Source organism: Mugil cephalus, chromosome 20, assembly GCF_022458985.1.
Source record: "Mugil cephalus isolate CIBA_MC_2020 chromosome 20, CIBA_Mcephalus_1.1, whole genome shotgun sequence".
Taxonomy (NCBI): Eukaryota; Metazoa; Chordata; class Actinopteri; order Mugiliformes; family Mugilidae; genus Mugil; species Mugil cephalus.
Window position 1 is genome coordinate 8931585 of NC_061789.1, and position 60736 is coordinate 8992320.

Sequence of the window (60736 nt, forward strand, 5' to 3'; positions counted from 1 at the left end):
ATATTTACATTCAATGCTAATCATAGCTGTAGATATTGGCTCAGGAAAAAATAGTTAATATTTTAAAACAACTGATTTCAATTTGAAAAAACTAACAAAAAAAAAAAAACTTTCCACATCAGGATTATCATCACGTGAAGTTCAGAGAAAGTTAAATCTGGAAGTCTGAGTTTACTCTCGCTCTTACTTTCCTTCCTCTTCTCCAGTCAGCTGACTATTTATTTATTTATCCAGCTTAAACACTCATACTCCGCCTCAGCCAGTCATGCTGTTAAATATGAAGAGAACCAGACCCTCTGATGGTGTCAAATCCTCTTTCTCTTGTTCTCCTCCTTCAGTCTGGATATCCTGTGGTCGCCTGCAGCGCACTCTTCACCTGTGTCGGGGGGTAAAGTATCTGAGCCAAGTTGGAGAATGTCCTGACATGATTTTTTGGCAGAAGGTTGAGGAAACATTCGAGATGTCTCATCCCTTTGTAGGAAATATTAAAATCTATCTGGCTGACTGCCTCGGCTTTTATGGACCACATCCACGTTGCCACCCTCGGGCTAAAAACTTGGTAAACCTGATGTTTCTTAACTGTCTGGTCTGGAGAAACCATTTGGCTTCAGTTAGACTTCGGTGTTTTTCTCCCTGCATTGTGCCCTTGTCTCATTACCAGTCTTGGATCGCAAGAGTTTGTCATATGAAAATTATTTTTAAAAAATACCTTTGGGCTACTCGTTCTGAAAAAACACAATCCAGTTTCTCGCCACAAAGACTGAATTTTAAATTAGTTTTGCATGACTTTGCACTACTTTGATAGTAGATGTACTTATTTTACACTCCATGAATCACAAAGACTGTTTATTAATATTTTAATGTCATGAGTAGTTTCGCTACAAACAACATTTCTGTATTCACGTGGAATTTAATTTGCATGTGTGCAAACTTGAGCTTTAGTTGAGAAATGAAGGTTTAGCTCGCAGCTAGTACTGTGCAGCTTTATTACAGCTTGTGCAGACAAAATGACAAATATCAAGTAAACTTAGAGCTGATTAGGATTTGTTTCTCCTGATTTCTGTCACACAAGTAGTGAGAGGAAGCTGTTTCCCTTTTCAGGTCTCAGTTCCTTTAGATGTAATTGGTTTAAGCTGCTGCCTTGTGAATGTCTGTGTATCTTTCACTTTAACCTCCTGAGACCCGACCTTATACATATAAGTCCTCATATGTGGACACTGGGACACTTATTTCATTATTTATATTATAAAGTATGACAAAATATAAAACTGTGTGTTTTAATACCTGGACATGGCTGTGCAAAGACAGAATCTCAAACAATGAAGTCCCAACATCCTCAAACGAGTACTTGTTAATTAGCAGAAATTGCTAATTTGTTAAATTTGCGCATAATATCAAACTAGAAACGTTAATAAGCATAAATAAATAAGTTTACAGTGTCCACTAATGAGGACAACAGGTTTAAACGAAGCAGAATAAGCCGCGATAAAACCTAAAACTTAACGTCCCCTTATGAGGACGCAGGGGCTAAAGTTAGCTTGTTAATGCGTCGCCCGTAAGTGTGCGAAATGACTTGAGATCAAGTCTGTCGATTCAGCATCACGTTTATCATTTGAACAGTTTTATTTCATTATGTCAAATACAGGAATTTCATGTACAGAAGAGCAACTGGGAACTAGAGAATGAAGTAGCTGTACAATATTTACACATCAAAACAACAAAATTGCTTTGCGAGACTATCCTCGGAGAGGTCAAATGATAGGAAATATCAATCAACAACAGATAAAAATGACAAACATTAAACACTGACATTTATGCTTTTGGATTGTTTCACCTCACGCTTCCTTTAAGAAAGTCGTGCTTTTATTTTAATTTTTTTTTTTACGTTCCCTGTCAATGAGGGTGTTAAACCCTCTCTCTCTCATTGTCTTTTGAAGAACAAACGAAAACAACGTGGTCTATCTTTAAACATATTTGCCTTAAAACTCGACTGCTTCTTTATTTTATTTTTTTATTTTTTTTTACTGAGGCAGGTAGAAAGAAGAGACTATTTCATAGTCCTTTTACACCTCACTTGTATCTCACTCATTCATAGTTTCGCCTCCAACAGAACCAGTAAAAGCAGGCGGGCCATTTATGTAAACCCTTTTAAAACATTTTTCAAAAATAATAATAACAGCAAACGAGGGTGATCATTTTCAAAAATGTCCCTGTATAAATTATACAAACAATAGTTATCAACGCTTATAGACAGCTTGCGTATGCGTCTCAATATTCTGTAGTCTCCGCAAAAATCTCTTTTGAAGTGCTGACCGAACGATCTTTCTTTTTGGGAAAATTCGTCACATTCACATGGTTCACGTACCCCTCCGTCTCTCTGTACCGGTCTTGAAATCAAGAGGTACTTCAAGACAGACTCCACAATAAAACTACATACTTTAGAAGTTAAACTTCTAACCACTAACTGACTGTCCTCACTGGAACCGTCCGTCCAGTCTCCGTAGTCAGACGTTTTTTTTTTTTTTCACAAACTCTGGACGCCTCCATGTATTTAATACTGTAGGTGTGTGAGCTTAGAGCCTGGGGCTGTGGTTTTCCTCCTTCAGGCTTTGGCACTGAGGCTAAGCAGATCCATGAAGGAATTAAAGAGGCTCTCCAGCCAGCCCTGGTTGGCCATGCACTGCTGCACCACCTCCTCCTGGCCGGGGTCCTCTGCCGCCTGCTCAATATTGTCCGTCTGGTTGGGAAACGACATAATTAGGCACATATGATAAAACATAGTGTTAAAACGAGCTAAAGAAAAGGAGAGGCAAACATGCAAGGCCTAGATCCGAATGGTCAGGTCACCGGTCAGGAGGTCATAGTCACAATAAATGTCCCCACAAACTGCTGAGAGGCACTTTTGCTACAGGCGGTTTCTGAGTGGGTGAGTTTAATCTTGTCACTGCAGGTGCAGGAATAGTTCATTCAGGCTTCTTCTCCAGGAAAGAAGTTGACATGCTGTTACAACGTCGTTTCTGGTCGAGTCTGAACCTGAATATTTCCGACAAACAAACTTCCAGTAAATCAGTAACTAGGGATGGGCATCAATGAGATTTTATTGATAAAGATGCCATTCAGCTTATTGATCCAATTCTTTATCAATTTATTCTTCCTGTGAATTTTTGGTCTAGAAAATGTTTGTGGTTTTGTGAAAACAACAGCCGTTTTATTGAGTTTCTAGATAACAGATCTTTATGCTCTACAATCGATTCTCAAATCAAAATATGTATTTTTTCAATTAAGTCGTTCCAGGTAATGTAGTAACACATTGACTAAACTAACTAAACTACTGAGTTGTAGCATTTCATTACATTTTGTATTACATATTGTTTTCTAGCAACACAACAAACCTTGTTAAAGACCTCAGGAGAGCACAGTGTCAGAATTAAGATGTTTTTATTTTATAGTAGTTTTTAATAGTTAAACAATTATTTATTTTAATGGTCTTATTATTGTATCTTTTTTTATTTTTAAAACAGCATTTTCACATATTTTGTGCTATATATATACTTGCTTTATTGTTCAGAGTTTAATATAAATAAATAAATTACTCTAATATCTTGTATTCTTTATGAAACTATAATTTGAAATACACTATTTTTTTTTGATTTTACCAGACACATTAGGGTGTATTTTCACTAAGTATCGGATTGGTATCGTCGATACCAGCCTGGATTTTACTCAGTATCGGATCAGAGAGGGAATCTGTGGTATTGAACATCACTAGCTGTTCCAGTCCCTTTGTGGTGAAGTGAAGCCACTCTCTGCCATCACGTCACAAGATGTGTGCGTCCATGTAAAGATTCTTCTTCTTTCGTTTTATGGCGGTTGGCAAACAACTTTTAGGTGCATTATCGCCACCGTCCGGTAAAGATGTAAAGATTTGTGACGAAAAGAATCGATAAGCATGAAGGCTAATAATTCATAATGACGAACTGAACCAGTTGGAACCAGTTTTAAAGGAGCCGGTTATCCATGCCGATACCTATCTGCTTCTATTTCTCACAGCCAGATTCATCGTCAAACCAGGAACCTGTGCAACTATCGTGAGGATGTCTCTTTACAGACTAGACTTGTCTAGATATCAGCACCCGGAGATCTCTGATACCGAGCACTGGAGCAAAAATAATAGCTACAGCTATAACATCCTTACCTCCTTCTTGCAATGCAGGAAGGTGTGATACTTGTAGTGGTGGAGAGAATGGTACAGACTGTATATCCGGCAAGTTTCAATAGAAAGCTTCATGTCCTGAAAACAGGGAAGAAAAATTCATTTCTTAATGAAAAATCAACACTGATGTTTAAAGCAACACTAATGATAAAACATGATCACTGTTCTATCATCACTGTACGTTATGAAATATCCACAAACTACTCAATCTAAGTCGGAAGCATCAGAAAAACCCACGTCAGGTGTAAATATATTTTCATACTATGAACAAATCTCCTCTCATCCACATGTTACTGTCTTTAACGGTGTCAGATCTCCTATGCTACCTGAAGTACACACTATGTTTGTAATACACCGGCTTCAACCAGCCAGACCTGGTCAAAACATTTCACTTGTTCAATAATTCCTTTGGCTGTGGCCATTTCATTACATTTTGTATTACATATTGTTTTCCAGGGGCTAAGAGTGAACTTTAAGGTTCCATTTTCCATTTTTCTTCTCTTCGCTGTAATTGAGGTTAAGGAGATCACAGAGATCCCAGTGACGTTGCCTGTATGAGATAAGCTGGCTCATGGGCTACACCACTGTTGCTTGATTTTCCGTATGACATACCCCCCCCAGGACCCTCTGAGTCATTATATACGGGGCATAGCTCCTTTTTGCAAATACTCTTCTGACTTCTAGACTAGAGTTTATTAATATAATACCCTCGCATAAATCTCCAACGCTATTGCTCACCTGCAGTTTAGGAATACTCCTCTTAACCCGGTTGAGGGTTTTACGGTTGTAACCTTCCCCACCAAGGTGAACTTTGACAGCTCCAGAGTCCAGAGGGTCCGCTGTCAATTTGGGGTATATGTGTAAAGCCTCCTGGACAGTGGGAAAGAGAACGCAGTCCAACACGTTAGACACTGCTCAGGGCCGCATGTGTATTTGCTGTAAACCATCATAACTAGGCAGAGCGATAGGAGGAATGTGAAGGTTTACCTGGTGCTGAGCACTCATGTTGACTCTCCTCAACAGCCTCTTCTTCTGTTCACTGAGCAGGCTGTCGATCTTCCTCATGGGCGGGAGGTACAGCTCATCTGAGGAGATAAAGGAACCATAACGCTCGCTTAAATCTCCTCCATAAAAGAGATCAATAGGTTGAGTTTTGTGGTTCCCGGTTGCTCCTTTGACTTTTCTTTTGAACCACTGGTCTTTTCTGGTTTGTACAATGTTGTCCTACAATGACTGCCTTTGTTCTTAAGATGTACAAAAAGGGGTAGAGGTGGTTGTTTTGTTTCCTTAAACCACAGGCTCTTGGATCTCCCGTTACTTTCCTGACATTTAGATGGTTTGTGTCGGGGGGGAGAAGCTTACTCCGAAGTTTTTCAGATACTTCCACAACATGGTGAATAACACGTGCTTTTACGCTGATTGGTTTTTAAGAAAGTCCTCATTTGGGTAACCCCCAGTTTTCTCTATTGCGGCTTGTTGCCTAAACACAGTCATTAGCCTACCAAGAAACAGTCTTCACCTCTAATAAACAATCAAAAAAATAAAAAACAAGTTAGATGGGGGAGGGGCATACTAAATAGTAACAGAAGTAAGTGAATCCATATCTGTGAGTATATTTAAAGGATGCATGCATGTACTCATAGAACTAGGGTTACATCTAGTAACTACTATTAATGCAAAACACTTATGGTCATGGAAACAGACTCAACTCTTTCTATCTCGGTGGTTTTAAAACCACGGTGGTCATTTAAAGAATCTTTGAGAAAAGCACCAAAGTGGAAACTTTTCAGACTTCTAGTACCATTATGAGGCCTCCTAATGGTTAAGATAAAGACTTTTAGTACAGATGTACACCAGGGTTCACATAAAAACATTTTCTGACTGTTTTTCGTGTAATATGTTTTAGTTTTCTTCAATCATACAAATACAGTATTTGGCGAAATGGTGTATATTTAGTGAAATCCCTCACCTATAGCTACGTCCAATTTGTTAGTCACTGTGAAATAATATAATAAGATGAATAACAGGAAGAAACAAGAGACAATCAATTATCTCAGTATCTGGCAACCTCTCTGGTTTGTGTTTTGTTACTTACTGAGTGCAAAGGACTTTTGAGAAAGTTGCTAACCACATTTTTACAGTTTATAGTGATGACACAGCTTGCTTGAGAGGCAACGCAACCCTGCTGGAGGTGCATATGATCGCACCCCAGCATGCGATGGCATGTTTACTATCTGCCAAGTGGAACTTCATCTCCTCGGCTGCTCACTGTACGCTACAGGAAGCCAACAGTAATCCACCACACTGAACACCATTATTTGTTCAGTATTGTGACCTAACCTTTACAAATCAGTCTGCACTTACAATGCCGCTGCTGTTGCCAGGCAACAAAAATGAGGCAATGGTTGAAAATCAATTCCCCAGAATTTATTTCCCCTGTGATCCATTAATTGCATCAGAGTCTGTGACAATGGGTATTTTGAGGCCCGCCTCAAGTGGCCACTCAAGGAACTGCAGTTTTCTTTTTTCTTTTTTTGTGTTGAGTTAATTTTCACAGTCACAGACGATGCCAGTAGGTGGTAGCAGTTTAGAGAAAACTAAGTCTCTGTTTGACATTTGTTAAGATTTTATAGGATAAATACAGTCACACCATCATTAATGTGTACCTTAATCTCAAGAATGTCATTTGTAAACACCACTTTACAAATGAGTAAAGTTTGAAGTTAACCAACCTTATGCTAGCCTTATGCTAGCTTGTTAGCTAGACTAAGGGCTTAGAAAAATAGCAGCTACCGTCATATATACCATGAAACCCATGTGTGCATGTAATTTATGTTGATGTTGATAGACAAATTTAATTAACAACTTAAGTTATTATGGCTAGCATGGTAATGTTCTAATGATAATATTAAATAACAGTAAGATTCGTTTAATCTTAACTATTTCTGAGTTATATCAAACTTTTAACGGCGATGGATGAACACGGAGACTGAGGAGAAGGTAAACACAGCTCCATGACTGATGAGGCCATTGGGCTACAAAGCATTTCACAGGCTAATTTAAGATATTTAAAGTAAGTAGACGCTGGGATATTTAAGTGAGGGGCTTTTACATATTGACAGACGTTGGCAATAACATTTATAGGCCTGTTAATGCTGAAAATAAGTGATTTATTTCAGTGCAGCACATCCACCCCATAGGTTTACACTCTAAAATCTTCCCTCTGTTGTAACAAACATGGCGCCCATGATGTGCCAGACTCTGCGTGCTCACCGTCGGTGTCTTCCAGGGCCTGGATCATATCAGGGTCCAGAGCCGTGCTGACCAACATCTCCACGTAGCTTCTGAACATCTCCCTCATGGCCCGGCTGTTGACTCCGCCGCGCAAAGGCCCTGAAACACAAAGAAGCTGCAACGAGGGTCCCGGACACAACAGACGCTGTCTCTTAAATAAATAACTAAATAAATAAATAAGCCGTGATTCAACGTGTGCAGCAGCTGACCTTCATCGTCACTGGGTGGCGAGGAGTCGGACTCGGAGGACGAGGACGGCACCTCCTTCAGCCACTTCTTCCTCTTCTTGGGTGGAGGCTCAGCCTTGTCTTTTGAAGTCTTAGCCCTGGACTGACACTCCATCTTCTTCTCTCCTCCTCCTCCTCCTCCTCCTCCTCTCTTGTCCTGCAGCCTTGAAAACTCCACGGCGCCGTCTCTCCTCTCTCGCTCCGCTCTCTCCCTTTTCTCTCTCTCCACATCCCGTTGCTTCTCCTTCTCTTTGTTTCTCTCCTTCTCTTTCTGCTCCCTCTCTTTCTCGCTCTCCTTCTGCCTCTCTCTCCGGTCCCTCTCCTGTTTCTCCTTCTCCCTCTTTTCCCTTCCCTCTCTTTCAATCTGCTCCCTCTGTTTCTCCTTCTCCTTCTGCTCCCTCTCTTGTCTCTCCTTCTCTTTCTGCTCCCTCTCCTGTTTCTCCCTCTCTTTTTGCTCCCTCTCTTTCTTCTCCCTCTCCTTCTCTCTTTGCTCTCTCTCCTGTCTCTCCCTCTCTTTCCACTCCCTAACCTGTCTCTCCCTCTCTTTCCATTCTCTTTCCTGTTTCTCCCTCTCTCTCTGCTCTCGGTTCCTCCTCTCCCTCTCTTTCATCTCCCTCTCCTTCTGCTCCCTCTCATATTCCCTCCTCTCCCACTCCTTTTGCTCCTTTTCTCTTTTCTGCTCCTCCCTCCGTTCACTCTCCTTCTCCCATTCGATTTCTTTCTCCTTCTCCCTGCGCTCCCTCTCCTTTCGTTCTCTTTCCGCCTTTTCCCTCTCCTCCTTTTCTTTCTTGTCCCTCTCTTTCTGCTCCCTCTCCTGCTTCTCCTTTTGCTCTCTCTCCTCTTTCCTCTCCCTTTCCTTGTGTTCCTTTTCTACCTTCTCCCGGTGTTCCCTCTCTCTCAGCTCTTTTTCCCTCTGCTCTTTCAGCTCCCTCCCTTTTTCCCTGTCGTCTCTCTCCATTCGAGGTTGGGCTTGATTGTGAATGGGGGGCAGCTGTTTAGGTAGCGACTGGCGCCTGGAAATCAGCAAATTAAAACAACACAAAATCAGTAAATCTGCTGTGTCATTCCAAAGCATCCCGAGTGATCGGATCAGTCAGGGCTGGGTGGTGTGACCAAAAATGTACATCACGGTATTTTTTCAAAATTATGACGATATCACAGGTTTTTTTTTTTTCATGCATATTCATGTGTTCACAACATTTTCTGCTTGTTGAGAGATGCATTAATGCAGAAGTAGTAAAACAGGTTTGCATGTTAGCACTGCCTGCTGATATCTGGGGACATTTATAGCTCGGAGATCAAAAATAATGATAATTTAATGTTGTGAAAATGAAATGAATAAACAGGGACAATTGTGGTTTCATTTATTTTGACATATTTATTCATATTTAAACTGCTATGTCTGTGATGTCAATACCAGCGTGACTGGCTACCGTAATAACTATAGTCTGCGCGCAACATTTTTTTCTCACACATAAAGATAAACTTGGGGACGCTTTCGGGGCAGCTTTAGCTTTAGCTGGTCACGCTAAAAATTTGGCTTCTCATTCTGACGCAAATTTTTTATCTTCACCACGACACACAGTGACACCATTAGTGTTTAGAAGTGATACACGGACAAAACAAAGATGAATACTATTATCATTCAAGTAAAAAAGTAATTACCAGATTGTGGTATAAAGTGGAGTCACTGACTAAAGAGCAGCACTATCGAAGAAATGTTTGTAATGGAGAAACGCATGCACAAATTAAGACTACAGGAAATGCGAAGTGGGAAAAATGGATTAATTATAAGAGGACAGAAGAGGACACCAACACCATCACCAGTCAATATGGACATTGACGTAAGAAGGTTTGACGAAGAATATAAATTTCCTGTATCCTGATGCTGTAACTATTAAATCGCTGTTAAAAATTCTAATAAAAAATAAGTTCCAGAAAAAAAAAGACATGCTACATGGAAAATGGTCCGGTCTGAAAATACCGGCATACCAGTATATTAAAAATGAATATCATAACGAAAAAAAATACCGGTATTCAGTATGAACTGGTATACCGCCCAGTTCTAGGATCAGTAACCAGCTTAAAATACTAATATTTTTAGTATTAGTATACCAAAACAAATTCTGGAACAAGCTGTAAAGTTTCTCTCACTTGCTGAAAAACAGATGTGAATTTATTATTTATTTATCAATCACCGCCCTGGCTTTAACTATTTTAAAAACCTGCAAAAAGTTTGGATTTTAACTGGATGCTGGGTCCCTAATGTGACGCAGGATGTGCCATGTGTTCACGCTACCAAAGGACGGCTGTCACATGCACCTTCAAATAAGGTCTGAGTGACTGGATTTTAAATGCACGATGCATCGTGGGTGTGTTCGAGTTGACCAGTTGCAATCAGATTACTCATATTGGACATTAATGCAAGGTCCGAACAGGAACTTAGAGACGAGACGAGCTAATTAGATATTTTAATTCATCCATAATCAGTTCATCTTTATGCACCTTCCTCTTCCCTCACATCTAATAACATTCACAACTTTAGTTTGTTTCTCCCTGGAAGGCATGACCACCTCAGTTTGTTTTTTCGTTATTTTATCACATTTCATAGTTCCTAGGTTTACAAACCAGAAGAGGAAACCAATCAGGGAGATTTTCTGCATCTGTCTTATTGCTTCAATGAATGTCAACTTCTAGAGGGTTTAAAGCTGTAAATCCTTCCCCAGTCACATGTATTCGTGACCTCATGTAATCCATCAGATCTTTGCAGTATTAACTTATAAATAAGAAAAATAAGATTCCCCCTGTACCTCAAAGTCAGGCCGGCTCTGTGCCACGGCTTTCGGGAACACACTCTGACGTAATCCTTTTTGTTGACGTTCTCCAAGAACTTCACGTATAACCGCTGGTAGCGCATTTTGGCATCGCCAAAGTAGCCCAGATACTGCGGGAAGAGACATATATATATATAAAACAAAATATTACAGATGATAAACATGAGAATCTCTGGTTATATAGATCTGACATGCAAACTGTTGACTGAACTTGTGGACATCGTCCGTTTAACATCTGGAAAACTCACGTTACTGGTTGCACAGAACTGCCGTTGACCATCTTTGATCTCTGGGCTGAATTTTTGGAGCAAAGCTTTCTGCACCCTCCAGATGGGTGGGGGCTCCCGGCCTGTCTGCAACGCCATCTAGTGACACAGACAGACAGTGTATAACATTTCTGATTTATAGGTTTTTCAGTCACGATGTTACATCCGAGTCGCGAAGGAAGTCACCTTAAGAGTCCCGATGTCCTCAGTCCGAACCACGAACTCGTCCCTTTCGCGGAAGATTCCCTCGCCCCCGCTCTCGCTGTCCTCCTCCTCGCTCTCTCCGGCGATGGCAGCGTCGGCTTGCTTCTTCGCCAGGTGCAGGGAGGTGAGGCGCTGGGAGGCGGGGGCCTCCTCTGGAGTTGGGGGCGAAGGCGGCGGAGAGGATGACGACGAGGGGGAAGAAGAGGAGGGTGAGGAGGGGGAAGGCTGACCGGCTTCGGGTTCCTGGTCCTGATCAGAGGACGATGGGGGAGGTGTGGTGGACGGAGGGGGGATCGACTGGGTGAGGGGGAGGTTGGAGAGGGGTGGTGATGAGATGGCCGGAGGAGAGGTGGAAGGAGGTGGGGAGGTGCCTGCTGTCGGAGGCTGTTTGTAGGAGGACTGCTGCTGCTGCTGCTGCTGCTGCTGCTGCTGCTGCTCGGACAGAGGATCAGGTGAACTCACTTCTTCCTCGTCCTGCTGGACCGGCACTGGGGAGGGCACGGAGAAAGACAGGGGAGGGAGAGGCGAGGGTGAGGAGTAGGTGGGTGGTGACGGCGAGATGGATGGCGAGGGGGACGGGGGTTCAGGAGCGAGCGCAGGTCCGGAGGGAGAATCTGAAAAAAGCAGGGTGGTAAATGAGAAAGTTACCCCGTGGCTCCTGAAAGCTTTTAAATTGACATGAAACGAATTTGATATCGAAGCTTTTTTGTCACATGAAAGAGGAGCTTCAGGGCGGAAACTGACAAAACATTCTGATATTTGTGGGGAAACAGTGTGAGCTGAGCTACACGTGTGTATTAATTATAATTTATTCCATATGTTGAAAAGCTGAGAAGTGGATGACTGAGAAATGTAACTTGGGTCAAGAGAAAAGTCAAAGCCCTTATCATTTATCTTTTATAGCCACCTGTTGTACATGTACATGGCAGAAGTTCAATAGCAACATTATGACGAGTGAGTGAAACCCACAACAGCTGGGGGATTCAATTTGTTGATGAAGGCCACGACCTGCAGGTGAAATTCAACGAATGAACCATGTGGAAAGATAATTTGTATCCAAACTCAAGACAAATGAACTCTGAAGGTGAATTTCATCTGACATTTCACGTAATAGAAAGATAAAAAAAACACATTAATCGAATACGGTTTCATTTATATTGACATATTTATTCATGTTTAAACATATTTAAACCGCTATGTCTGTAATTTCAATAGCAGCGTGTCGGGTTACCGTAATAACTGTAGTCTGCGCGCAACATTTATTTATTTTTTTTCATAAAAAGCTAAAATTGGGGATATTTTCGGGGACAGTTTTAGCTGGAGGACGTGTCCCCAGAAATCGGGGACGTCTGGTCGCCCTAAAAAAAAGCCCAACAACCGACTCTGCACCTTTTGTTTGTCACAAGTCTTCACCACACCTCGCAGTGACGCAGTCGGTGGTATATTAAAAATTCATATCATAATGAAAAAAAAAATACCAGTATTTGGTATAAGCCGCGATACCGCCCAGTCCTAGGATCAGTAACCAGCTGAAAATACATGCGCCTGACATTTTTAAGCCGTCTTTAAATAAATACATGGGAGGTGATACAAATTTTGGAACAAGCTGTAAAGTTTCTCTCACTTGCTGAAAACACGTGAATTTCACGTAACAGAAAGATAAAGAAACACGTGAATTACCTTCAACTTTAGGAACCTCCAAAATCTGCATTTCAGACATCTTTTCCTCTTCCTGCTCTTCCTCCTCCTCCTCCTCCTCCTCCTCCTCCTCCTGCTGCTCCTCTACGGTTCCCTGCTGCAAAGTTGCTGGCTCTCGTATCATTTCTTCATAGCTCGCCTCCTGTTCTCCTCTCTCTTCCTCGTCCTCGTCATCCTCCTCTTCTCCCCGCTCGGACTCTTTCTCCTCTGCTTTGTTCGACTGAGGCGAGGCCTGTTTTTGTTCCTCCTCGTCTGGCGCGTGGTGCTGCGTGTACGTGAGCGCCTCCTCCTTTCTGTCCTCCATGGTGGGGACGAGGGGCGGCATGGCGGGGAGGGGCGGGCTGAGCGACGGCTCCTGCGGCGTGGGAGGGGACAGGGCGGGCTGGGCCTTGACCATCGCAGACGCCATGGCGGCGGCCAGAGAGTGCGGGGTGTCATAGAGAGCGGAGATGGCCGAGGAGATGCTCTTCTGCAGGTCCTGGTTCTTGCTGACCGAGTCCTCTTCGTCGGAGGAGAAGGAGGGCAATGTCTCCAGGTTCCGTTTCAGCTCCTCATCCAGGGGCTTGCAGGGACTTGGACAGTTGCTGAGGGCCAGGTCCGTCCCCTCGCCCTGGCCTCCTTCGCTGTATGTGCCCTGCTGTGGAGGCGTTGGTGGGAGGGAAGAAGGAGGCGGCGATAACGGTCTGATCCCTCCCTTTAGAGAGGAGCAGGGGTTCAGGGCTTCTTGCTCGCCTCCGTCGTGTCCCGGTTCAAGGTCAGAGTGTTTTTTGCCTGTCTTCAGGAAATCCAAAAAAGAGGCCATGAAGCCCGGTTTGAAGTCAAAGGCCTTCTCATCAGTCTGCAGAAAAAAGCAGAATCTCGTCACTGATGGTCTCGTATTCACTCAACGACACTTTAAAGTAGCATTAAGTAGAATTATTACCACAGCTGTTTCCGTAACTCCAACACCTTATAAAGTTATGGTGAACATGTTAGCAAACAGTTGCCAGTGGACACAAAAGCATGAATGAATGAATGATGAATAAGTCCAATACTCCCTCTTCTTTTAGCTCTGGGTTTGAAAACAGATGTTAAAAGCTGAAACAAAAGGAAAAAAGGGTCGATGAGAGAAGTGAGACAGTAAGGCTGCAGATGGTAAAACCAAAATAAGGAGCTGGAGGGCGCTCACATGTCCCACAAAGGTGAGGGCAACGGCAAAGTTGCCAGTGATTCGGTTCATCAATGCAAGAGACACACACATAGACATATATACTGATTTGTAGCTGTGAATGTTCTCAGTCATCAGGTCATTGTGAGTCATTCTCAAGAAAACAAAGGCAAAACAAAGATATTTGAGTTTTCCTTTGTTTGTGTCTTTGCCCGTCTTTGAAGAAGGGAAGTGGACTGAGATGTTATTTATCACAAATTTAGAGCATAGTCAAACAAGGTGTCTGGGGTATATGACAATTAACGGGTCACTAGAGTACTGCTTATTGGGGGGTAAATCAGGATTCAAATAAATTTCTCCAATTACAGGTAAGTATCTGGTCATTATAGACCCCAGTATAGTTTCACCAACGGATGTTCCCAATAAACACCTTCACCAGTCCCTTAGAACTGAAGAAGTCTTTGTTTCACCTTTGTTTTTGGATAAAACACGTCTGAGGACCTTTACAGACTTAAAGTTGCACAAATCAATGGATGTGCAACTTTAAATTACAAACATTTCCTCCAGCTTCTCCCAGAAACTAGAGCTCTGTCATCTTGAAGGGCTGAATATGACAGATTACTCCACATTTGTAGAACTGCTTATAATAAACGCATTTAAATGAATTGACAGAATAGCCATTTATTAAGTCAAAACCCCCATTAAAACTCAAACTAGGACAGGAAGATGGTTCGGGGCATAAGTGGCTGAGGCATTTCAGTCTGTTTTTTTTTTTTTTTTATGATTGATGGGAAAGTTATGCTCAGCTGTAAATGACTGCCTGACTCTGTGTGTCAGAGATGTGAATGACCGGTACCCTGTCCAGGTTGTACTCTGCCTCTCAGCAAGTGTCAACTAAACAAGCTCCAGGTCCTCGTGGCAGTCTAAAAGATAAGCAGGTAGAGCTGATGAATAATACATTTGCTTTAACTCCCCTTAGCATATAACGTGTGCAGTCGACAATATTCACAATATGAAAATATGCCATCATTAGGAAATAAAACACAAAAGATGATTACGAGTAGATTAAAGAGTGCACGATTCCCAAACCCATCTTTTTACCATTCTCAGAGGTTTCTTAAATTTAAATTATTAGGTATAAAAAATTGTATTACTATTATTATGTATAATCACATCCTAAATTCCAGATAACTAAATACAGATTCGACGGCAAGCTACAAGTAGTAAAGCTTCACAGACAGCAGGTGGCAGCAAGGGTCCTGAGCTGTAAAATGCAGTAACTGTGGCAACAGCTGCCCTGGTAACAGGCATCTCTCTCCTCTCTCTTTTGTCAGTCAGAAAGAGCTGGCTGTCAGTCAACTATAACCACCTCTCCAAACCACAAACCTCAAAAATCAGGACTGAAAATGCAATATTCCCGTTGTTCTTTTGCTATAACCGACACCGGTGGATGATATCTCACGTTTACGTTTCAACAAATACCTGAAGAGAATGCCACCTATTTACACAGGTATTGGCTATGTGCCTATAGGCACCTGAGGCGTGAATATGGTAGAGAATGTCCTCCCTCAACCACAGGCCTGAGTTTGAATAGATGAGGTATGAATTATATATGAAGCTCCTGGCTTTGCTAATTTTTGCAGAGGGTGTAAAGCCACTTACTGAATTGGAGAGTTTCTGCATAGCAGCCCAGGATTCAGGATTCAGTGGGTCGTCAATTTCTTTCTTCCATTCATCCTCCATCATCTGCGTCATGAAAAAAAAAAAGAAAAATGCTTTTAAAAATATATTTAGCAACGTATAGGTCAAACACGTCACGAGGATTGTAAAGTTTCACATTTGTTTAAATGAACAGGATTATTATGTAATCAATCCCCAAATGTTCACCGTTGTCAGTCGTCGTGCAGATTTTATGCTGCTACATGACACGTAAAGAATAAAAAAATAATACACTTTATTATTGCCATTGTTACTACAGTCTGTTGTTGCTCTCAAAGGGGAGGGTGTGTGCCTGTTAACTATAACGAGTGCACCTAAGTGTTTCAGTGAGAGCATTGCAGAACTGCAGTCTGTACACTGTGTCTTGGAGGAAAAAGTAATGACAAGTATTTCATGTTTACTGTCGTTGCAAATCACTGGAAGTCCAAAGCTGAAATGATGTAATTTTATGAGGTAATTTTTTTACACTGTCTCATGGGTCATTACCCTTCACTTGGTTTTTGAATAAATTTAAGCCATCACACACAGAATCTCTGCATCCCTTCATGGCAACAGCTACTCTCAGCCCTACACCAAACGTAAGTGAGTGAAAGCCATCAGACGTGTGAATACATTTCTTGACTGGAAATCAATAAATGAACAGCAGTGCCGACTTATAGCAATAATGAGTGTCTCAGACTCATATTTTAATAACTACTTTAAAAAAAATATTATCCTGCAGAGCTGTCTCTGTTGGCATCCAGCAGGAGGAAGGGTGCACCCTGGACACGTCACCGGTCCAATCATCGGGCATTTATGTTTTGGACTGTGGGAGGTAACCCGTGCACCGTACAAGGACACGCAAAATCCACAAACAGGTTCAAACCCAGAACATTTTTGCTGTGTGTTGACCACCACATATTCCTGCTTGAGCAATACTTCAAAAACCGTCAAGCTGGAACTCTAACCACGTCATGATAAAACTTTCAACTTTGTTCACAAAGGCACATCAGACCATAATCAAGCATGACATTATAACCCCCTTCCTAATATTGTGTCACTTGGGACCTTCTGAGGGTGTCCTGTGTGCTTTGGGTGCTGCTGCCATCAAGGAGTGTCATTGCTGTGGGAGTGGGGGGTGCGTAATCTGGTCTAGTTGGGTGGTACATGTCTAAGTAACATCCATATGAATGAATGGCAGGTCCAAATATTTCCCAGCAGAACACTGAGTGGTCACAAGGTGGTAAATATTTACTTAATGTTATGCCTGATTGGTAGTAGATACACATCATCCTTTCATAATACTCTTTAATCCTTCGCACTGAAATAAAATCAAATAAGTTACAGAAGGCGAAAGTGTCGTCAGTACACCTAAGGATTACATAGGATTGGACAGGCACCTGACAACCCTCAATATGACCTGTCAGCTAAAGTAGAAACTAAACTGTCACAGCATTAAATCATCTGGGAGACAAAAAAACTATTGTGACAGGTGTGTCTTACCTCTCCGACTCTCTGCTGATGTTTCATCATCTTGTCTTGCGTCATGTTCAGCTCATTTCTGTTGATGTCCATGGTGGTGCTGGGACCAGGGCTTAGGCCCAGGGACGGCGCTGACCCAACTGATCCATCGGATAAAACTGGTTCACTGCTGGACAGCGAGTCTGTCCTCAGCAACGACTCGGACGGAGGCATGCTGGAAATGGGCAGCTTGATCTGAGACAGAAAGGGTGGATGGACTGACATTCAGCATGATAGAACAAACTCAATATGTTTTTTTTTTTTTTTTAATGATCAAACTAAAATGATTAACTATTGATTGTAGCATTCTTCTGTTAGTGTCACTCGGTGCCAGTAATGCAGCATACTCTTCTCTGCTTCCTGTATTAAGAATACTTTTCCTGAAAAACTAATTCACTAGAACCTCTTTCTCTAATTGCCTGGACATTAGTGAATCCCTGAACTGAATAAGTGAACTTTGAAAAAATGCAAAGAAAACACATGAGAGAAACGAGAGTAAATTTTTCCCATACTGAATGAGGAATGAATTTTAGTTTTCTGAAACGTTCACACAAATAATTAACACTGAATGATTCGGAACTAAATAGTGAGCGCCTATGAGTAATTTCCATTTTAACGATCAATTAAACCTGTTAACACCTATGAACAAACATGGGGTTTGTTTACAGGTGTCAAATTCTGTATAAATATAAAAGTGATTATGATTCTTAATATCTACAACTTCAGATTATTGCTTATTTTGTCCCCTCTTACCTTGATAGGTCTAATTGGATCTTGCTGCAGCTGCTGGGCTGGCTGCTGCTGCTGTTGATGTTGTTGATGTTGATGGTGCTGTTGGTGGTGAGAACAAGAAAGCTGCTGCTGCTGATGGTGATGCAGGTTAGACTGTTGTTGCTGCTGGTGTGGTGCCTGGTGGAGGTCTACCTGCTGACTGTGGTGCTGCTGTTGGCTGCAATGTTGCTGTCGATGTTGTTGTTGATGATGATATGGAAGGCTTTGTGCTTTGTTCATATCTCGATGGGTTTCCACAAGACCTTCGTCCCTTCTGCCTCGCCCTCGAGCTCGCCCACGCCCTCTTTTAGGTTCTCCAGCCCCTGCTCCCATCAACCCTCTGCAGTAAGGAGGCTCTGGAAGAGGACGTATACGTGGTCTACCACGTGGGCGAGGAGGGCCTTCGCGTTTTGGTTTAGTTGGTTTCCTGCCTCTTTTCTTAGGGCCCTCTGGTGTGAGGAGTTGTGGAGGGTGTCCAAGGGTCGAGTAGTTGGATGGGTGGCAGAAGTCCACATCACCCATCAGAGGAATGAGCCCACTTACCCCTGATGCCCCGGAAGCCTTCCTACAACTGGACACCAAGTCAGGCAACAGGTCAGGAAGGCGTCGATTGTTGAGGCGAATATCTGCTGGAACGTTAGCTTTATCTTCATCGTCCTCAAATTCATACTCTTGCGCATAGTTTTTCTTTGTCTGAGGTTGTGGCTCACGCCGCTGTTTGAGCAAGTGAAACGAGCTGGTCTTCAGCAGTTTCTTGGGTCGAGATGAACAGAAGATAGGGGAGGTCAGACCAGTATTGTTGGAACTTCCACCCATTCCCACAGCTCCCATCATCTTGTTGACTGAGCCATCCCCAGGAGCTGCTGAACTCAACCCCATAGTGGGAGTCTGGGACTGGATGAGGCCAAGCTGATCAGTGTTCACAGTGGAAGGAAGCTCATGGTTCTTCAGAGAGTCAAGGTCTAAGTGAAGATTACCATTTCCTGTTCCTGGAAGGCTGTGGCAGTACTGTCCGTAGCCTTGATCACTGTGGTGACCAACCATATCATAGCCATCACCAGCACCTGTTTTTAAGGCCTCCATACCCTCTTGACCGTGTCCCTGGCCAAGGCTGTCTTGAGCTGCCTGGCCTGCCCCAGAATCCCCAGCACAGCTTGACTTGTAATCAGCTGAACAAAACATGTCCTCCATCTCGGGAAAGAAAGACCGATCTTCATCTTGTAGGAGAGAGTCAGGAAAACAGATAGATGTTAGAGGCCCAAACCGCTGCTGCTGTTGCTGAGCTTGATTCTGTCCAACTTTATCTGCTGAACTCAAAGTGTCAAATTGGTGCTGTTTGAGCTGGTCTAACTGGGAGTGTGACAGTTGTGTTTCGGGCTCTCTTTGTTGGGGTTGCTGCTGTTGTTGGGGAGTCCCCATATTTGTTGTCATCCGGTGGGAGTGTGGCTGAGCTAACTGAGCATGTGACAGCTGATGGTGAGTGTGCGCTTGCTGTTGGTGGAGATTGTGAGTATGGGGGTGGGCTTGGGATTGGTTGAGGTGGTGGAGGTGTGAAGGGGTGGACAGTCCCAAATCTGGCTCAGTGAGGAAGTCATGAAGATCTGAGGCTGTTTGTTGGGCATGGTGGTGGGGTGTAAGTCTGTGTTGCTGTCGATGTCTGTCTCCACCACTTCCCTCACCTCTTGCAACAGCCACCCCTCCATTTCTGTCCAGAGCTCCTCCGTTGTCTCTGTTGTTGGCCTGGGAAAGAGACTGATCTAGCATGTCTAATGGAGACATTGAGTTCTGACTGGCTCGGGTCTGATCTCTGGGCTGGGCTCCAAGACTGTAGTGGGTATCTATACCCTGGGTTTGAAGCTGAAGCTGCAACTGTGAAGACTGGTTCTGTGGGTGGGATTCTACCCCCGCAGGCCCTACTCCTCCAGCTGAACCCATCATGGCCTGCTGGCTCAATGGATGCTGTTGTTGTTGCTGCTGTTGCTGTGGAGGGCCTTGCTGGGGATCCATCTTGGTACGAGTGGTATGGGAAAGAACAGAGGGCAGCATATGAGATGGTTGGGGGGGGTCTGGTGATGAATCCATCAGAGAGAGGGGGACCTGGCTTTGTCGGGCCTGTTGCACATCGGGTGTGTTACACATGTAGACACTGTCATTTGCATCTGAAGGTTTCTTCAGGTCCAAGTGAGAGTGGTTATGTGAATGAGAGCTGGGATGGTTAAGCTGAGAATGCTGAGAGTGCTGTGGATGTTGACTGTGTCGAGAGTGCTGGGAGATTTGGGAGTGCTGAGTGTGTTGCTGAGAGTGTGAGGACACATGTGAGGTGTGAAGGGGATGTTGGGAGTGTGGGTGTTGTGTGTAGGGGTCACCTCTTCCATACTGAACCACAGAACCCAGGGACTCGTGCTGTTGTTGATGTGAGTGGGTAGTATGGGGATGGGAAAGAGAATCAGTAACCCCTTGTACTGGTCCAGCACTGGATTTTGACAGTGCCAACTCAGACTTGGTCTGCTGTTTCTTCTGTGATATTTCTAATTGTCTATTTAAGCCACTCGCTGCGTCACTTGCCGTTCCGGGACCTGTACTGCTGGTGGTGTTACTGGTACGAATGACACTCTGAAGGTGGTAGCGCTCTTCTGAGAGTTTATTAATATCATATGCCACACCTTTGCCATCCCCATCCCTAGCTTGAGAGAGGGGCTGGGAGAGTTGCTGACGATGCGGGTGATGCTGGGAAGGATGGGGAGTTGAGCTCTGAGCATGTAGTAAATGGTGGATGAGGAAGTCATCATCATCCTCTTCCTCATCTTGGGATTGCTCAACTCCCAGCATGTTCGTCACTGTTTTTGGCTTGGGTGGTGTTGAGTGGTAGGACTGGCTCTGAGCTTGTCGTGTGTCAGGGAAACCTTGCGGTGAGGACATAAAAGGAGGAGACAAGATAGAGGACAAGTATTTTGAACCTCCAGGAGACTGTGCAGGACGAGCTGCAGCAGGAGAATGCAATCCAGGGCGATTGATAGTAGAATTGAGAGAGGGCGACGTACTAGACTCAGGCAGGTGGTAAGAGCTGCTGCCTCCATTACCCATACCAACACTCCCACTCCCTGATCCAGCAGATCCTACTCCACTGCCAAGTGCAGTCGCTCCTGATATGGGTCCACTCCCTGTTGATCCACTCCCATACCCTAAGGAAGGACTGCCTGCTCTTCTGTGAGAAGCTGAACTAAAACTGGAGTCCTCATAGACGATCTCTGCAGAGAAAGAACGTCCTCCGGGACCTATACCAGTGAAGCCTTTTCCCCCAGTGCTTCCTGGTACAGAACTCAAATCCTGGGCATGAGGTGAGCTGAAGCCTCCATAAGATGGGGCCATGTGTGCAGGTGGAGGCTGGTTGGGCGAGTAGGACTGGGTATGTTGTTGAGGGGGAGTCTGGTCTGGCAGGCTTGTGCTGGATTTGGCCACAGATTGAGATCCATATGGGGATAGGCATTGTTTGCCTGCTGGCTGCTGAACAAGGGTGGAGGATACCACAGGTAGAGGAGGTGGTACTGGCGCTGACTGAGGAGGGGGCTGCTGACGAGAGGGAGCAGACAAAGAGCTGGCGCTTGTCTTGGAGCTAGAAGATGATGAGGAAGAGGCGGAGGAGGCTGATGGTGGAGTATGTGGGTTACGAGAAGAGGATGATGCAGAGCCTGAAGAGGAGTATCCACTGGTGGAGCTGGAACTCTTGGCTCCCTTAGTGGCAGATGACAAGGAAGCTGAAGTGCTAGAGGACGAGGATGTGTAAGGAGTTTGGATGGGATATGTCTGGGATTCCATCCGTGGTGAGGGCTTGGGGTCAGAAGATGGGCTCTGTTCCCCCAGAGGACTACAGGACATTCCAGCATGCCGATGGTGGCCAACTATCTGCTGGTAACCAGATGAACCACCACAGCTGGCATACTGCTGTAGGGTTGTCGACTGAGCTGGGGACGAACGTTGGTAATGCTTGATCACACTGTCCTGCCGGGATACTGCCCTTTCTGCAGGAGGCTGGGGCTGTGGGGGTGCTGCAGGCGCCAGAGCTGGTGTGGAAGAGAACATGGAGGCATTATATAGCTGAGGGGACTGGTTGTGGAGCTGAGAGGACAACAGGTTGAACTGGGGTGGGGGTAGGTGGCAACTGGAGGAGGAAGAGGAAGAGGCTTGGGTCTGAGGAGGGGTTGGGGGCTCCTGGGAACCTCGGTAGGTGGCACTCTGGGAAGACAGCAGGCGGTCAAAACCCAAGCTGGACTGGGAGGGTGTTTTGATGTGCAGCAGGGGATCATGGGGGGATAGTAAACCATTAGAGGTTGGGCTAAATGTAGGCACGTCCTGTAGGGACAGTGAGGGAGTGAAAGATCGTCCAGAAAAGGAACCAGGATGCTGATATGCAGAAAGGGCTGAGGAGGAAGGGAAGGAGCTAGAACCAGGAAGTGGCCCTGAAATAAAGAGCTCCGCTGGGGCCGGTGTATGCATTGCTACAGAACAAAACATCACAAAGATAGTGTTGGTCACTGCAGGTCACTATTAAAATTCAATATATAAGCAACTTTCATATTAAATTTCTACTTTTTCCTACGCCATTGCAAGCCATTGTGAAAATCCAATTATTGTTATTCAATAATAAGAACTAATGCCAATTGGGTTTTTTTTTCTAGTGTCGCATTCACATCACAGGCTGACACTCACCAGTCTGCCAAGAGGGAGTGCGAAACTGAGAGAGGAGGGAGGAAGCAGAGGGTGTTGGCTGTGGACCCCGGGACTCCAGAGCAGAAATCAGATTCATGACAGAGGGGTCGGCACCTGAGGGGCTGGCATGGTGGAGGCTGGCATCAAACAGCCCCGACAGGCCTGGCAACAAACCACAACCTTCACTTAATTAATACAAATTATATCACAGATCCTTAAAAAAAACTAATTAGTAAAATGTTTTCTGTTCAAACTTTCTATTTCTGTTGCACATTTGATTTAGTATATATGACAGGCAGAAATTCCAAGTAGCAATTACTTTGCTGATCACTGCTTTGCAAAATAAAAATGAGCAGCATTACACAGATGAGCTGCCATAATTGTTTGGCACCATGCGTGGTGCTACGCATTTACAACCTGCCTCTCTGCACCATCCAGAAAATAATATAATTTCAATATCATGGTCTTGATTTGTTTAACTATTTTTGTGTGATTGGTTCAGACGTTTAAAAAGAGGTAGAACTAAAGAAATACAAACCAATACATGACTTGATACAGCCTTAATCAGTAGATTATAACACAGATGCCTCAAGTTTGTTCATAGATGTTGTGCATTTCCTAATGGGGGACAGTTTCATTACAATTCTGAATCATTAAAAGGCTAAACTCCTATGCTGAAAGTCAATTCAACCAATATAAATATCTCTTCCCAATAACACATTCTGTCATTTCAGTAGTTACAGTGTTCTGCTCTTATGAAACCTTCCTCGCCTCAAAGCCTGCATGTTACGAGGAAAGTCAATTAATATATCGAAATATATCCAAAATTAAGTGGTAACAGTTTCTTGTTAGTATTTGATTCATGTGGCAGAATTAGTAAATCAGGGGCTGTAGCTATGAGGTACCTAAGAGTCATACAGGTACAGTAATCATCAATACAAATCTCACACACCCAACCTTTGGCATGGAAGAAACGCAAAAACAGTCGCTCTGTATTTCAGTCACACCTAGTCAGAAGATATAACTGTTATCCAATCTATTGCGTATATCAAAAAAATAAAAGTAAAACATTTTATATGAACCACACAGCCTCTGTTCATTCCCTAGAGACGGCAGCCTTTCCGATGAGAATAGAAAACTTTATATTCAGACAAAGTGGCAGCAACAAACATTATATTGCAAGCCTCACACCAACCTCAGCAGTCCTCCAACAAGAAATATTGAAACATTGAATGTTTTTATACATGCATTTCTAAATAAAAAAAAAAAAAAAAGAAGAGGAAACTTTGTCCTTGGGGAACACTGTAGAACTAATTGGAATTATCAAACTGTTAATGTCCATGTACAGACAATAGAAGGAAAAGAATATTTGTAGGATTGTATTTCCACAATTCAAAACCTTACCAAGCGTGCGTCCAGGAGCACCCCAGGCTCCGCTCTGTCTCGAGCTTCCTGGATGGTGGTTGGTTGCATAGCCTTGGAGGGGGTGAGGGGTGCCGTAGGCTTGCCGGTGGAGCAGTTCCGAGTCTGGATGGGATGACCTGGAGCTCCCATACATGAGGCTGAGGAACAAATATTTATTACGGTAGGTTCGAATTTTCATTACACTATTACACAAAGCTACAATAGTCTGCTGCCTTCCACTGGTCAAATCATAGCATAACGTTGTAACCACCTGTCTGATATTGTGTAATCCAGATGTTTGACTGGAGTCTAATTCAGGGACTCTGGAAGCCAAGTCAACACCATGAACTCATTGATTTTGTTAATCAAAACCATTCCTGAATTATTTTTGCTTTGCTGCATGGCCCATTATCCTCCTAAAAGGAGCCTTGCCAATTTTTCCCCCTTCTAGCAAACCAACTCATCATATCCCACCCACCGATGACAGCATAATCACTGTAATGTCGGTGGTTATAATGTTATGGCCAATTACTTGTTAACATCATCAGCTTCTCTTTCCAGGTCATATTTCTACTGGAGTTTTCAGAACGCTGCTTTTAAACAAACACAGTTGCTTCAACTCAGCCAAGTTGAAAGAATATCCAGAGAAGGTTGACAGTGTACAAAAAAAAAAAAGAGGCCCAATTTAGCAGAATCAGGTCTGGACATTGTCTGCAGCTTCTATTTCACACACGTGCCGCAGACAACAGGCGACATTCCACGTCAGATGTGAGATATTCCATTTGGTCTAGGCGTGGGGTGGTGCTTGGGTAGTGTGTGCAGGAGGCAGGACATGACGCACATGAACATGCACACTCACTCCCTCACTGCGAGTTCTCCAGACAATAACCTGCTCTATTCAGAGACGGGCTCAATCAAACATTGCACAGGCTTTGTACGAGGGATCTGGCAGGGTAAATCCATATAATGCCTGGTCCAACCACTTTCATTTCAACGCAGGACTCCTAATGTCGACGAAACTTCATGGCTACCGTGCATGTGAAGAAGTGGGGAAGCAGTGATGCAATCTCCGAGAGATGATTTTCTCACCCGTAAATATTGCTTGCAAGGATTTGATCTGCTCTTCTTACACCGACGGAACCATTATTTATTAAATGTATAACGCAAAGTGAGTTTAACTGTCCTGATGAGTAAAAGTGCAATAGTTGGGAGCAGGGTTTAAGTAAAACCATGAACAAATGTGATACCAATGTTGAGGGAAGGAAAAGCACCCACCCACAGATTTCCATTCTGGTCAAGGGATTCAAACCAACAACACTTTAGTCCCAAGCCGACTTTATCTAGAATACAGGCCACAGTTCCTGTTTATTGTATCACAATGAAAAATAAAACTGCAGGAAAAAATAAGAGAAGATATCACAATGCAGAATAAATCTATCTATCTGAACAGAATACAGCAAATGCAAAATTCTTTCTGAAGCACCAAGACAACTATTAAGGCTCCAATCGAAGAGTTAATTAGTCAAATTGGTCACTTTACATGTATTTTTATAACATATTAAAAGCACTTTTCCGCTCACTGAAGAGAAATGATACAGGCTTTTTTCTGTGGCAAAGGAAAAGCTAAGTAACCAGAACAGAACAAATAATGGACGGGTATCCTAAACTTCTTCTTGCACCAATGCAGTACCAACACATTCCCAATGCAGCACCAATGCAATACCAAGCTGGAACCTTACGCCATCAATCAGAAGGTCACTAACACCAAAGTCAAAGCCACATCTAAACCTTCTCATCTTTAATCTGGGGAACTTCTCTCATTTCAGCAGCAAACCACTGGTAAGGAACTTAACTAACCCCGACTATGGCACCCCGACACCAAATGTCCAATAGATCGGTCGGGACAGTGACCACGCTGAAAGACCCACACTGAAATATTAAATTAAATGGAAATACAATGAAACACCTGGTGTGTTCGTGAAGGTTCTCAGGTCCCATGGTCCAAAAACAAGGTTAATGCAAAAGCAGCTGTATGCGTTTCATCAATTAATCTAGAAACTTGTTCAGTTCTAGATGACTGGTGGTGAGTTTTTTATTTTTTTATTTTATTAGGAACACCTACAGATGGTGTCCACCTGGCACTCACATGACAAGGTGAGTATCTACAGGTGAGTATCTAGTCATTAATAGAGCCTAGTAAACCAGAAGGCATCTTATTAGTGACCGGCTGCTCACAGCTCTGCTGGAGCAGTCGATCCACAATTAAAGAGAAAGAGGAATATAGAGCTCATGATAGAATAGTGTCCAGGATTCCTCCCTCAGGCTGGGCCAACACCTCTAATGATGCTGCTGGTCTGATCAGAGGCACTGAACTAGAGCAGATACTTTTAATTGGTCAATGATCTCACAGTGTCTTTTTTGTTCATGAAAAGCAATAAGGCATCTACAGTCCAATCATTATTACTCTCACGTTATCTTATTAAGGTTAAGAACAGTTTCTGACGCCAATATGATGATAACCAAGAATCGTCAATGATGTATTAACGATAGAGGAACCATCCACCTAGAAACTTCCAAATATGACTCTAAATACTCTCTGTAAAGGGAACTAACAGTGAAGTCATGGCAGCTATATAAAAAAACACTACCTCTTCCAAAGCAGGTATGATCATGGTGGCAAGAAGGAATTTGCACAGTCACTGAAGTAGAGTGTCTTTTTACTTTACTACCACCAATTGAAAAGCACTGCAAAGACATTACAAGAACCCTTTTATTTAACCTACTGTTTGATGAGTCCAAGACAAAAAATATAGGAAAATAATATAGGAGGTTCTAGTTACATAAATTGTGAATGCGTCTCATTTGCTTCAAGTGTTGTATTTGCTGCTGAAGAACAATTTTTACTGTATATAAATTTTATACTTGGAAATTTAATATATAAATTCGCACACAAACGCATAAGGAGAACAACCAGTGGGCAGCAACATGCATCACCCAGGGACTCAGGGATTCAAACCTCTTCAATCCCACTTCCCTGAGCACTAGACCGTTTCGGAATCGTAACCTGCCACTGATATCCCATTCAGAGGTCCTTACAGAGAATCAGTTTGTCTGATGTGGTCAGACATCATTGTCCAAACTTTAGTCCAAATAAGCCGTTGTGTTCTGCTTTGACTGTGGGTAAACTCAATTTAACTCAAACAATAAAAAAAGAAAGCGCAGGTATTACAGTACAGCTGCTGTACCGTGCTTATCGATTAAGGTTAAGAGCTTTGAGTTGGTCTATTCTTTCGTTGTAATTTCCTCTTTCCTTCCTGTTAAAACGGCCATTCAAAACCTCCTGGCCAGAAGAGTTTCTCATTTTAGAAGTTGCCTCTTTCTTTTTTAAATTGCTGATATGAAATTCCCTTCATTTGCCAGTTCATTGTGCGCACTTGTGAAAATTAATTCATTTGAATATATCTGCCTTGAACTAAATCTTAACTTCATGAAGGTTATGGTATTCAGCATTAGTTTAAAATAACCGGGAGCTGTTGGTGTTTTCATCGTGGAGGCTGTGTGTACGTAGTGCTGTTGGACTGTATTGTGCTGTATTGATTATTTTAGTATCATATTGACATGTTGGTCAGTGGGCTACGCGAATAACAGCAGCACTTTAGCGTTTAATTCAATACAGTTTAACAGCACCATAAACAACATCCTCCAAAATGATCCTCCAGTTGAATTAACACCTTCTTTGCACTGTTTCAACATGAACTGAACATTATATCAAACATGAAGGATGCACGACTGTTATAAGAGAATGCATTAATTTTCACTACTGTACCTAATGTTTCGGCAATTGAGTGCAGACTATCCAACGACAAGCAGGAGAAATTCTATTCTAATTTTAAGAGACTCATTTTCGTGACTAAAATTATCAGATCTGATGACATTCATTTGCTTCATGTGTGACAGGACACCTTATATTATCTCATACATATTCATGTTACAGTTCTAATCCATAGTATCACTGACTCTTCACATAGTGTTAGAAAATCTCTATTTAATATGCAGCGTTTGTATAATGTTGTCTCCCTCTTTATTAAGTCCTGTTGACATTTGCTGATGCAGTTATGCAGTCTTCCTGTACAAGATTTATCTCATCACTAGTTTCTTTTTAACCTTATACAGGCATAGTGCAGTGAATTATGGTACATTTAAGTTCATTTGTCAAGGCAATCTCACCATTAACTATCTCCTGAACAAAGCATTTTTCTGGTTTTATTCCAGAACAAAGGAACGCCTGTGTAAAACGTGCATATTTTATGAAGTATTTGCTCATTTGCGGATGGAAATAACTGTTGCGGCGGATGCCGCTGTTGATTTGCTCGGGGTTGGACGTGGTTGGTGACAGAGTACCTGGAGCGAATCTAACAGTCACTTCATAACAGAGGATATCAATTAAGTTCACTGCAGCCTGAGCTGGGTGAGGCATCCGTGTACTACCGAAAGCAAGGACATGCACATTTTAACTACAGCACCAGAGCAGAGAAGGATGGATGAGGCAGTAAAAACCTTTACTATCGCTCTATTCAGATGTTTTGAAGAAAATAAATACCATTTGTGGCTGTGGTATTTACGAGTCTCCCTTCAATTGGGTGATAATTTAAAGACTGATTTTTCTTTTTTTTTAATACTGTTCACCCCATCAACATGGATACATGGTGTAGGTAGAAGCATGTTAGGTATATATGTGTGTGCAGGTATTTATGTATGGGTGCACACATATATTAGTTAGATATTATTATGCATCCACTTTCTTTTGTATCTGCTGCCTTATCTTTTTCATGTTTCATGACAAAAATATGTTGAGTCTCTTGCTAGACGCAATTGTGCACTGTCTGTTCTCGTATGCGAATAGTCTGCCACGTACCAAGCCTTTGAAAAGCGTAAGTAAAACATGAATTTAAAAAGTAGATTATATATTATTTTTGCGTTTTTTTTTTATCAGAGGAATAAACTGCCTTAATATACAGTGTAAGCATGCACCACTCCTGCTAGAGAGAAGTGCACTGAGGTTGCAGAGAGGGAATCCATGGAGTCTGACGGAAGACTGATGTGGTTGTCAAGGCGACCGCTAACGGGAGCTAGCTAACTTTAGCATGACCGGAGGCCGCGCTTTCATTGTGACACACAACAAACCACACGGACGTGTAACAAAACAAATTGCGGGGAGAAAGGGGTTACTCCCTGCCTTCTCGCTTATTAATTAACAGCAGTTTTAATACTCACGGAGCGGTGCTTTTTTTTTAGTTTTTGTCGGCGGCGTTACGCGTCTCGCGTGTGGTAATTGCTAGCTTGCTGTTTAACAACACAGCCCCAGTAGAGGAACCAGTTTGCAGCTGCATGTTCACACACACACACGCACATACACATACACACACACACACGATAATTGTTCAAGGTAACAAAAAAATGCAACCTGACTTGATTAAAAGCTGCCTAATGTCCAAACGGTACCGCATGTTGTAGATATTAGCTTTACGTTAATTACCTGCCATTTAATTAGGTGACACTTACGGAGTCACGTGCTATTATTGTAAAGTACTGTTTACTAATATGTGTCAACCTTCTCGTCGTTTCTTTTTTTTTTGTGAACAAATCCAGCTGCTGTCACCCTAATTAGCCAAGCAAGGGCGAATATTTTCCCTTTACTTTCACCGTCTCTGCAAAAAAAAAAAAAAAAAAAAAAAAAGGCTGAAATGAGGAGCGCGTGTTTGTCACATCTGCACGCGCACGGTGCGGGGGGTTTTCTGCTTTTTATTTTATTTTTATCATTTGCGGTAGACGCCGGCTTTGATTTCCTCCAATTAGCAGTGTGTGGAGACCAACCTTGCGTTGCCACTGAGCCTGCGAGTGAGCGAGCTGTCACTGCGTTTAAGTCAAAATCGAGACAAAAGGTACAGCGGAGACAATGCGGTGCAGATATTATCTATCTTTTTCTATTTTTTTTTTATATTATATATATATATATATATAAATAACACACTTCCAGTAACCCATCCCCCTTCTTCGCTTCTCCCCTCTCCTCCGTCTCCGTATCACTATTAACCTTCCATCGCATTCCATGCATTTTAGTTAGAGACAGCCCCCTGCCTCCCCTCCTCTCCTCTCCCCTCATCTCCCCTCCCCTTCCCCTTCCCCCGAATGACAATACGCCGGGCTGTACCTGAGCCTGGTGGCCGTGGTGTAGCAGTACCGTATGCAGCCTGGCTGAATGCAGAGGCGCATTCAGGCACCGCTGTGTACCATGGCATTGTTAAGAGCCACTACTTAAGCCCACTGGTGCACCCATTAGAAGAAGCATGTGAGCTCCCACAAACCCCTTTGCTTCTCCGTTCCCCCTTTCGCTTTTTTATTATTCTTATTTTTTTATTTTTTTTTTTGCTTCTTGAGGCTTACCTTGCTTTGGTCGATCTGTCGTAACTCCATCCCGTCCCAGCCCCGAGATCTCCGAACCCTGCAGCGGGATAATTCCTCTCCATGAAAGAAAGGGCTGGGTGAAGATGGACAGATAGCGAGGGGGAGGGGAGGGAGGAATGTCTTCTCTCTTCTCAGCGCCCCGATTCTGTTTATTTCTCTGCCCGACGAGCCTGTGGACTGGGAGGAATGGGGAGGAGAAGGAGTGAGAGGAGGAGGAGGAGGGAGGATGAGGAGGGGTGGTGGGGGTTTCACAGCAGCCAGGAGCACCTCCTCCTCCTCCTCCCTCCTCCTCCTCCGCCTCCTCCTCCTCCTCTCCCCATATATTTCACTGTCTATTGTCTCCCGTGTTAAGCTGATGGGCCGCAGAACAGATGCTCCACGTCCTCCAGCAGCTTTAATAAGCGACGCTATGTTCACGTTGATCCAGAGGAGACAGCTGCTCTGCTGCTGCTGCTGCTCCACCAACACCATCAGCTATTTTCGCTCATTTTGTTCACAAGACGCCATTTTTAAGAGCAATGACTGGGCTGACGTTCATCCCCTCTCTCTCTTTCTCTCTCTCTCTTTTTCTTCTCTTTCTATCTCCACTCTCTCTCTCTCACACACACTCACACACACTCGACTTCTCTGTTGCACACGCAAACAAACAAATAATTTGTCATGCACAACGACGCGGCGTGTCAAAGCGAAACTCGGGCTCCCTGCAGCCCGCCTCGATACAATACACGGGCCGCTTGCGAGCAACAGCCACGCAAGTTGTGCAACACGTAAAGAAAAAAAAAAAAACACGCATCTGCATCTGATGCATCTGCTGCTCACATCCTCCTCAGTCCCAAGTAGTGAATCCACACGTTGTCCTGCTGGCTCGACAAGTTGCAAGAAAAACAAAAAACTGACCGTGTAATTGTTATGTAATTTATTATATAAAACAAATTTTTTGTTTCTTCATGAATTTGATTGTCCCTTTCTTTTCTTTTCTTCTTTACACACAACACAGTTTGGTGCACGGTGCGGCCCAGTCCACAATCTTGTGGTGGACAAGGAAGCGCACGTTATGCAGCATTATCTCGTTTAACTAAAATATAAATACAATTTATTTATACATTTATTATATTTTTGTGAGGGAGGAAAAAAAAAACGAAGAAGGGCAAAACAATATTTAAAAGTTCTCTCAGACCACCAGTTCCCATCGGGGGTAATGAAGAGGCGCTGCCAGTCCTCTCATTAGTTGTCTCCTGGCTCTGCAGGCTCTGATGGCGCCCCCCTGTGGTCAAAGACGGGAAGGTATTGGTTAATTTTCTTGTCGAGAGTCTCCTTGATGCATGAACATCTAAGGCACAGGTGTCTAACATATGGCCCTCGGGCCAAAAGCTGCCCTCCAGAGGGTCTAATCTGGCCCGGGGGATGAATCTGCAAAGTGCAAATGCAACGTTTCCTATAAAAGTAACTGCTCTTCACAGGCTTCACACAGTTTTAGCTGACACTGAGACCTAGAACTGAACAGAAATTGCACCTCTTTTTCTTAAGAAATGTTCCGTTGTTCATTACGTGTTGTGTAATGGTGCAGTTCACTGAACATAAATGTGTTCGTAACGTACTTATTTGCTCAAAAGCAAAAGGAAACGTTTGGAGTTGTCCTTGTTTACAGGTTAATACGGTATTGTGTTACTGGTTTCAGGGTTTCTGCTGCTGTGTTTTTGGTGTGAACACACAGGAGGTGCATCACTCTGCAATCTCGTGCCAGATACAAATAAATCAAAATCATTACATTATTGATGAAAATCTCCAGTGCATGTCAAGAGCACTAATAATTCTCAACTTCATGACCGTTATCATGACTGATATTCAGTTTATGTTGAGAAGGAGAAGGACTATGATGCTTAAACTGGATTAAATTAAAAGTGTTTGTTATTTAGCCACGCCCACTGACTACAATGGTAATTGTCAAAATAATAGAAACATGTGATGGTACAACATAATACAAATCAGTGGTGCAACAAACCAGATTTAGCCTTTTATATTAGAATTAATTTGTTTTTACTAGTGTACCTAATGAACTGGCAAATGATTGTATAATAGATGCGAAGCAACAACAAAAAAAGAGCTTTTAAAGCTCTGTTGTAGCTTTACATATATATATATATATATATATATATATATATATATATATATATATATATATACCCTGGACCTGGATGAGTGGGAATCTTCACATACATGCTTTCATTTCATTCTGTCATTAGCTTAGCAACAAGCGCTGTGGGTCATATGACAGCGTCCTGATCCAGGCTCTTTGCCAATTGAACCATCCCTGCAGGCTTAGTTCCCATTCAAATTGATCCCATGATTTGAATCTAGAGTACAGTGTAGATGGTGTGTCTCTGAGAACTATAAAACCCTATGTCTGCGCGCATAGTGGAGCACCCTCTTACCCAGAATAAGGTGGCGGTGGGGCATCATGCTGCCCACTGCGAGTCAGAGCCTCATTGTAGCTGGGTAAGCCCGGGGCCGGGATCGCACCCAGAGGCACCGTCTCCGCGTCTGGGCGTCCGTCTGCTGCCATTCTCACTGGGGCTCTGGATAAAAAGTCAGATTTCAAGGCAGTTTAGTCGCAAGCGTTGCAAATCTGGGAAACCGAAGCTAGTTTTTCATGTTATTCATCCTAACCGAATATAACCTGTGCAGATTTGTTTTCAAAATGTTCAAAAGTTCCACACCAGAGATCAAACTCACCGGCCCGACCTCTGTGCGCTCTTCTTCTTGGCTCTGTAGAAGTAGATTCCCAGCACGGTGGCAAAAAGCGCAACCACCACTATGGCCACGAGCCCCGCCACCAGCCCTGACACATCCACGGGAGGTGCAGAGTCTTTAAAGAAACAGAAACGTTATTTCATAATAATAATAATGACAATAATAATAATGGACATAATGAATCTTTTAACGAGTATTACCGTGACTGTTGACATAATCTTCCCAAAATAGTTTCTGGAAAAGTAAAAAAAAGAGCAAAGTTTAAGTATGTTTATTGTAATTGCTAAGTGAGCCTGAGTGATGCTAAAAAAAAGTGTGTCACCGTCTGCGTGTCGTCCTCAAACACCTCTCGGGCCTCCTCGTAGCTGCATATCTCCTCGATGCACTCCCTCTGGAGGTTGTCGGGCACCACCAGCTCAAAGTCCCAGCTGTTGTAGAGCAGTGAGCGGGACAGGAAGGACACCGCCGCCTGCTCGTCCAGCAGCACGTCTTCTCCTGCAGGACGGAGGTTGGGGTTCAGCCGCAGGAAACCTTGTACAGGCTTAGTGTGGGGGGGAAGCTACAGTTTGGCTGAGAAATGAAACTAAATATTGCTCAGTCAAGTGAAACCCAAGGATGAAATGTTCCCTGGTCTCTCGGTCAAGGACTTTTAAGGTCTTTTAAACATAATGGACTCTTTTAATCTTACACAATACGTGTCTGGACCAACACATAATCATGGTCACAGGTTTTTTTTTTGCTATGGGCTGTGTGTGTTTCCTTTTTAACCAATTTTGGATCAGTCGTTGATTTTGTTTGACTAATTTATTCACCTCAGGGAGGGAAACAAGGATATCTAGGTTATCTAGACACATCAGCCCAAGCAGCTGTGCAGGATTTTACCTTAAGACTGCCTGATGTGGCTGATCCGTATTTTAGTTTTCTGTGGATCACTTAACCGAGCATTTTAAAAAGCATTCTCCATCCTCGTTATATTTTTTGCAGATGGAAGAGAAATGATGCGCTTGTGTGCGTGAGACTGCCTAAATCATGTTGGTGTAGATTTAGTTTTTCCTCTGAGACATTCATGGTTCATGTATCGTCACTAGTATAATAATATATTTATATATTTTTTCTCCATTTGTCTTTATTTGGGATTAGGAGGACCTAAGAACTACAAAAAACTAAGCATTGTCTTTGAGCAGGAAGTCGTTTTTGGGAAAAAAATAAATAAAATGTATGTCCTCATATGTGGACACGAGGATTATTTCACTTAATATTATTATGAAGTCGACAATATGTAACTAAATATAAAACTGTTAATTCTCATGTCTGAATGTTGTGCAAATAATAAAGTCCCAACGTCCTCAGCTGAGTACTTGCTAATTAGTGAAGTTATAACTCGAATTAGAATAGAATTAATTATCATATATAAAAAAGTTTCAACTGTTAAAATTTGCTTTTGAGGTTTTGGATCCTGTCCACTTGTGAGTGGCTGTAGAATGAACCCTCTATCGTGTTTTTTACACTAACTAGTACCTAGTTATGAGGATAAAAGTTTAAATGAGGCAGAATAAGCTGCTACAAACTTAATACCAACAGATTAGCTACTTTAAGGGGAGGCGTTCACGTTGCAGACTAATCAGACCATGTGTAGATTTTCAAACACAGGCGAAACCCGAGAGTTAAATTGTGAACAATTAAATGATCGGGTTTCAGTTCAGCATCAGCACACACAAATAATTACAAAAACACTCATAAGACGCCGCTTAGGACACACAAATGGTGAAGTGACGGTTTGTTTCTACTGTCAGTGTGGTGTGAAGTGACCAACTGAGTGAGGAAGGGGGGGTGTGGTTTACCTGCTTTGTGTCTCTGGATGACGGAGCAGTGGGCCACCTGAAGCAGGGACAGCACAGTCACCCCCACGACTGACCAGACTCCCATCGAAGTCACAAACTACACAGAAAAGAACCAGGAAGACATCTTCAGGAAATGATCCCACACACAAAATACGGCCCGGGGGCCCGACCAACGACGAACATTAAGCTTTTAACTCTCACCTGGCCGACACAGTTGCCCCACTTGGCCGCGGCTCGGTCCATCTGTCACGGCTGTCCAGGTGAAACACGCCCCTAGACTCTCAGAGCTCTCAGAGACATGAAGGCACCAAAGTTTCTTCAAAGTTAACTTCCTTGTGCAGTGAAACTACCGTGACTCAAACTGCTTGTGCTGTTTTTTTTCTTTTTTTTCCCCTACAGATAAACCACACAAACCAGTCTGGCAACATACCAGGAGGAGGGAGGATCCCCCACAGACCTGTACAGCTGCAGGTTCAACCCTTTCTTTACTCACCACACACCGGCCAGGTCCGCCTATTTGATTTGCTCATCATTAATGACGAACGGAAAGAGAGGAGGGAAGGAGGTGTTGACTTATTTTGTTTTGTTTTGTTTTGTTTTCAAAGAAGGAAACTGATGGATAGATCACACAGCGTGCAATAAATCCAGATTTTTTAAAATTTATTTATTTATTTATTTTGAAAGAAATTCATTCAATAATGACAGGAAATAAGTAGACACTCCTAAAGGTCTCCAGGTTCATTATCTATCTTAAATGCTAATTAATTAATTAGTTAATTAGTCAAATAAATATTAACATTTCCATTGATGAAAGAGAACGCCAACAAATTAGTTACTGTAAACATGCAGCCCTGTCTTATAGAGATGGTATACTTTTTTTTTTTTTTCAAAATAAAAGTGGCGTTTACTTAAATTACCATCGACACCATCACTTAAATAAAGCAGGGAATTGATGCCAATTACTGAATAAATGTTCTGTTTTTCTATGTAAAGTTAACTCTAGAATATACTTGGGTTATTGGTACTTGCTCTCGGATGATAAGAGACTGACAGTAGACAATAGTAGAAATGTGCATTCAGACTCTATAAGAATGACACTGGGATTAAACTACTGATTACAAAACTCATTTTGTAATAAGTCAAGTTTCTCAGCTTGAGGAGAGGAGGCACTGATGTTTATTTAGACCGGCATGCGTACGCTGTGATTGTGATTCAACCGTCGTCACAAAATGTTGTGTTTGTATTGTTAACTTCTTAAATCTTAAAGCCCAGATAGAAACTACACCTCATTTCAAAGGGTAATGATAACAATTATGAAACCACTAAAACTGGAATGTTGTTACAGAGCCAGAAGATCGCGGTTGACTGCTCATATCCAGTTCAACTATGTGAAAGATTAAAACATTTTTAATCAATAAATGTTGGAAATGAAAATAAACAAATCCTGAAAAAAATGTTTAAGATGTGGACTTTTTCTGGTCCAATAAGTAACCTAACGCAGAAGTGCTGAAGTTTTGAAGTGAAAAAGATCTCCTTATTCATAGATTCTGTGTTATATATTCAGGGACGTTATGTCATTTTAAGAATTTCCAACATAGTAATTTAATGATTCAACCTTTTATGGGATGAGGAGCCATATTTGGTAACTTCTAAACACATTTTTAAATTGGTTCTCATTTGGTCTGTTATTAATTTCTCCACAGCATTTAGGATTAGTAGGGCCTAAGAAAAATAAAACTAAAGATCTTCTTAAAATGGGAAGTAGTAGTTTTTGAAGAACACGAAGTCCTCATATGTGGACACTGGGATTATTTCATTATTTATATTATCATAAAGTCGCCAATGTGTGACATAATATAAAACTGTTTATTTTAATGCCTGAATATGGCCGAGCAAAGACAGAACAATGAAGTCCCAACGTCCTCAAACGAGCACTTGCTAATTAGCAACGTTGTAGCTCATTGCTATTGATAAGATTCGTTAAATTTGCGCGTCATATCAAACTAGAAACATTAATAAGAATAAATGAATAAGTTTCAACCGTAAAATTCAATGATGTTTTCTACCTCGTCCACTTTTGTCCTGTGATCGTCTGTAGAATTAATCCGCTATCATGTTACGACCAGTATATTTACTCTTGGGGCTGGGCGTACCATCTAAATACCGATATCACGGATGGTATCGGATCGATACTAGCACTATGAGACCTAAACTTTTCATCGCACAGCTGGTACTGATGCCGTTGTTGAAACTCGTGTTACTTAGAAGTGAAGACAATTACACACTTTTTTTTTGGTGGAAAATGAATGAGCTAACATTTTACTCTTTTTTATTTATCATTACATTGTTGCTTTTCTTTACATTGTTATTTTTATATTTTTGTTATATTGTTCCTTTTTTTCTTATTTTGTACTAATGACATTTTCTAAAACAATTGTGTTCCGCAAAAGTGGAATTGTTAATTGTTATACTGTTAATTTATTTCATATTGTAATTAGTTAATAGAAACAGGCTTATTTGCCTCAAAATATTTGTCGTGTGTTATATCATAATCAACGAACTCAAGGAAAAAATACGAAGTTATTCAATGATCATGATATTTCAAGAAAAAAAGTGTCGGTATCGGCGATACTAGCCCTATATTTACTTGGTTTCGGATCGATACAATAATTCCCAGTATCACCCATCCTTATTTTCTACCACTAGATGGCAGACTAAAACGTTCACTAATGAAGACAACGGGTTTAAATGAAGCAGAATAAGCTGTGATAAAACCTAAAACGTAGTGTCCCCATATGAGGACGCGGGTTCTCAGGAGGTTAAAGTATTTCAATTAGTGCCCTATGAAGGGTTAAGTATTTTAGATAGAGTTTGCTTTTATCTCTATTCTATTTTTGCTATATTTAACCTGTATGATGCCATCTATGTCTATCTAAGATATAGTTATAAATAGTATAAAACCACGAATTATTTTCAATTAAAACCTGCAACACAAAACAGACACGGCAGCGTAAAGACACAAGATGCAAGAAAACATTCCGATAAATGTTTTAATGACATATAAAAGTGATTAGACTTTTATTACAACTGTATAAAACCGATGATGTGATTTGCAGCTGGAATGGTAGATATAAATACGACTCCTTTTAAAAAGGAGAAACTAAAGTGAAATGTTACATGTAGAAGATAGGAGACTGAGTGATTTACTTTTTTTTTTCATCTTTCAAACGAGTTAATATGTTCTTTCAAATAAAAAGCAGAGAGGGACGTGTCTGAAAATGTAAATCATGTCTGTGATTTTTGTCCAACTGCCAAAAACAATTAAAAAAAGAAAAAAAAAAGCACACAAACAGTTTCAATACTATCTCCGTACACTGAAATAAAAGGGAAATCTCTGCACTGGCAATGTTGGAATATTACTTGAAGGATGAAGGTCCTTTAAAAAAAAAAAAAAAAAAAAGAATAATAATAATCTCGACTCAAGGTTCGCTCAGCTATTTCTGTAAGTTTCCACTTCACAACAATGAGTTTAGCAAAAGGAGCTCGCTCAGTTGCCATGGAGATGGCTTAGTTGTCATCATGTGACCTTCCCGCTGCTCGTACAAGAGTGAATCTTGCAGAAACATCCCCTTCGGGCTCCTCGTACGCAGCTGGACTGTTGCAAAGAAGAGACACTCTGACAAAGACGAGGAGACAGAGTCTGGAGACAGTCCAGTCTCGTAAAGACGACTAAACCGTCCGTGTACTGATGACGCAGCTACAGAAAGCTCATGACTGAGCAGGGAGATAGATTTAACACTCTTCAACGACTATTCAATATCTACTCGAGCTGATGTGTCTCTTGTTTTTATACATATACCTATTTTTTTTTTAATTATTTGTTTTTTTATTTGCTTTTTTTTTACACATGGACAATGTAGATAAACAGGGGGAAAAAATTATGCAAGTACCAAAATGCAATTTGCATATATCACAAATACAGACAACAATACAAATATACAGAGTGTACTATTTGTAGTCAAGTGTAATCTGAAATGAACACAACACAGAAACGTTTGGGTTTTTGATTAATGAATACTGCACTGTCAGGTTGAGGTTTTACATTAAAATTAACCTCTTTCTTATCCGCTTAGTTGAGACAATGGTCAAATTTATATCTGTTATCTATGCATTTATTTATTTATTTGTAATATTTGTCACTTTATGTGGAAAGAAGGCGATGATGCAGCAGCTGGAGACATGACTACTGTCTGGAGCTGCTTCTCTGTTTCCTCCCTTTTAAATTAATGGGTCTCTGCTGCCCCCTGCAGGAAGGTATGGAACATGAGCACACGGATGTCTCATCTTTTGGGCGTGCCACATTTCACAATCAAGTTGAAATGCTACATGTAAATGTCTGCTCATTTCATTATTATTATTATCATCATCATCATTGTTAACCCTACAGACCTAGAACTGAAAATAAACCGTTTCTAACTGATCAGTGATTTTCTGCACACAGCGAGTCGTCGTGTGCTGTAACTGCGTGACGCTGCGTCCCGCTTCAACAGCAGCTTTTTGTGTGACAGGTGATGGCGTGAAAGATTATTTCTGCTTTCATACAACTGTCGGCCTGTGTCACCGGGTTGCAGTTTCTCTCGGTTCCCGTTTCTGCATCACACTAACCCTGCTGCTACCGACACCTCTCCCTTTTAGATCCTCTCTCGTTATTACAAAAGATTACACGGGTTTTTAAAAAGTTTGCTTTCGGCAAAAAGTGCAAATGAAACCATCTGGAAAGATAATGGCGCACCTTATCGGTCTCTCTCTTTCTCTCCCTCTCTCACTCTCTGTAGCCGTTTTCACACATGCAGCAGACGAGAGATTTGGTTTAGGCGATGGAGGGGGGGCGGTGGGGGGGGCAGGTGGGCCAGACTCGCTGGACGACCACCTGCTCCGTTAGCGCGTATTTGTACCCAGATCCCCGGGGGGATTCGGACGTTTCTCGCGCACAGCTCCTCCGGGTGGTTGTGGGAAAAGTTCAGGGCTGCAGCGAATGTGTGAAAACGGCTTCTCTCTTCCTTTCTCCCTTTCTCGCAAACGCAAACACACACACATACACACACACACACTCACACAGACACACATCTTTGGACAAACTGTAGAGGCTTTAGGCTTTGGTGTCCATAGTAACAGTGCTTAGAGGATGACACAGGGACAGCCGCCACTTTTCTTTTGCCCCGTGTGATGAGTCGGAGGAGGAGGACTCTCCATCTCCTGAAACCTCCTGCGAATTCAGAAGAGAAGAAACCACTTTAGGGGGATGTGTGTGCGAACACGGTGACGTTCCGCTCATCGGATACTGGTTGAGCGCAGACGAGAGAACGGCGGCCACCATGTTGCTTCTGCACTGACTGATCACGGCACCGAAATATGTAACAGAAGAAAATGCTCTTTCATTTGAATCAATCCAGGGACGTCAATCAGATTCAACTGCAGCTGTCGGCACTGGTGAATTAATTTGTAACACGAAAGCATTTTTTGTACAGTTTTTGTGGCAGGAGCCAAAATAGCTGCCATCTTTTTTTTTTTTTTTTTTTTCCATCCGCATCCTTTAAAACACTCATATTAATCACAGCTTAAGGTAAAGAATATATCAAGCGATAAGAAGCTACAAATTGAGAAGAACCGGCTTTAACCGCCCAATGACAATGACATTAAATATTATTTTTATTTTCTTGAGTTGACAGATGTGTTCAAGACGACGTAGCAGCAAAAAGCAGCGTCACTAACTCGCTAGCTTCAAACTGTATACCAGCTGCTTTGTTTTTAGTTTTGTCGACTGACCAAGTCAAACTAGACTTTATATAAATAATTTACGCCACCGCACTGTTTCCTGAACGCTGCCGCCGTGGTTGGTGCACAGAGAAACTGTGAAGTTTAAAACGCTAGCAAGAGGAGAGCGCTAAGATAGCTTCACGTGCTGGATCTTATTGGTGGAAAAACGCATCACGTCAACCAATCAGGAAATGACCTGGCAAAGTGAGGCTATATTCAGTAAATAGAGCGACAACAGAGAAAAGATTTGAGACATTTAGACGTTGCTACTTACTGAGACGTATGATAATAGCTGTACTGAATTTCCTGCGTGTTAAAAGTTCCACGTAGCTTTGTTGTTTGCTAAATTTGTACATAAACTTTCGAAATGTACACTTTAGAATCACATTATAAGTTCTAAAAATGGTTCATTAAACATGTTTGTGGTTTTCACAGTGAAACATGTAACATTTTTAGATTAGAGATTAGAGTCTTCATTGTCATTGCACGGCAGCACATAACAATATACATTGCACAACGAAACTGAGGCACAGCTCTCCCGTCAGCGCAAAAGATAAATATTCAATATATTCTCTATTCAGATTTGATGGTTTTAGGTGTTAATACAGTTTGTCTAAATGAAAAAATAACTGTAAAGTCAAACATGTGAGGTTGACAAAAACTGACACCAAACAAGGCAACAAGGTGAAGAGTTTTTAAGATGAAATATACCTGAACATCCAACTTCTGTCTGGGAAACACCACTATGTTTGCAATTCAATACCTTTTGTATATAAGCCAATACTTTTACATTGTATTTTTCTTATTATCTTTGTTTATTTTTTACATTGCCACTCTTTATTCTTGTTTTTTTTCTCGCCCCAATTTCCCCACTGTGAAGCACATAAAGGTTTTTCCATTCTACTCCATTTACCTGATTATATGCACCAGCTCCAGGAAGGATTCGTCCACGTTGTAGCGATTCTTCGCCGAAGCCTCCATGTAGTGGATCCTGTTCTCTCGGGCGAAAGCCTGAGCATCCTCCCTGGAGATCTGCAGACACAGTAAACAAAGATCAACCTCCAGTAAGATGAGCTCCAGTTTTGCCTCTATGGTTTTCCTCCGTGACACTTGCGGAGCATATGCGAAGGATGTTTATTTAGCGTTTATTTTTAGCGTGATTTGTTGCTATGGTTTTTCCAGCTCTCCCAGGTCATCTAATCGCATTAGCCTGCGTAACAACCGAAGTCGGACTCAACCAGAGATTCGCGAATTCCCTGACATCTCCCGACCTCCCCCGACAAACGCTGATGAGATCCCCCGGACTTTCCCACTCCCACAGCACCGCCGCCGTCTTCCGGTAACAGCGGAGGCACGACATCACGGGACGTGTGTTGCGTGAGGACGTTACCACTCTCTGCTGGTCCAGGTCGACCTTGTTTCCAACCAGCACCATGGGGAAGTCGTCCCGGTCCTTCACTCTCAAGATCTGGGTGTGGAATTTCTGGACCTCGTGGTAGCTGTCGGGAGAGAAACAATGAGGAGGGAGAGAACCCTTTTAATTTTAAGCTGGGCTTTCATTACAGACGGAGTGTAACGGCGATAAATTGTGGTCCCGAGTGACGGCAGCGCACGAGTTCTGTTTGCATATAAACAATCATCTTATAACAATTCGTTAGTTTGAACTTGAGTTGTACTTAAAATAAACCGATTAGATGGACTTCATTTAAAAAAAACAAGTACATAAACTGATCAGCCACAACATTAAGACCACTGACAGTAGAAGCGAACAGCATTGAACATCTTGTGACAATTCAAACCTTTGAACCTTCATATAGATGTTAATTAGATGATTATAATGTTTTCCAGCAGAACACTGAACTGTCACAAGATGGTCAAAGTTATTTACTCGTCACTGGCAGTCACAATGTTAAACTTTTTCATTACCCATTCATGACCTGTTAACCACAGAGCTCTGGAGTGGTTGGACATTATGTCGACACTGTTAATATAGCCCGGAGAGAATGTATTTCAGCTGCAAACCACATGAAAACAGAGAGTGAACCATCAGAAGCGGCGAAAAGCAGCACCTTTGTAATCTCACGTCACCCACAACAAACGCTCCCTGCCGCGGGACTCGCACGTGTTTTTGCCCAGTGTGTGTTCATTAACCTGGTTTAATTGTCCAGGGCGCCGAGGGCCGCTCCCTGTACCTGTTCAAATAACAGCTGGACAGCGAGGGCCTACGTCAGTCGCACCACCAGCGGCAGCTCACGGCTGCACTTCCTCTTTGGCAGGAACTCAGGCGGCCGCAGAGACAGAGCGTCTCATGTTCACGTCCACAAACCATTCAGCTCTCTGTGCCCACCTCTAAAAGCTAAAACCTTCCGTAACGTAGCATCTGAACTTAAGTTCCCAGGAACTTTTCTTTAACCAATAGCATTTGGCCACGTTCTGCAGAAAGTTGCTGTGTTTTTATGGGACTGGTTACATCTGCACTACAGTATTTATTGATTCACTTAGTATATGGTATTTATAGAGGGCATCTTTTATCTTACATTAACTCTATTATTTTATTCTTAGGGCTGCTTATATATAGATCAAATTTATAAAGTAGATGTCAAAGCTGGGAAACTCATCTCTCTAGCAGACTATGCAGTGATACAACGGGAGTAGAACATTATAATAAGTAACAGCAATGTACTCAAAGATAAGATAATAACCAGCATATTATTACAGATTTCACCAGTGAGGATATTTTGCATCCATTCTCGTTTGTGGTGAAGTTTTTCCCCCCCCTCCCCCCCGACTTTCTCGGTTGCAAATTTGATTTGGTAGGAAGGTAATTCAAATTAAAACCGAGATTAGGCAAAAGAAATGAGCAGTCTGACGTGGCCACACGCAATTTACATCTTATGAGAATGTGAGTCTGGTAACTTCTCGCTAGGATTTCATAACTGAGGCTTGTTTCAACCGATACGGAATCAGCTCCACCTTTTGGCGATGACCACATTAATGGTTGATTTAATGGTTTCATGTGACTAAATCACGGATTTTCAAAGTTTTTCAGTTCAATGACCCCCAAACTGTTGGAAAGATTAAGTAGGGACCCCCTACCTACTGTATATTTTAAACTAGTGCTATTTATGAATATAGATTATTATTATTATCGTCATTTTGCATTCAATATTAAACTATCCCTTTACTAAAATATGTTGGATTCATGTTAATGTGTATTTAATCATTTAAATTTGTGGGGAAATTCAAAAAAATATACAAAAAAATGTCTAATCAACCAACAGCCAACCATCAACCAACAATTTTGCCGCTGCTGAAGACCTATGGTCTAAATGAGTGAATAGTTCAGCTACATCTCAACTTTGCGCCGCAACATCTGTCCAAGCTTTGAATTACAGCACATCCTTCATAATTCTTAAGTGACAAGAAAAAAAACTCAAATCCAACAAAAGATTCAAAAAAGTAAAAACTCACCCTTAAATCACAGAACTTCCTACTAGGCACAGATGTAACTTATTGCTTACTATGTCCAAATAGGGCTTACGTGATTAAATGAATGCTACTACTAGTAGTCAACCAAGCACAAATATTCAGCACTACAAACCTCAACCCTAAAGTTCCTGTTCTGTGGGGGCAAAATAATTTCTCCACTTTCTGCACTTTGGAGTATCCCCAAAGGTTCCTAGATTCCAGAAAAAGTTTGTCGAGTGAAAACACAGTCATACACACACACACACACACACACACACACACACACACACTGGTCATTTACCTGCCCCGATCGTTGATTGCGAAGACCAGTAAGAAGCCCTCTCCTGAGCGCATGTACTGCTCCCTCATGGCTCCGAACTCCTCCTGACCCGCTGTATCCAAGACTGACACGAAGAGACACAGGTTAAAAAGTGTTAACCCTCAGTAACGGAGTGTATTTGCACACAAAATGTATTGCAGATAAATAAACTTAGGGGTAATATCATACAAAGTAGTTAGCTGTTAAATAAGACTAAATACATGCCCAGGTTAGGGGTTAGGGGAATTGGCAAGGACTTCACGATACAATATGTATCACGATACCTGAGTCGTGATACGATACTTTATTGTGATATTATGATGTTGCGACATATCGCAACATTCTACATAGTTCACTGAGAAACTTGAAATGCAGCTTAAAATACACATTGTATATATGTACATCAGATGACAGTGATAATTCATTGGACAAATGATCTATTTCCAATTTGTTGCACTTGTACAGAAGAAGTGGTGGTGAAGGTTCGGAAGTCGTTCAGCACAAAACATGATTTTCTTCTTTTTCTTTTAAAACCGATATTAAGACATTCAAAATCGATATTATATCGGGAGAAAAAATATCACGAATTATTGCCATACCAATATTTTTTCCCCATCCCTAGCTCAGGTATAAGCTCAGTTAGTTGTTGACAAAAATGTCAAATGCACAAAGGTATGATTTATGCCTTTAGTCCCTCAATGACTTCTTTCAGTACTCTCCAATGATAAAAACAGACAAACAAACAAAAAAACTGCAACCTATAAGCAGCCGTCTTTCCTTTTTTCATGGTAAAACTGTCTGAATATCAAGTTACTTTTTTATCTGGGGAATTACAACTCACAGAACCAAGGTTACATCTGTAACCTCATTTCTCTGCTGCAAAACACATTGCTACAAGTGCACCAGCACAGGAATAAATCAACAGAGCAAACAGATTTAAAACTCTAAATTACCTTTGTAGGAACTTGTTTGACAGGGGCTTGAATATAACAGACATTTATTTACGTCTCAAGCAACCGCTGTAAATTTTAGAGCGAAAAGCACTCAGTATGTGCTCACTGTGTTTTACTAACAGACTAAAACATCTTTTATGAGTTTGACTCATGTCATATGACCCTATGAGTATGAGTAGCGCAGACTGTAGTTAAGGAAGCACATTATCCTGTTGAGGATTTTGACAGAATTAGTGACTAGACACAGTGTGTGCGTGTCATGATGCGCTTGCCCAAGCCTTTAAACCACCAGCAGCACATACTGCAACATCTGGGTAAACATCTCCCAAAGACAAACATATAATGAGTGGTTTTTCTTAGTGGTTTTTAGCGATAATGACTTCCTACTTGTTCTCTGAAGAGGCTTGCATTTCTCTGAATTGTGTCGTCTGGTGTACAGTAATACTTTTGATGGGCGAGGTGTAGAGAAAAGAAAACACACAATTCTCAAAGTGGAGCAAAATTACAGTGGAAAAAAACGGCAAAGGAACAGCAGCTCCACGCAGAGTTAATCTGATGATTCACATGTTACAGAGCGATGAAACACCAGTGTGACCCAACGCAGTCTATCCTGACAGCACTGGCACAGTACAAGTCCTAACAAGGGAATGAAACTTCCAGAGAGCAAACACACTGCCTGGCTCGTATCGAATCACAAAGCAACACACCCTTTCAAACAAAAACCTTCCACACACCCTGCAATCCCTCTGACAACTGCATGATTCATTCATTGCTGACTTACTGTCCAGCCGGGTCTCCTTTCCGTCCACGGTACAGATCTTGGTGTAGGAGTCTTCGATGGTGGGGTCATAGTCTGACACAAAGTAGGACTGTGGGACACATTTAAAATGAATAACATTATAAAGCGTATAGCGTACAGCAGCAGACATCTACAGACATCTTAGTAAAGTTACAATTCCAACAAACCTCTTGTACAAACTTGAATTCTAGCTAAAAAAAACAAACTATAATTACCCAACAAAAACAAGCACAGTTTTGTAAGTATTTCCATTTTATACTGTTACACCAATAATTTGAGTGAAGCGCGAGTGATTTTAAAGCTGGGGGCAAACTACGCAACTTTCACAGTCTTTACACATTTTGAAAAGACTAGGGGTGCACACCAACACACTGGCTTCGGCAGATTTTTGTATGACGACTACAAGACTGGGGACCACACACATTTAACTGCTCCTGATGAGGGATCACAGGCCAACCAGAGCCAAACGAACACATCAAACTCTCTCAAGGACGACAGCTCTGGTATGCACTGCAACCAACGATATATATATATATGTGTGTATGGGCCATTTCTGTGGTTCCTGTTCGCTTTGTGTGCTCTCACTGTTCACCAGCATTGTTTTCGTATTCCCGCAACTTCCCGTCGTCTTCTGATGCCACTTCCTGTGTCCCGCCCTCTCCTTCTCATTGGTTTTTGGCAACACGTGTTTGTATTTGGGTTGGTGATCAGCTCACACTACCGGATTGCATCCAGATTCGGCTAAAACAAATATACAATAGAAACATACACTACAAATCGTCCCCAACTAGTACAGACTGGTTCAAACTTTGCCCAACTGGGAATCATGGGTAAAATTGGGAAAAAAACGTCTTACAGTGTGTCCTTACAGACTTAAGGTTTTACACCCGGAGTAGTATTGTAGCTTCTATTCATGGGATCTACTGTTTATAACCTTATAACATTAACTTACGTGAACTTGCTGCCAAGCTAGTAGTTACCAAGAGGGGAGGAACGCCCACATTCACCAGACAAACTAATCTCAAAACTTATCAAAAAAAAACGTGATAAATGGTCCTTTAAATAGCAATGCCTGCTCATTAAAATCTAATAAAAGTGTGTTGAAAATAGTGCGCAAATTTGACACATTTGCTAAATGAAGCACAGCGGCAACTTGCTGGAGACCTGAGCTCATGAGGTCATGTGTGACCTGTCCAACTTCCACACCATCTCGTAGTAGACCTCCGCCCATAAAACTAATGTGGCTAAAGGCAAGATCGTTTCCCGATTAACTCAGAGACCATGAAACTGTGCGTCCCCGAATAAAAATGGCCTCTTCATTAGGTACAGTAGTGAAAACAAATCATTCAGATAGAAGAGTGTTGCTCTTAATCTTTGCTTTGTGAAGGTTTGTTTAATATTAAATGTTACTGTTAATTGTTCTGCTAGTGTACCTAATAAATCGGCAACTTCTATTAGCTGTGTTCTCAAATTTACAACGGGTTTAATCACTTTCCAGATTTGTTTTTGTTCTTTGAAGCTTCGACTTATCTTTTTAATCTACAACAAGATCAATACCCACATCAGTCATTGCTAGAGTTGAGAAGACTCTCCAACCAATTATTGCTTTTTACAATCAAATACAAGTCTCGGCAGGTGAAATCTTTGGTCTGCGGTGCGTTTTAACCAAAACCCCGCTCAAAAGGCAGCTGGTTATCACAAACATCACGTCTGCTTGTTTACTTTTTCCAGAACTGATACCGCGCTGACGCCCATCCAACACGACTTTAATGAAGCAGACATGGAGCTCGCTGTGATGGACTAACCACTGCAAGCAAGTTCCAACTTGACTTTTATCATGTGCAACAACGGGATGGAAGCCAACGTTGCCAGGAGGGTAGGAAAAAAGATTGCTTAAATTCGGAGTATACACGAATGGTTCGCCTCATTTTTAAAAAAAGGGGGCATATAGTTTGAGGGTTTCTATATTAGTAAAAGTCTAGACACTTACAGGCATGTAAATATTTTCAGTCATCAAAGTGAAAACAAGCCAAATGGACTTTCTTGACATTCTACCACTCATCCAAGTAGCTTCTTCGGTCCTAAATGACTGGTGTAGTTTCAGTTTTATTAGCAACATCTGTGGGTTGTAAACACTTGAAACTCACATGACAATTGTCTGCCTGGTGCAGGTGAGAACTGGCATGTATGCCTAAACTCCCCAGCATGGATGTGTTGGGGAAATGTCTCAAACAAGCTTTGTTCTATGGGATTTATATTTATTAGGACAACAATCCAATGGAGGACTGTTTGAGAATCTCAACACTTTCATTACTGACCTACTGACGTGCACAATTAAACACATGATCTATCTCGTCATTATGGTTCAAACTCCAAAACGTACACTAGCTGCATGCAAAATCAAAGCGATATTTTTGACATTGCACTTTGTACGCGTTTCCATTGAAAGGTCTTTTGCGCACGAGATGTAAAATGTAGTCCTGCGATATCCCGTAATTCCCTTCAACATTCTCATTTTTCTCTGAAAAAGCGATATTTCGATAGGATTTCCAAAACGTAGGTTGATCTTTACAGCATTAATAGGTCAACTGTCAACCAATATGCCTGTCAAGGTTCTCATTCATCCGTGTCATTGTCCCCTGCAGCCCTCTTCTTGACTGTACACATATTCAACACAACAGAAAATTGGACAGGACAAGAAAAGAATTAGATTCTTCAGTTCTAAATGTCTAAATGTGGAGAGTTTAGGTTTCACTATAAACATCTGTGGGTAGTTACAACTTCAGACGTAACTTGGATGAAGAAAACTCAAAGAAATGTTTTGTTTTTTTTTCTTCTGGGTCTTTTTGGGTCATCAGGAACCCCGTCCAATTGACTTTCCCTGCTTCAAGATATGTGTTCAAGTTGGACGGGCGTCCCTACGAATTGAAGACCTAAAACCCAAAACCGAAGCTAAACAAAGGTAACTGGACTTCTTTGAGTTATCTTCAAGACGCTCTGAGTTCATCCAAGTAACTTCTTTAGTGGTAAACCCCCCACAGATGCTGCTAATAAAACTTAAACGTCCCATTAAACATTAATAAGTGAAGAAGCTAATTGGATGCGTGGCGAAACGTCTTTAAGAAAACCCAACAAATCCAGTTGCTTGTGCTTCAAACAGCGTGCGTTTGGACTTTCAGGTCTTTAATTCGTAGGGACGCCCGTCGAATGGACTATTTGAACACAAACCTTCGAGACGGGCTCATGATGACCTAAAAGACCCCAAAGAAAAAGCTAAAGAAACTGGAGCAGTTGGGCTTTCTCAATGACGTTTCACCGCCCATCCAAGGAGGTTGTTAACTCCTAAAGGTCTAGTGGGGGTGTTGGGTTTTCATTAGCAACATCTGTGGGCGCTTTACAACTTAAGACATTACTTAGATGAACTCCGAGAGTCTTGAACGAGTTCAGTTGCCTTTGTTTAGCTTGGTTTTGACGTTTTAGGTCTTCAGTTTGTTAGGACGTCCATTCAGTGGACCATTTGAACCCTTACCTCTGAGAAGAGAAAGTCAGTTGGACGGGCCTCCCGATAAAAATAAAGACCCCACAAAACAAAGCGAAAACTAAAGCAGCTGGATTTGCTGGGTTGAAGATGTTTCACCACCAGTCCAATTAGTTTCTTCAGTTCAAAATGTCTGGTGGTGGTGGGGGTGCGGGGTTAGGTTTTCATTGGAAACATCTGTGGGTGGTTTACAGCTGAAGAAGTAATGTAGATGAGCAGCAAAAGCAGCTCGAGCAAGTCCAACCGCCTTAGTTTCAGCTTCGTTCCTGGCTTTTTTTGGGGTCTTTATTTCTTCAGGTCGACCACTTACCTCCAAGAAGAAAGCCCTAAGCTAAAGACACATGTTGTGTGGAGTCCTTACCTGGATGAACTGGATGGTCAGAGCGCTCTTCCCCACCCCTCCTCCTCCTACAACCACCAGTTTGAATCTTTCTTCTTCTCCACTCATTTTGAACTCGGTTTAGAAATAAAAATTAAATATAAAAGAAGAAACTTCCAGGGTTTGGACTCCTCAGTCAAAAAAAGAAAAAGTAAAGAAAGAACTCGACGTATCCCGCCTGTGTAACGTAGAGAAAAAAAAAAAGTTTTATCGGCGCAACTTCAAACAGAAACTTCTTATCATTTTCTACAACGACGCTTTTCTTTCTTTGCGCACAGCAACCACGACATTCAGCGCCGCATCTGGGAGACAAAGTCCGACTTGAGGAGATAAACAGTCCATCCGAGAGAAAAAAGCGAAAAACGAAAAAAAATGCTTTTCTGTTTTCTTTGTGTGTGCGTGTGTTTTTTTTTTTCTTCTGCTCGCTCCTCTTCTCCTGTTTCTGCTCTTTTCTCCTCGGCCTCCAGGCAGCTTCTGAGGGCGGAACTGCTTCCTCTTTTTTCTCTTTCCTCGAGAAACACCGAGCAGCTCCCGCAGTATTATGTGTCCACCGCTGCCTCCCCCCGAGTGTCTCCGTGCCTCCCGCCTCAGTTAAAATAGACGGAATTAAAAAAGAAAGAGAGACAGACAGACAGAGAGGAGGAGGAGGAGGAGGAGAAGGAGAGAGAGAGAGATGGCGGACCCAAACGCACCCGAGCGCGCCGCAGCTTTTCCTCTCATTTAAAATGAATAAATTCCTCTTACATGTGTCAGTTTCCTTATTTGGTCATTCAGAGTTGGCCTATCCTCTGACATCATTTCAGCTTTCAGGATGTAAACTCAAGCTCCAGCTATCGATTAATTTTACGATTAAACCTAAATGTTTCTCAACAGATCCGGCTTCTTTCTTTCGCTTTGAAAGGCCAAAGTCGTAGTTTCGCAACATGAGAAATACTTCTTCGTGGTTGAACCTGATACACATGTGGGGGCTGTTCGGTGTTACCTGGAATCCCCCCTTGAACAGAAAGTCATTGCACTTGAATTCAAAATGTGGAAAACCGTGGTTTAAGAAATACGAGCCCTGAGGCAACACATGTTCTGCCTCAGCTCTGGACTCCTGCCAGAAACGAGCTTATCTGTCTTTTAAGAGCGACAGCAACCCGGGCAACCTACGGTCCAAAGTAAACTGTTCCTGGTGCAGATGTTATCTGCAGAGGCGGTCCTAGGTTCTGGGGTGGCACAGGGAAAAGATCCATGCAGATGGAAGGTAACCCCCTTGTGGTGGAGTGTTAGAAATGGAAAACGTGAGGAAATAGAAACGTCTTTGTCATCATTTAGTGCGTGGCACGCAAAAAAAAAACAAAAAAAAAACGAATTATTCCCTTAATGGGACTGTAACAGGAGAACTTAAGTGCATGTAAACACGTTACTCCGATTAAGATCGGAGTTCTCATTATCCTATTAAGGCACCCAGATAATGCGATTGGACTTCAATTTTCTCCGGCATGTACACAGTGAATCACATTTTTCAATCGGATAACGCGTGTGCGCATGCTCCACAACTGCTACACTGGTGTGTGACCCCGGAACAAAAACAACCAAGAAAAATTGCAGAAGAAGAAGAAGATAAACAGAGCTGGTAGAGGAACCATCTGAGGGATAGCGCATATCTTACCTACATCAGACGTAGCGCGCACATTACGTACGAGATTAAAAAAATGTAGTAATATCTGTCTGGTTGTTGTTTGAAATGCCGGTCTGCTGCATGAATGAATCTTGTTTATTATATGACGTAATAGGTCAACCGGAAAGCGAGCCACATTAACGTGGCATTAACCCACTGAAAAGACAAATATCGCCACCTAGTGTGGAGGAGGAGAACAGTTATTCGATTTTCTACGCTGCATGTAAACTGGGACAAGGACTGTAGTCAGAAAGTCGAATTTCGAGCATAGCTTGATTAAGCTCTGCATGTAAACGCACTGATTGTATACATGATACAACTAAATTGTTGAATATCCTTCACAGAGGGGCTTTTAACCCTTTAAAACCAAACGGTCACAATGGTTAGCGCTATTGACAAAATTCAATGTGTGGCTGAACGCTGGAAAGTTGTGCTTTTGTCTGAAAGACCTTTGTGACATCTCAAGGGTTTAACTAACTTCATTTTTACCAACACGTTCCTCCAAATAACTCTCTCTTCCTGAGGCTCCCCGGTCTTCCGTCACTCCCCAACCTGCAGCCATTACCATAACTTCACAGTGTTCGCAAGTGCAACTTCACAGTGTTTAGCCACACTTTGAGTTACGGTAATTCAAATAACGTAAGCTATTTTTGTTTTTGTTTTTTTTAATCTGCAGGCAGAAATTTAGTCCTTAAAGGGTTAAAAAAAAAAAAAAGAATAAAACACTAAGTTACATAAAATACTCTACAACAGTTGTGTCAGACAAAACCCCCAGAGGGTCCAATCTGGCAAAGTGCGGAACTTAATACCCTGAGGATCTCTATAGATGTCAATCTTTTCACAAGTGACATCTATATTTACACTGTATATTATATTTTCATTCCATCCCTTTTTGCACATTTGTCATGTGTCATTTCATGTTTTTTTCCCTTTAGTCTATTCTATCTATCTATCTATCTATCTATCTATCTATCTATCTATCTATCTATCTATCTATCTATCTATCTATCTATCTATCTGTCTGTCTGTCTGTCTGTCTTTCTGTCTAGGAAGGTAATTTCAATCCTGTATATGTGTTGCACATGTCAGAAGTGACACAGACACACACACGAAAACATTTTAGGATCAAAAGTGAATAACAGCACCGGGTGTTGACCTGGCCTCCAAATTCACCAGATCCCGAACCGATCAAGTATCTGTGAGATGATCCACTAACAACATTCTGTTGCCCGATGCCACAGGACTCCCTCAGAAGGTCCATGTCCATTCTCTGGTCGGCCACAGCTGTTCTGGAGGCACAAGGGAGACCTACACAACATTAGGAAGGTGGTCATAATGTTATGCCTGATCAGTGTATTAAACAAACTTACAAGTTGTCCAGATACATCCTGTTGTTAATAATCTTGCTGTTGCACAACATTTTTTCAGCCGTTGGTGACAGATGTCTTCTCTGTGATCCATGCTAATACAGAATGCGCTAATTTAATTTTCACACGAACCTGCATGTGAGTATTTTCTGTTTTCTTCCGGTTTTGTGTAGTTGTTGGGGCCCTAATGTAGTTGGGCAACATCAGTTTTCTTCAGACTGCATGTGTGCCCTGGCAGAGCAATTTAGAAATATTGTGCTAATGACCTCAAAAAACCTCACGACCGTGCGGAGAAGACAAAACTGGATCCTCGCAGGAAAAAAAAGGGGCAATGAGACGTAGTTGAAACAACATCTTTAATAATCAGCAAATTCATTTCAAGCCGTTGTGCCAAAACTCTTTTAAAATAACCTGCCTTTTACAAATGACGGGACAAGCGGACCGCTGTCGGGACGTAATAAACGAGATGCATTCATGTGGAGGTTTCCTCTATACGTCTTAAAATTCAGCTCTGCAATAAATAAATAAATAGAAGACAATGGTTCTCTCAGTACGTATGTACCTTGGTTTGGTTTTTCCTTTGACAAACATGCACAAATACCACTCGCCTTCGCCCGCTAGCTAAACCTCGCCCTCAGCAGCTGTACGGTATCGCAGGCTGCCCCATCCTCACGGGGTGGACGAACACCCCCCCCAGCAGCACCCTCTCCCCCCAGTCTAACAGCTTGCTGAGGGTGAAGCTGAATGGCGACAGCAGGCCCTGCTCCTTCACCTCGGCTCGGCTGCACTTGCTGTGGGAGGGACTCTGCTCTCTGTCGGCGCCCCCCGTCTGCCGGTGGGAGCCGGCGTTGCGCTGTGTCTTCGCCTCGGTCCTCTCCCCCGTCTCCCCGCTGTGGACAGTCTGTGACGTGGAGGTCCCTCTTCCCTGCCGGCTGCTGCCTTCTGATGAGGGAGGGCACGCCGCTCCCAGAGGCGTCAGAGACAGCGTGAGGCTTTTACGCTTCTCCAACAGAGACGCCGAGCCTGATGGGAGTTGTAGTTGCGTGGGCTTTGGTAGCGGCTTCGCAGGCTCGCGGGGGCTCGGCGCCGAAGCCTCACGCGGAGCCTGGACGTGCTGAGTCAAATAAAGAGTCAGGGGTTTCTGCTGCAGGTTTCCACCGTGCCTCTGCTGCGTTTTGTCTTTGTGGTGCACCGAGCCCCCGCTGACACCGTCAGCTTGACGGTTGTTGTTCTGACTGCTGCTCTGGGAGCAGTTAACCCGGTCGGCGGCGGAGGGTTTCCGATTGTCCATCTGCTGGATGAAGAAGTCGCCGCCGGAGGCCTTCTGGCTCAGGGCTCCCTGGAAGTGCTGCAGCTGACCCAGGAAGTTGAAGTTAGGGGAAATGGAAGGACGACGCTCTTTAACAAACCTAGACAGGAAACAAACAGGATGTGGGTTACAACCAATATAGCTCTCACACATCGAGGCTGATAATCTACTCCGACAACAGCACTGTGCAAAACCATTTACAGACAAAGGAGTAAATTGAAGTAGAGATAATGAGTAATGAGTAGTAAGAGAGGTAATAATCGGAATAATAAGTGAATGAGTTTCATGCCGGTATGTGTACTTGGCAGTGGTGGGTCGTCAGGTCCAGGAAAACCTTCTCTACTGCCATGAATTTGATAAAAATCACAGACTTATATTTGATTAGTCCCTTTAATCTTATTAAATTATTCCCAATAACCTATTCTTTTCATTTTATGACTTGTGTGCCTCTCAGCTGCAGTGCTTCTGCCAGTGTAACTTTGCATTAATCATATTTCAGTTGTCACGTCTTGCCAGACTGAAAGAAATTTGCCTGGGCTGTTCCTTCCACCAATCACATTTCAAGTTTGTGTCCTTGGGCCTTCATTGGACGGAGTTAAGCTAAGCTAAGCTAGCGGTTCATGTTCATCTGTTGCCGTTAACATTTTATTAGCTACTTCTTGAGCTATCGATTTGGTTGCGGATCTTCTTAGAAAGTCATTTTCATGGCAGACTTTTGAGGAAAATCTGGATATTGTGAGGGAAGGCCGCTCCAACCTCGACACTAACTAGCCTGACCCAGCCGGGGAAAGGGTGTGTCAGCCACTTTCAGGTCAGCAATTATGAGCGATATGAGGAGAACTCTCATTAGTAAATCGTTTCTTAAGTTCTGGTGAGTTTAATGAATTCTATTTCCATCTTTTAAATATATTTTTGCCATTTTCTTGGGTCGACATTGATGGTTAATGGTGCTAGTGGCTGCAGTGAGTGAGAGGAGACTTTTTGAATTGTTTTAAGTGAGTTTAGTATTTAGTGAGTTTAGTATTGGCACTCTTCTCTCTATAGGAGATACCTGTCTACGATGTCTTAAAGCGTATAAGTATGATGTTGGTTTCTAGAGCAGTGGCGCCATAACGACTGTATAAAAAGGTGTTTTGAATGAGGCCTGTAGGTGAAAAATGTACGGCCTGCCACTGGTATTTGATGAGTACGGAAGAGTATTAGGGCCACCCATGAAAAAAAAATTATTTCATTATGCACTTTGAGAAAAAAGTCGAAATTTTTATAAAGGTTTATCCTAGAACAGTCGTAGTTTTCAGCATTGTTTCTTTAAAGTCCTCATACAATGACTGTGTTTGTAATCTAAAAGAGAAAGTATTTCTTTGTCACTAAAGCTGAGTCTGAAGTGTAGCCTCACCACTTAACCTAACTCCCTGTACGGCATTTTGTAGAAGCAGTCACATATGTTGTTTGTTATAGTCTCAAAGGTTGCCTTTTACTCACCATTATATTTTGACTTTATTCTAAAAATGTACCTCCTCTCATTTTTTTTTTGTTGTTCATCATGGGTGGCCCTAATACTCTTCCATAGGTAAGGAGGAGCTATAATACAGCATAAATATACGGAGAACCCATAAATTTGCAATTTTTTAAATTTCAAATTTTATATGTGTAATTCACATTACAATTCATAAAATTTTTGCCTCTTGCCACTGACTATCAAACATATATTTCTCAAATTAGTATCACACAGTAAGGGGCGGGGCTTAGCTTAGCTTGGCATGCTAGCTTAGCTTAGCATGCTAGCCAACGTATCATCATTTATGGTTTGTCTGGGGATGTCCCGATTTATCATTAATTTAACAAACGTTACACATTTTCACGTCCAAATATAGATAGATGAATAGAGTTGACGTTTGTCTGTATAAAATTGATCTGGTTTTGAAAAAGTTGCAGAAAATAAAGGAATATGTTTAGAAAATACATTTTAAAACGTTATTTCTGAACAAGATTTCTGTGTTACTATGTTTGCTAATTGTTTACTGTTTTTGCCATCAGTATCTCTTACGGCTGGTGCAGAAGTGAAATGAGAAGTGGAAGTTACACATATATATTTTTATTTTAAGACATTGAAATTTTAGTGACATTATGTCGTGCAGACACGTGTGGCTTCTGAAAAACACCTACTATCAGTCTCTTAAAGGTGGGCAGCGGTGACACCTCATGACACAGGCACAGGAAGTGACTGATAAGTCCCAAGTCTCATTTCTGAAATGACTAATTTTGCAATGGAGGCATTAGGTAACAATGATGTCACGGCTGAAGCTCTTTTTCAGTGAGCTTAGGGTTCCTTTTTGTTGATTAGAAAGTTTATTGTAGTTGCTGAATTCATTTAAAAAAAGAAAAAGTGTTTTACTTTTGACTGTAATAATCAAAATATTCCATAAAAATGCACCAAAACTAGTATTAAAATCAAATGTAGACATTAACTATTATATAAAATGTGACTTAAATTAAACAAATACAGTTTTAATTTGCTTCCGTATTTGTTCAACTCTGTATTAATCCTTTCATTTGTTCACTTCCCCATTTAATTGTGTCCTTTTTGATACAATATGATTCAGTTTTTTATTTTTTTTTTATTTTGGCCAGGCTGTTCCTCCACAGAAAGAGGAAAGTACTGTTTCCCACTTCTCTATCCTAAGTGATATCTTTGATTTTGTATCTTTTTATATTTTAGACAGTTTGGCAACCTTATCAGGAGGTTCTGAGGTTTCTTTAGTGTTTGTGTACGACGAACCAGATTAAATACTGTTCATGTAGTAGTAGACGAATGTGTGCTCAGGTCTGACTGGAGTGTGTGTTTTAACGGCCGTACCTGTAGGCGTGGTCCAGGTCCATCTCCAGACTGTACATGATGTAGGCTACGGCCAGAGCCGGTGACCGGGAGATTCCTGCTGCACAGTGCACCAACACCGAGGCCCCCGAGGACATGGCTGCATCTGAACGCAAACAGTGAGAGTTTGTACAATTAGTTACATTCAGTCAGAAGGTAACTACGTCCTTATTCAGGCTTTGGAAAAGTGTTTACTGAAATTGACAGATGTTTTTTTCTAGCGGGGATGCTGCGGGAGATTCCTCACCAATGAAGTGAAGGGCCTGTGGGATCCAGGGCAGCAGGTCGTCCCGCAGGGAGTCATCAATTGGGATGCGGAGGTATCTGGAGCACGGCAGAAAGGAGGGCTGGGGGCTGCAGCGGCTCACGCTCAGCACGTAGGAGATGCCCATGGAGGCGAGCTGGTCCTAGACACACAGCAACAGATGCACTATGCTTCAGCGCAAATACACATAGAGGCTGCAGAATTGACAGCAAAATACAACACCACATGCCGGTTCATTAGGTACACTAGTGAAAATGAAAGCATTCTCATATAAAGGTTCCTGCACTAAATCCTAGCTTCATCTTGTTATGACATTGAGCTTTTGTTTAGAACTACTGACACAGATGCGAGGCTGAGAGGCTGCGTTTCTATGACAACCCCATTTGAATCGGCGCGCAAGGCTACACAACAGAAACACTATCGAGTTTAGTTCAGCAAAGTTTAACGGCGACAAAGGCGACATCCTCCAACACGATCATACAGTGTGATCTCCCCCTTTATGAGGCAGTTTCAACATAAACACTAGTGTACCTAATGAACTGGCACACAAAGGCTAGAGTTGATTGCTTCACAGTGTTATGTCACAACTTGTGGAGTAATAATAAAGGTTACAGTTCTTTTTTTAATTAAATCTGGAAATCAGCTAATTCAAAACGATGTTATACTGATATATTAGAATGTAAGCAATGCAGTGTACCTAATGTTTCAGCAGGTGAGTGCTGCTTTTACTATCCAACTGTATGGAGGCTAGCACAAGTAAACAAACCGTAAAAACGCTGTTCGCACATTAATGCAGCAATATAATAGCCAAAAGTGGACCGGTTTTGCATTTTTTTCAGTTAATTTCACATAAATAAACCTTCAACAGTCTATGTCATCAATAAGAAAAAAAAATATTTATTTGCTTGAAGAAGAAAATACTCAAAGCTGTTTGTTGTCTTCAAATTGGCTGCACAAACCGTTAGTAATCGACTAATCGGGAGCGTATTATGTATTTATTTATTTTAATTTATTTATTTATTTTTTTGAACCGACGCAGTTTATTTAATAGTTGGCCATAACTATATCTTCCTCATGCGGTCGCCCTGGTCCTTACCTGCGTCACGTCCCTCTCCGCTCCGAGGTAGAGTCGAGGCAGGATGACGGACATCGGGGTCCGATCAGCATCTCTCTCCTGAGACCAAACCATATCTGCAGCAGAACCACAATCCACGTAACGCACTCATTTATTTATCTGTTGTATATATAATAGTACATCTGTTAACTTTGATCCCACAGAATAAGTTGTCCACAATGTCCTAAATGTTCCATCAGTCTGCAGAAAATGTAAGTATTTTTACTATCTTCCAGCTTTTTGTGGTGAGATAACAGCTGTTACGCAAAAACAGGAAATAGCACAAAAAAAAGAAAAAAAAAGAAAATGATTACTTTACTCATGCAAAAAGCAATAGTGCTAGTTATTTAATGTAACTCACTCGAAGCGTCCTTCTGCAGAGTCCCGTTCTCGTGCAGGAGGGAGGATGAGGAGTCTGTTGCAGGAGTTTGTTGCCTTCTGATGGATCAAGGTCCGTGCGTCGCCTCTCCGTGCGTCCTCCTCTCTCGGCTCTTCTATGTGAAACTGGCGTCTTCTTCAACGATGAGCTCATCCTCTTTCCAACAATAGATCTGGGGCTGCATGATGTCATCTTCGGCCAATGAGCGGCGCGCCGGACTTCCGCATGCGCACAAAACGCCTGAACGCAGCTCTCAGCAGCAGCAGCAGCAGCAGCAGAAATGATCAGGCTGTCATCATAAACATTACACAGCCTGTATACGCAGCATATGAGAGACAGTTTGAAGCATGCACAATAACAGTAAACAATGACTTTTTTAAATGAAGTCATGTTAGGACAGTAGCCTGCAACCTCCCTTGAGGTAGGAAGTCATGCACATTAGAGACAAGTCACACATTGTGTTTGTTTACTGCAGCGTCTGCCCCACTGCACTCTGCACCCTCATCACCTGATTTCCATGTAAAAGGCTGCAAGTGATAATGTTGCGTCATCTTCTTGCTGCTCCTCAGTAGATATACAATTTGATAATAAATAAAAGATTAATACGCATGTGCTTTTACTAAAACCCTTCTTTCTCTTTTTTTTGCATATAAATTTCCCCCAAGCACACATTCACATTCCCCGTATCCATCTATACCTGCCGATGATGCTCTTTTTTAATTTCTATATGAGGCTTTTCCTTTTCCAAACAACGTTAACAAAACAACAGAGCCATCAGCGCCCCCTACAGACCGCAGGACCAAAGGGCAGGAAGGTCACTGGAGGTTAAAGTAGGACACAAACATGTGCACGGTGCACATGGATGGATCAGTCCGGTTTATTTTCAGCTTAGGGGGACAAAACTGAAGCCCAAAGAAGCATTTTAAGATTTTATTTATTTATTCTTTGTAGCGTTTTTTTTTAGATTTTGACTTTCAGTCTCACAGAACAGAATAATATTAAACGCAACCAGATCACACCAACGTTTTCCAGGCCAAGGACCCCCAACCCCCCTACTTACTATATGTGCTCTATATTAAACTCGGCCTAGTGCAAATTATAAATATACATTATTAAGTATGTCAATGAACGTGAGTGGCCCTATTGGTTAACAGCCGCCAACGTTCATTGACATACTTCAGACACCTGGCGCTTTGCTGTACTTTACGTTGTTTAACATTATCCGGCTGTTGAGATGCCCCCTGTGCGTTTGGTCCGTCGGTCTGGTTCATGCCATTTAAAAACTTTTAAGACCGACCTCATATGTTGCCCACAAAACGAGAAAAAAACATGAGTGGATCGCTGTCCATCTGTGGTCACCATGGTCACCATCCCGTTATGACTTCCGGTTCCATCCCGGAGTTGGTACATTCCGTTTCCGGTTGATGGTGACGTCTGTACAAGTGTTTTG

The 60736-nt window shown here is 42.2% G+C and overlaps 4 protein-coding genes across 4 annotated transcripts; all 4 read right to left on the bottom strand.

Moving 5' to 3' along the window:
- Positions 1-1592: 1592 nt before the first annotated feature.
- prr12b (proline rich 12b) lies at positions 1593-31235 on the bottom strand. Its single transcript, XM_047572934.1, has 16 exons — positions 30429-31235; positions 23985-24142; positions 22581-22742; positions 17856-22369; positions 17085-17297; positions 15546-15629; positions 12719-13574; positions 11021-11652; positions 10817-10933; positions 10545-10678; positions 7717-8747; positions 7487-7606; positions 5201-5298; positions 4952-5083; positions 4196-4291; positions 1593-2737 (listed from the first exon to the last, which is right to left on the bottom strand). Exons 1-16 carry the CDS (start codon positions 30509-30511, stop codon positions 2603-2605), a joined length of 8565 nt encoding a protein of 2854 aa, XP_047428890.1. The 5' UTR covers positions 30512-31235; the 3' UTR covers positions 1593-2602.
- Positions 31236-31350: 115 nt separating this feature from the next.
- prrg2 (proline rich Gla (G-carboxyglutamic acid) 2) lies at positions 31351-35433 on the bottom strand. Its single transcript, XM_047572935.1, has 7 exons — positions 35243-35433; positions 35042-35138; positions 33523-33695; positions 33401-33434; positions 33183-33315; positions 32882-33025; positions 31351-31713 (listed from the first exon to the last, which is right to left on the bottom strand). Exons 1-7 carry the CDS (start codon positions 35282-35284, stop codon positions 31674-31676), a joined length of 663 nt encoding a protein of 220 aa, XP_047428891.1. The 5' UTR covers positions 35285-35433; the 3' UTR covers positions 31351-31673.
- A 2644-nt stretch (positions 35434-38077) lies between these two features.
- rras (RAS related) lies at positions 38078-51195 on the bottom strand. Its single transcript, XM_047572936.1, has 6 exons — positions 50297-51195; positions 46380-46467; positions 44628-44730; positions 42249-42357; positions 41772-41890; positions 38078-40307 (listed from the first exon to the last, which is right to left on the bottom strand). The coding sequence occupies exons 1-6, from the start codon at positions 50381-50383 to the stop codon at positions 40220-40222; spliced, it is 594 nt and encodes a 197-aa protein (XP_047428892.1). The 5' UTR covers positions 50384-51195; the 3' UTR covers positions 38078-40219.
- Positions 51196-53686: 2491 nt separating this feature from the next.
- Positions 53687-59542, bottom strand: si:ch211-195b15.8 (probable dual specificity protein phosphatase DDB_G0281963). The gene is made up of 5 exons (XM_047571730.1): positions 59269-59542; positions 58890-58984; positions 57776-57935; positions 57511-57634; positions 53687-54753 (listed from the first exon to the last, which is right to left on the bottom strand). Exons 2-5 carry the CDS (start codon positions 58980-58982, stop codon positions 53979-53981), a joined length of 1152 nt encoding a protein of 383 aa, XP_047427686.1. The 5' UTR covers positions 58983-58984; positions 59269-59542; the 3' UTR covers positions 53687-53978.
- Between the last annotated feature and the right edge of the window lie 1194 nt (positions 59543-60736).

Excerpts from the sequence above, each read along its gene's own strand:
- prr12b (XM_047572934.1), bottom strand. The coding sequence starts at position 30,511 with ATGGAGAGGAATTATCCCGCTGCAGGGTTCGGAGATCTCGGGGCTGGG. Across the intron at positions 22,743-23,984 it reads TGCTCCTGGACGCACGCTTG|GCCTGTCGGGGCTGTTTGAT; the intron begins GTAAGGTTTTGA and ends GTTTGTTGCCAG. Across the intron at positions 17,298-17,855 it reads ATCCAATTAGACCTATCAAG|ATCAAGCTGCCCATTTCCAG; the intron begins GTAAGAGGGGAC and ends TTTCTGTCTCAG.
- rras (XM_047572936.1), bottom strand. The coding sequence starts at position 50,383 with ATGAGTGGAGAAGAAGAAAGATTCAAACTGGTGGTTGTAGGAGGAGGA. Across the intron at positions 44,731-46,379 it reads AAAGGAGACCCGGCTGGACA|TCTTGGATACAGCGGGTCAG; the intron begins GTAAGTCAGCAA and ends TCTTCGTGTCAG. Across the intron at positions 41,891-42,248 it reads ACCTGGACCAGCAGAGAGTG|ATCTCCAGGGAGGATGCTCA; the intron begins GTAACGTCCTCA and ends CTGTGTCTGCAG.
- si:ch211-195b15.8 (XM_047571730.1), bottom strand. The coding sequence starts at position 58,982 with ATGGTTTGGTCTCAGGAGAGAGATGCTGATCGGACCCCGATGTCCGTC. Across the intron at positions 57,635-57,775 it reads ACAGGCCCTTCACTTCATTG|ATGCAGCCATGTCCTCGGGG; the intron begins GTGAGGAATCTC and ends GTTTGCGTTCAG. Across the intron at positions 54,754-57,510 it reads GACCTGGACCACGCCTACAG|GTTTGTTAAAGAGCGTCGTC; the intron begins GTACGGCCGTTA and ends TTTCCTGTCTAG.
- prrg2 (XM_047572935.1), bottom strand. The coding sequence starts at position 35,284 with ATGGACCGAGCCGCGGCCAAGTGGGGCAACTGTGTCGGCCAG. Across the intron at positions 35,139-35,242 it reads GGGGCAACTGTGTCGGCCAG|TTTGTGACTTCGATGGGAGT; the intron begins GTGAGAGTTAAA and ends TTTTCTGTGTAG. Across the intron at positions 33,696-35,041 it reads CATCCAGAGACACAAAGCAG|GAGAAGACGTGCTGCTGGAC; the intron begins GTAAACCACACC and ends TCCGTCCTGCAG.